This window comes from Impatiens glandulifera, chromosome 7 (genome assembly GCF_907164915.1).
Source record: "Impatiens glandulifera chromosome 7, dImpGla2.1, whole genome shotgun sequence".
NCBI lineage: Eukaryota > Viridiplantae > Streptophyta > Magnoliopsida > Ericales > Balsaminaceae > Impatiens > Impatiens glandulifera.
In genome coordinates this window covers 24,665,747-24,737,835 of record NC_061868.1, presented here as the reverse complement: position 1 = coordinate 24,737,835, position 72,089 = coordinate 24,665,747, and the positions used below count along the sequence as shown (strand labels likewise).

The 72,089-nt window shown below is 33.5% G+C and overlaps 6 protein-coding genes across 6 annotated transcripts; 2 read left to right on the top strand and 4 right to left on the bottom strand.

Annotated features, from left to right (window-relative positions):
• The first annotated feature begins 2,622 nt into the window (after positions 1-2,622).
• On the top strand, positions 2,623-4,707 carry LOC124910478 (E3 ubiquitin protein ligase DRIP2-like). The gene is made up of 3 exons (XM_047451120.1): positions 2,623-3,820; positions 4,020-4,092; positions 4,166-4,707. The coding sequence occupies exons 1-3, from the start codon at positions 3,816-3,818 to the stop codon at positions 4,340-4,342; spliced, it is 255 nt and encodes an 84-aa protein (XP_047307076.1). The 5' UTR covers positions 2,623-3,815; the 3' UTR covers positions 4,343-4,707.
• A 2,549-nt stretch (positions 4,708-7,256) lies between these two features.
• Positions 7,257-12,757, bottom strand: LOC124910477 (protection of telomeres protein 1a-like). Its single transcript, XM_047451119.1, has 10 exons — positions 12,535-12,757; positions 12,303-12,439; positions 11,786-11,975; positions 10,637-10,716; positions 10,386-10,474; positions 8,643-8,918; positions 8,468-8,550; positions 8,268-8,326; positions 7,778-7,930; positions 7,257-7,699 (listed from the first exon to the last, which is right to left on the bottom strand). Exons 1-10 carry the CDS (start codon positions 12,659-12,661, stop codon positions 7,478-7,480), a joined length of 1,416 nt encoding a protein of 471 aa, XP_047307075.1. The 5' UTR covers positions 12,662-12,757; the 3' UTR covers positions 7,257-7,477.
• Positions 12,758-43,972: 31,215 nt separating this feature from the next.
• Positions 43,973-46,724, top strand: LOC124946104 (transcription factor bHLH130-like). Its single transcript, XM_047486670.1, has 8 exons — positions 43,973-44,063; positions 44,179-44,713; positions 45,039-45,319; positions 45,398-45,529; positions 45,597-45,662; positions 45,749-45,814; positions 45,953-46,015; positions 46,423-46,724. The coding sequence occupies exons 2-7, from the start codon at positions 44,257-44,259 to the stop codon at positions 46,001-46,003; spliced, it is 1,053 nt and encodes a 350-aa protein (XP_047342626.1). The 5' UTR covers positions 43,973-44,063; positions 44,179-44,256; the 3' UTR covers positions 46,004-46,015; positions 46,423-46,724.
• Positions 46,725-48,429: 1,705 nt separating this feature from the next.
• LOC124909634 (RING finger protein 44-like) lies at positions 48,430-49,616 on the bottom strand. Its single transcript, XM_047450297.1, has 5 exons — positions 49,370-49,616; positions 49,089-49,243; positions 48,885-48,989; positions 48,651-48,809; positions 48,430-48,573 (listed from the first exon to the last, which is right to left on the bottom strand). Exons 1-5 carry the CDS (start codon positions 49,614-49,616, stop codon positions 48,430-48,432), a joined length of 810 nt encoding a protein of 269 aa, XP_047306253.1.
• Positions 49,617-52,578: 2,962 nt separating this feature from the next.
• Positions 52,579-53,766, bottom strand: LOC124909633 (RING finger protein 44-like). Its single transcript, XM_047450296.1, has 5 exons — positions 53,520-53,766; positions 53,239-53,393; positions 53,035-53,139; positions 52,800-52,958; positions 52,579-52,722 (listed from the first exon to the last, which is right to left on the bottom strand). The coding sequence occupies exons 1-5, from the start codon at positions 53,764-53,766 to the stop codon at positions 52,579-52,581; spliced, it is 810 nt and encodes a 269-aa protein (XP_047306252.1).
• Positions 53,767-56,923: 3,157 nt separating this feature from the next.
• Positions 56,924-58,111, bottom strand: LOC124909632 (RING finger protein 44-like). Its single transcript, XM_047450295.1, has 5 exons — positions 57,865-58,111; positions 57,584-57,738; positions 57,380-57,484; positions 57,145-57,303; positions 56,924-57,067 (listed from the first exon to the last, which is right to left on the bottom strand). Exons 1-5 carry the CDS (start codon positions 58,109-58,111, stop codon positions 56,924-56,926), a joined length of 810 nt encoding a protein of 269 aa, XP_047306251.1.
• Positions 58,112-72,089: the final 13,978 nt, after the last annotated feature.

The following is a 72,089-nucleotide window of genomic DNA, read 5'->3' as shown; positions in this document are numbered from 1 at the left end:
GGAGTGTTGATATGGGTAGACCCAATGAATGTTGTAGTGTCAATTATCGTCGTTGACTGTGATAATTTGGTCGTTCACAAAGAACATGAGCATTTGGTACAATGTAGAGACTAAAGTCTTGTCTTGATGCAGCCATGGTCTTCCTTAGATCAAGTTATAGGAAAGCTCATTTTGATGACACAAAAGTCAAATGGAAATGGTATGCGGGACATTCGGACGGTGCACTTAAGGCAACCCATTATCTCACTGAGAGAGTTGTTGAAGGCTCTCACACAAGTCAGAGGTATGATATTGTCTTAGGATCCTAAGGATTTAATAAAGAAGTGGCTAAAGATGTTCAGACATGGGAAAGGAATGTTGATTTATGGAAACCATTGAACTGCCTGTCTGGTTGAAGTCACAAATAGGACCAAGCCTTCCAAATTGTGTCATCAAGATTTGCCTTTCTCAGGGAAACTTGAGCTTCCTGTCTGTCTAAGACCAGAATAAAGGAACAACCGCAAAAATCTAAATCTCAGCAGGATAACAAGATTAACAACGAATTAAACCCAGTGCACGAAAGACCTGTTAAACGCAAAAGATTGCACGATCAAAATAATGCATCTAGTGGACTACTGAGTTCCTCCTCGGCAAAATCTATGATTAGCATTAAGGGAGCCAGTGGCGGACCTACAAGGGGGCCTTGGGGGGCTCGGGCCTCCCCCAACCAGGGTAAAACTTTTAACATATTTTATATATATTTACCAAATAAGGCTTTGTCCGGATGGTTTTGGAGCGGAAATCTATAATAGAGGTCAGGTGATCGATCAAACCCTGCCTCTCACATTTATTTTATAATAACCTCACACTTCTTTTTATAAAATTTTTATTTTATACCAACACTATTTACTAACACTTTCTTTTATAAAAATTAATAAAAAAAACTAATTCATAATTATATTATTCTAATTTCAAATATAATTTTATTAAAGTAATTATTATTAATATTTTATTTTATACAAAAAAATATTTTCTAAGATACAATATTTATAATAATACATAAATTTTAGTTAATATATAAATAAAATTTATTTATATAAGTTAAAATATAAAGAATTATATATAAAATAATGAAAATCATATAATATTATTATTTATTTTAAAACTACATTTATATTATAATTTATATATATATATATATTATTAATTTTAATAAAATTAATAATACAAATTACTTATAAATATAAGGGTAAAATAACCATTTATATAAATATAAGGATAAAATATTATTTTATATTTCTTAATTTTAAATTAGTTTTAAATTATTTCAACAAATAAATGTATTTGATAGATTTTATTTAGGTGTCTAAGGTTGACACATATTTATTTTTAATTAATTATTTTATATATGATATAGAATAATGGGGATGTTCTATAAACGAATTTGTACTTCTACATCACATGACCAGCATGAGTCTTTTCAATCAATTAATGAGCCTACTAATGAGTCTAATGTTACCGATCAAATATACATAGTTAGAATATAACATATCAAAAGATGCATAATTTTGTTTTGGTGTTATCTTTTCAAGTCTTTAAATATAGAAAACGTAGATGATACATTTATAGGAGATGGGTACAAAAATTGAAAAATGGCATTAAAAAGATTCAATCATCATATGAGAACTTCAAATAGTTGTCATAATGAAACTAGAGTTCAATTTGAATCATTTTAATATCAAAGTCATGACGTGAGAAACGTTTTATGTACACATGGCCGTGATATAGAAATAAATTATCGCACCCGTTTAACGACAATGTTTGATGTAACACGCTTTCTATTGAGGCAAGGATTACCTTTTCGAGAACATACGAGTCAAGTAGTTAATCAAATAAAGTTAATTTTCTTGAATTGATTGATTTGTATAGTCAACGTAATAAAGATATTTTGTCTTCTTTTGTACCGACTCATGGACAAGAATAATTTAGTAATTGTGCTTGTTAGTATTTTTATGTAATTATCGAGTAAAATTTTAATTAAAAATGCATTTATTTGATAGCCAAAAAAATTCTACGTTACTATGTATTTGGCCCCCCCGAGAAAATATTTCTGGGTCCGCCACTGAAGGGAGCTAAAGAAAACATACCAAACTGTCCAATTTGGTTCTCTTTAGTTGCCTCACGGTCTTTTATTTATAAAGATAAAGTTAATCCGAAATTATAGCCTTGTTTGTTTTGGGTAATTTAAAAGTAATCTCAAATAACCCACAATTAGGCCTTGTTTGTTCTGCAATCATTTCCTTTTGAATTCATATTTGATGTAATGTTAATTGTGGAATACAAATAATGCCTTATACCTAAAGTGTCCCTTTGCCTTCCCATGATCCATTATGGTTTGCCTTCTTCTCAATAAAGACATATTAATGTTTATTTAGGAAGTTGTAATGTCATTTATTCTAGTATTTGCCTATATATAAATTACAGCCTTCGTTCTAATAATAGTTTAATCATCCTAAAAAATATCAAATTTTAGCATTCTCTCCAGCATTATGAACCACAACATTCCACAGTATTTTGAAGATGCCTTCGTATACTGGCCAAGAGTTGAACGACTTGTTGTACCCGCTGCAAGAACGGGCAATCATAACCACACATTATCAGGGTCCTGTGTTGGGTAAGCTCCATACAGGGTGCCCGACTATCAATGTACATCATCACATTCAGAAAATGAGCGGCCTGGGCGAACGTGATCTGTCTGGAAAGAGGACCACTGAGTTAAAATGGTTCCAGGATGGGTGCACGCTCTTCTTAGAACCTATAACAAGTAGAGGACAGGAACAAATAGGTTTTCTGAGTAGGTTTGAACTTTTCGTTCTGTCCCAATTTGATCAGATAGAAATGGGGCGGAATACTGGATGGCCTCTCAAGTGGGGAGAACTACACGTTTCTGTTCTTAAAAGGGGTCTTGATACTCCGAACTATAAGTGTGGCGTACTCGGTTGAAGGTGCTAAATTTCTAGGCCCCAAGATCATGCCTGTTTATGTTAAAGGTGACATGAAGGCTAAAGTGAGGCAGTTAGGTAGGGCATAAGCCTTGCTTTATTGACCTTGACTGCTTGAACAATGAATGAAAAGGCCTTAGTGGCCATGCTATGCTCACTGCAGTACCCCCTCTGTTGCTGCCCGACTTGACGATGTTCCATGCGTTTGCAGCAGGGTATCTCTGCCTGAGTGTTATGTTTCATTCATGGGGAGGGATCGCATCTGGTTGATGAAAAAGGTGATTCCATCGCCGGAGAGTTAAGGGTAGGATAGGGCCGATAGGCTCTGAGGTTGGTTTCTTAGGCTGTGAGGAGATCCATGAACTGCTCTGCAGGGTTGTCTCCAAGATGAGGGAGTGTGCTGCAGGTGACTTGGCAGTTCACAAAGAGATGCGAATGCTGAAGAACCCTAGTTTCACAGCTTACTATGGAAGGCTCTGGCGAGAAAACGGGACTTGTATGGTCGGTGAGGAAGGAGTTATCAACCAACACAACTCGACAATGAAGAAAAGTGAAAAGTATATGCTCTCAAGAATTGGCTGGATGTGTATGGCTTGAGTGATGAAGTGATGGTTCTGTGGGTACAATGCAGTCCAGAAGTCTGAGCTTGATAGAACTAGTGTATCACAAACTGAGCTTAGAAAGAGGCGCCAAAGGTGTGTATGTTGAGGTGAGCCGTGAGGCGCATTGGAAGGATGTGTGGAAGACCAGGGAATTGAGGCCCCGAAAAGATATTTTCTGGTGCTTTTGAACAAGAGTTATCTAAGAATGGATGGAGGATAGAGGCAGTTATGAATGATGTAAATTTGTTTCTCCTCTCTAGGGTTAGGTTAGGTTAGGTTGGGCCGATTTTCTTCACTAAATCTAAATATATGGAAAATGTGTGATGTTGAGTTTGTTTTGTTCTTGGTCTAATGTCTTTTTATTTCTTTCATTTGTTTTACTCTCAAGGCATTTTTTTCAATGATATTGACCTTAGTTTTCCTCTCCTGAATATAGGGATGGTAATTTGCCCGTCTCTTTCATTCAGGAGTATCGAATGAAGAAACTTGATCTAACAAGTGAAGCTGAGGCGAGTTCATCCAACTCCAACTTTGTTTTTCACTGAATGTTACAGCTTTTTTCATTATTATTATAATTTGCAGGTAGAGATAACATGCCAAGGCAATCGAGTCCTTCCGACATTACAACTGCAGAATGTGTTGGATCTCTGGCTACAAACACCTCCTGCCACATCGAGAAAGGTTTCAGCTTCTGTGGGCAGCTCGGCTAAGGAATTTGTAATGGTTTTCTCCTACTCCAGGAAGCTCCAGACAACCTAAGGATAGTTTTATTTTTTGTTTCTTTTCTTTAATTTCCAACAATATCACATTCATGTCTTGGTAGGTATCTTTATTGCATTATTTAGATATTGTAAAAAGTTTTATGGATTTTCAATTCCAGTTTAATATCTTATGTAATAACAACAGTCATTCAATTTGCCTTGAAGATAGATAGTTGTAGTGTGGTTGGTTTTCTTCATAGTTTCGATATAAACATTAGGTCGGTTTTTGGTTATTTGAGTGATCAAACCGAGTTTTCAGAAAGCTTCATGTCTATTTTTAAATCAAGTTTGTATAATTCTAAGATAGTTTGTAACAACATAATTAACCTTAAAATTGAAATAGGACTGTCTCTAGCTGACCCAGACATGATTCATACAGAGTTGTCTCATCGGAACAAGATTTACAGCAACAAAAATGGAAGCATATGAAGATTTGCAACAAAAAACATTGTCAAAACTTGTTGGCAAATAACATTGGACTCCGACCTAGAATGTTCTGCAAATATCATCATGTTCTTCAATTTGCAGAAGTTCACCCCCCCATCAACAAAGTTATAGATGCATGCAAGCTGCATTACAGAAAATCAAAGTCAATAACCATTTACAAATTACTAATATATAAATACCATGGAATTTCTGCATTTCAAAACCAAACCACATTTAACCATTCAATTTTTTCTTTTTCCAAATAGTTTTAACATCTGCTATGCAATACTGAGTTGAAAAGTAGCAGTTCAAGCTTATAAATATTTGTTATAATAAAAGAGAAGCTTTAGCTATGCTAGTCATACCTCTAATCATAGTGTTGAAGATCTAAGCTTGAATCGCAAGAACCTTATCTGTTAGTTCACTGGATTCTAACCCAGGAAATTGCCCAATATCTTTCCCTTCAAGAGGCCAAAGTTAACTCTTCTGGGGATGAACCATCACTCCCAAAGTAATCTGCAAGCTGCATTACCCAAAATGTTCAATGCTGTTAAAAAATAATTTTGAAGTACAAAAAATGGAGATAAAGGAGAAAATAGAGGAGGACTATGAAATACTACATGGTTAGCTAAGCCCATGCCACTCAAGGCAGCTGCCTCTAGGCTCGAACCCAATAGCCAATCGCCACATATTCCCGCCCTTCCTTGAGGATCAAAGATACATGGGATACATGAACTATTAGTTGGAAGAGCAGCACCCCTACACAATTTTAAATAGAAACAAAACTACTATAGCAACTTCCAACTTACAAGAACCAAACTGAGCAAATAAAGTAAAAGAAGTGCAATTATGCTCCCATTAGCCTGTCATTTACATTTCCTTGATATATGAAAAGGAAAATATGACTCAAACTTGATAATAGATAACTGTGGTTCTCAGACGATTTACTTAACACTCAAACAGAAGTGAAAATACTTCATACTTTATTAAGCATAACTTGTTAGGCTTTAAATAGCTAATAAATGAAGACTTAGTCTTCTACAACCAACGTGGTAGAACTTACGGAAACATAACAAAATAATAGGACAGTTACTTGACTCCTGATTAGTAGGAGATTATTTCAAACTCATAAACAAATTTTCACGTGTTTATTGTCTGTTGGTTATTATTTTCAATATTTTGTACTGATAACTGAAACTTTATTGCTAATTTAGCTGGAAAAAGTTCAATAAGCTTGCAGACTTGAGGATGATATAACAGTTTGGTAGGTTAGGGTTAGTATCATCATTATCATTCTTGGTACTGAAAATTGTATAGCCTGATTTTAGATCAGACCTCCCTTTCTCTCTTTGTGTCTTTTGTAGATCATATTGATTGATAGTAATATTTTTTTTGCCAAACAATTTTGTTTATGTCTTCTGTCGATGATTTTGGCCTTGTTTTGTTATGTTATTTCAATTGATGTATTCTATTACAATATGATATGGGACTGATTTCAAGATATTAAATCTGGAAGGATCTGACATTATTTTCTTAACTCATACCTTAATTGGGCTTCTCTGTAAAGAAGAATGATGCATTTTCTACACCTGCCTTTTTAGTCAATCCTCTATGATCGGGATCTTTTGACTTTGACAATGTTTGGCACAAACCTTCATTACATGTACCTTGCAGTATGTGAACACTTCTCATTTCTCCTTGTTGATAACTTACATGTTTATTTGATTTTTGAGATCTCTGCATGATTTTGAGTATTTCTTTTTCTCATTTTTGTAAATGTTGCTTGTTCTGCTCATTTATTAAAGAAAGACATTATTATTGTCTTTCCTATAATAAAAACCCGAGTCAATGGGTTGTGCTCGGGTCAATATGAAGTGACAAGTTAGCATCCGATTTGGAGATACAGATCATGTGTTGACTTTAGTGAGTTGGTTTACAAAAAAAGGTATGATATTCTGCAATGCATGTATTAGTATTGAATCTCATGTTGAATTGGTGTCAACTTTTGCAGTTTGTTCTAGAAAATCTAGAAGATCATTGTCTCTCTTTGTTTGTACAAATTATATATATATTTTTAGTATGTTTCTCGATTTTGTTGAAAGAGTGAGTTTAAATTAACTTACATTTCACCAGGAGAGTCAGATATTAAATTCTTAGATATTATATTTTGTGTAAATTGAAATTCAAATGATCAAGGAGCTATAAGCCTTAAAAGTTGTAACACTCATCAAGATTAAAGGTCCAAGTTTTACTAAATTAATTTGAAAATTGAAGTATAATAAATTATATAAATTGTATATTTTTATAATTTTAAATTTGTCATGTGAAATAAAAAATATTGTATAATGAAAGAATGACTTTATCCTTCTAACTAATTTTGAAAACATATAATTTTATTTTTTATTATATATTGTAAATTTTATTTATTATTATATAATAGTAAAGGTAAGAATAATGATGAGAAAAAATGGAAATTTGAAGTAAAATCAGAGAAGCAAAAAAGATTTGGTATTGTTAACTTCAAACATCCAACTCCCATTGTAGCAAAAAAACCAAAAATAATGTTTTACAACATTTTTGAGGTAAGATTAGATGATAAAAAGGTCAGCCCACAACCTTAGTTGCAAAAAGGTCTGCAATTAACTGCAAAACACCAAATCCTACCGTAGCAAAACAAAACATTTACATGATTAAAAGGTCAGTCGACTCAGTCCACAACCTTAGTTGCAAAGATCCTATACTTCCTGGTTCCCCACTTGTCATTTTTATCGGTATAATACGATTTTAAACAAAGCTGCACCCATGGTGGATTCCTTTGGGCGCATTGCTGTTCTTCATTGCTCCTCCCACTTGGAATCATCACTCCAAGCAAAGCATTCCTAGTTCTTTTCAATGTCCTGTCAGAAGGATATCCATCGAAAAAATACTCCTATCACAACAATATATTAGTTAGGAATTCAATTCAATCTCAAAAGAAAAAAGAAAAAAAGGATGGTTGATCTGTTACCGAATCTTCTGCAAATAAAAATGCATGGATTCTGGCAGTTGCATCCTCTAGGGTCAATGTTATCCTGTATATTCCTTGTGGAGAGCAGAAATCTTCCGACTGAAATGGACGTATTGCAATAACCCTAACCGCACACTTAAACTTACCAGTTACCTGCAAATAAGGCTCCAGCATTAAGAGGGCTACATCTTTTCAATAATAAGCCTTTTTATCGATTTTCCTTTCTATTAGTTTGTGCTTAGAGGTTACAGGCTTGTTTGGTTAATAAAAAATGTATCAACTTTTTGTTTATGCACAGAATTCAGTTTCCAAATGGAATCACATCCTAATCCAGATCCATATGAGAAATCGACAAAAAAAAGTTTCATTTAATAAAGTGAGTGACAAATAGACTAAACAACTGCACCCTAAAACCTTACTAATAAAAGAAAAATGGCATCTTCAAAAAAATTATTTGACTACTTCTAATGGCAAGGGAATATTACAATACCTTTGGATGGGTGATAACATCCATTAAAGTGACGAAAGGCATCTCTGTGTAAGATGTCTCTGTAAAGAAAATTACAAATCATTAGTCCAAAGGGTTCTAAAACATCTACATTAGCAAAGAAATCAAAGAATGAAATATTAAGAATAAAAACTCAAGATTATGTAACAGCAGTATATTATAGGACAAAAAACAAAGACAACCTGTCATCATTGAAGAGGGAGGAGGCAAGTGGACAGAAAATGGCTCTCGACGCCGTTTTAAGGTTAACCGCTTTTCATAGTTCCTATGTATTCATTGCCAAGTAAAAATCTAAATCCAGATATTCTTAGGAAACAACAAAATGAAAAAATAGAAAAATAAAGCAAAAATCAACACCTTTGTGATTCCGATATGAGTTTTTCGGTGTCTGACAGATACTGAAGTTTGCTAGAAGGCATTAACATACACCGCCAGAGTCCAGCATACTTTTCACATTTAACATTTACCAATTTCACCCATCTGTCACAATTTAGTAATTGAAGACCTTGATTATCGTCTTCCATCACCACCCTCAAAATGGTACCAATGGTTGGGAATTTAAGCAAAACGTCTCTTGGCAAGGGAGTTGGTTCCAATTGTAAAGGTGGCAGGTTTTCAATTTCATTTTCTTTCCTGTTTTTACAAATAAAGCACTTATGAAATCATAGATTTTCATTACTATTTGGTAAGAAAATAGACTATTACATCAAGAGACTGAAACTATATCTGAATTCTAATAGTCATTAGGAAACCTTTATCTTTTCCTTTTCAAGGAGAAAATAAAAAATTACAAACCTCTTTAACTTTAACATACGCAAATTATGTCTTTCAAAAAAAGAAATATGTCCTCCATATGTTGACACATGAGAACCCAAAAATGCTAGATAATAAAACATTCTCAACAAACACAAATTTCCCCTAATGATAGTATTTCGACAAATTGCAGAAATCTGACTGTCACCATCGTCCGAATCACTGAAAAGGATGGCCGAATCACTGAAAAGGATGGCATGCTCTAAAGGAAAAAACTCCTCAAAAAAATTGAGGCATCTGGTTTATATTTAATCTCCCATTCATTCTGCCTCTCTTTGTTGTCGTACATTATGTTACAGTGGAAAAGAGTTATCCAAGTGTTACATCTCTTGGAGGAGAATAGTACAACATCCAACCGCAACCCCCACTTCAATCAAGGTGCTTCCAGTGGGAATCGAACTGGAGACCCCAGCCTCTTATGTTCAATATTATTATCAAAATGCAAAGGAATACAAGATTTGGCAAAGTTATCGTGGATGTAGGATAAGTTCTTGATAGTTTTATCATTAGACTAGATATAGAGATGGATTTGATTGTAAATTAGAGATTTTTGTAGTGGGCATTCCATAACTTTGTGGTAAATGAAAGAGAAACGGTGGTGACGTAACTTGGAGGCAAAGACAAAGGCAACTAAATCAAAGAGCACCCACATTTTACAGTTCATACCTAACAAACTTAATCACACAACAAAACTATCCCAACTTCCTAACTTATAGCAACAACGAAAGAGGTATCTCATGATTTATCCTTTCAAAATAGTATACATTAAAGTAGATAAGACCTTTTCAAAGAAGAGGATGATGAATTCAGAAGGAAGATAGAAGAAGAAAGGATTACATGTAATTATTTATTTTTGTTTAAACAACTAACACATGAGACAACTTCTAATGAGTAAGATATTAACTTGATTTGAACATTTTTCAACACTTTATGTCTCACTATGGGATGCAAATAAGCTCAATTAGGTATTATGGCCTTGAATTTAGGATGCTATTATCTAATGGTATCCATAGATGATCTCTATTATGTAAATGAAACATATTTCTAACAATACAATTTTGTATTGATTTTCTATAATTTCAAATAGATACTCGAAAGATTTTTGTAAATCTAGACAAAGGAAACATTTAAGAAAATATATGGTATTTAGTTTCCAAAAAGGAAACAACCTAAACCCCAACAGTGATATCTGATGAACTAGATGATTGATGGTATTTTAACTGATCATATAAGACAAAAGAACACAATGTTGCCCTTCCTATGATAAACACAAATAATAAGCCTTACTTTGCTCGCATATTAGCTCGTGGAGCATCAGTGCCATCCCAAACAAAGGCCATCCATTTGTTTTCTTGAACCTTACATATGTGAAGCACCTGGTTATGAAAAAGAGTTCAATATAAAGCATAACAAGACCATAAGAAATCATAGCAAAAGTTGCCAGAAAATTCATATTGAAAGAAATGGACAAATTCTTGGATATGAACATTTTACACACTGCATAATCACTGAATATGGTAAGCAAACTGTTGCATTACCTTGCATATCAAAGTAAGGTGTTCTCCAACTCTGATATCTTCCAAGGGTAAATACTCATTCAACCCGAACAACGAAATGCCTTGGAATAAAAAAAAAAAAGTGTTACAAGATTTTTATCCAGATGTTACATAGTGTGGCATTGTGCTAGAAATTAGCAACATATTTTGCGATAATTTTGACAAAATATAAACAAATATAATGAATATGTAAAACCTCATGCTCAAGGATATAACTCTGTGCTATATATTCATGGCCCAGGTCTGAACTAAGATGCATAATCCTAATAATTTTATCTTTTGATTAAGGTGTCGAATAAAGCTCTAACATGTTTAAAAATAAGTCACCTATATGAAATCAAGTGCTACTAAATGCATTGCCGAGGATGACAAAATAATCCTATATTAGTAAAAAAAAAATAAGATAATATAGTTTGTGTTTAGCTTGCCAGCCAAAGAGAACTGGCAGGAAGTTGTTATGATCAATTTTATACAAGCACACTTTCATTAGTTCAAGGAGCAATTTTATCTCCCACTAGAAGTTTGAGGAATTATTGGATCTAATTTGCCAAAAGTTCAAATAGTCACTGAAGATGCACGAAAGACCCAAATAGCCCACTAAACTTTTTGTTCACTCAAATAACCTATTGAAGTGTATAAAAAATATCCAACTAGAATAAATGTAACTTTGCCTAAAATGTAACGTAGTCACTTATTTCATCAAGAAGTGCTCAATATAATCATGATCAAATACAGTCACTTCTCCAGGAGCTCTTTGTTCTTATTTTTTAAGTTGATGCTTGTATTAAATGAATGATAGAGAAATGCATTCCATTGATAATCAACATTAATTTTATTTGTTTGTGGCCTATACATTCCTTCCTTTCACATCATCCTAAGGATATTACCAATAGGCATCTGGCCATATGTTACAATTACCACTCTGGCAAAGGGTTGCCATGCCATATAATGTTTGCCTCTAAAAACAGTGAATCCTTTGTATACATAAAGTAAGTAACTTCACAGCTATGTAAAAGCAATGAAAGATAAGTTAACAGAGATAAATTAACTGTTTCTTTCCTTTCTATAAGCTCTTTCACTGCAAAACATGTACTAGTATTTTAGGCTAGCAGTAAAACCAGGATTACTTACTTTCGTCCGGGTTACGATTAAGCAGCCACTTCCTTAGGCAGTCCAAAAACTTATTATCCTCGTCTCTTGGATGAAAGTTTGCTGATGCCTGATAGGGTAGAAACTGAGTGCCATGTTTTCCCTCAAATATGGCAAATGAGGAGATCTTTTTGTTGAAAACAGCATTAACGTCTCCACAGTGAGATTTTATCTGCAAAGGTTAAGCCATATTACTGGATATCCTTCTGGATAACACACACAGCTGAACAAAAATGTTAAAACAGTACACATTGGTGACTCCAAACCCAAGAATAACAGAGTTCACCACTGTCTAGAGGCAAGAGCACTCGCTACAATAATATAACTGACTTACGAAAAAGAAGGCAAAGTGGAAAAACAACATTAAAGGACAATAATAATAGGAAATCAAGACTCTATATAAGAACAAACTTCAGCAATTTACATAAAGTATACTTCCTAATCCTTGCATCGATCAAATAAGATGATTACTTGAAGAAAGCAGATAAGAATAAAATACCATAACACGAGAGAAGAGTATTATGTCTCCAGCTGAGTGCACAGAGGGGAGCTTTTCCATATTTTCTCCAAAGCAGTTGACAAGTAGCCCAGGAGAAGAATACGATTCGTCTATTATCTTGACAGTGCAAAAACAATCTGCACAAGTACAAGAGAGTTGAATTTTAAGGATGATCCATTTCATACCATAAAAATGGAAACTTAAATCAAAGAAGGAAATAGCAATATGTTACCGGTGCCCTTAAACTGACGAGGAATACTTGTTTCTAAAACGACACCAACAAGGTTAACATTTTGATTGATGGCGGAAATGGCGTCAACTATCGGAAGAAATCTATAATCGTCGTCCCTACAAGCCATTGTTCTCGTTATCTGAGTTCAAACCCCTTCAAGGCAGCTTCAACCCTAAATCCTCGTTGAGTTGAGTGACACCGTGACTACAAACCCTAGCAACGTAAACCCTTTTATATTTACTACAAACCCTAGCAACGTAAACCCTTTTATATTTATTATTATTAAATTTAGGGAGTGGTACACATATTTTAATTTTTTTTCTATAACTATTAAAAATTTTGGTATAAAAAAATTTATACTTTTATCTTAACTTAATTTTGATATACTTTAATTAATTTGGTATCGGTACTATATATTTAATACTTAAAAAATATTTTAACCTAAATAAAAAAATTAATTTAATATGATTATTACACAAATATTATAAAAAAAATAAAAATATTCATTATAAAATAAAATATATATATATATATATTTTAAATTTAACATTCTTAGAAACAAGTCAATATTAATAAATAAATTTAATTAAAAAATTAAAATTAACAAAATATAATTAAGTATTATTTTGTTAGACTAAAGTGAAGGAAATAAAATATTTTCTATTTAAGATAAATTTGATAATATTATACTTTATTAAATTTATTTATTTTTTAAATAAATCAAATACATTATAGTGAAAATTTTATATATTTAATTAAATAATATTACAATATAATTATATTTTATTTTGACTTTAAATAATAATATTTTCATAATTAAATTAATTTTAAATTTATTTATTTTTTTATAAATATTATATATATAATTTATAAATATTATTTTAGTATTTCGGTATATGTATTCGTATTCAGTGACACGGATCCAGAAATTTGCATTAAGGTGGGCTTAAATTTTGTGTAATAAATTATATATAAAAAAAAGTTATATTATAATAATTAAATAAGTTAAATTCTACTGAATTTTAAAACATAAAATTCATATATAATAAAATATATATTTACCTTCTTAGATAAATCTAATTCAATATAGGGTGTCAAATGAGTCGGTAAAAAAACATACTATTTTATTAAAATACGAGATTACTTCTTCACTTTTTTATTGTTAAAAATGTTTTGTTCGTAGTAATAAAAATTGTAACGTTAAAATTAAATAAATATTTTATTAAACGGTTATAATATAAATTATAAAAAAATAAAAAAATAAATAAATAATGTTAACTTGTAATATTAATTCAAGAATCAATTACAAATATAATAAAGTTAACCATAACCAATACATAAATTAAGAGAGTAGATATTAGAGAAAATAATTAGAAAAAATAATAATGATATTTTACTTTTTTTCTAAATTAGAAAAATAAATATAAAATTTTTATATAAAAATAATTAAATAATAAAGAATTAATAGTATATTAAATTAGTGAAATAAAATTATGTCTAAACAAATCCTAAATAGAATGAAAAGATAATTAATAATATAAAATTTAATTTATTATTATTATTATATATATATATATATATATATTGTAATGTATATATGGTATACCGTATCTATAATTTTTGATATACCATAAAAATTAATATTTTATATATATCTATAATATTTTGGTAAATCACATTTAAATGTATCTATAATATTTTGGTAAATCACATTTAAATGTAAGGATAAAACAGTTTAATATTAATATTAACTTGTATTATTATTTGAAACCTTTTTTTCTTACTAAATGAAGAATAAAATATCACAAATTGATCCATTTTTATTTTTAATATGGAATATTGAATAAATTTTTAGATAACTATATATATATCCAATCATTTATATTAGATAGACTTATATACACTAATTTTAATTAATTTTATTATTAATAAAATAAAATACCACCAATATAATATTAATTTTAAACAAACTTTTTACTATTTTATATATATATATATAAAAGAGCCAGCCCCGAGGTTTGGGCTGCCTAGCCTCGATAGAAAAAGTTCGATATACTTTTTATTACTCTAAGTCTAGTTTTAAAAATTGATAAAAAAAAATCGTTTTTAGTGAAATTTGAACCCATAACTACATTAAAACTTTAAATGCATATATTGAACCACCACATTACACCATTTATGTTTAAAATTATAATAAACATAACTAAATATTTTGATATTTTTAATAAATGGGCTGTCCTGGGAGTGGGCTGCCCTAGCCCGAGGGCTTGCCGGGCTTACCCTATGGCTGGCCCTGATATATATATTAAATTGATATATCTCTAATCTAAACATTCAAATATAAAATATGATTTTATTAAGATTATTTTGTTTATAGGTATTAAACATAACTGGATAAACAAATAAATATATAAAAAAGAATAATTATTTAGGCAATTTTAGAAAAATAAAACATATGAGCTGATTAGGTTTGTAGTTATTAAAATAAATCACTTGCAGCCCAAAATTAAAGAAAGTGATTTTTATTATTTGTATTTTTTTTTAAAGTAAAATAACTTAGAGTTTGTTCTTTGTTAAATAAACTTTAATGATTTTTATTATTTGTAATTTTTTTAAAGTAAAATAACTTAGAGTTTGTTCTTAGTTAAATAAACTTTTGCTTATTTAAATAATATTATTTTAATAATGATTTTGAGAAGAAAAATATTTTTGGACAAAAAAGTTTAATTAATATTAATATATAATTATAAAATAAATTATATTATTTAAATATAGTGTATTTGAATTAATGAATTGCGGTAATTAAAGACTTTATGATGTAATATTTAATTATAATTGAATCCGTTTAAAATCAAAAAAATAAGTTTTGAAAGAGTATTAACATTTATTTTAAAGAATTGACTTAATAATAAAAAAAAATTAAAAGTATTTTAACATTTTAATTAAAGAATTAATAAGAAATTAGATGAAATATTGTTAATTATAATTTGAATTTTTTAAAACAGTGAATTATGTAAGATTGAAATCACCATCTAACCATTGCTATCAAAATAACTATAATATTGGTTTATTAATCGGTTACATCCATCTTGTGGATTGACTATATATATATATATATATTTGGGCTAGGCTTCGGATCTGCTGTCCCAAAATATGTTCCACTTGCTGTGTCATAGGAGAGAGAAGAGTGTGGAAAGAGGAAAAAGAAAATTAAATATTAAAATAAAATGTCATATGTATATAATTTTTTAGGGTTTTGAATTTAGGATTTAAGATTTAGGGTTTAAGGTTTAGAATTTAGGGTTTAGAGTTTAGAATTTAGGTTTTATTTCATATATATAATTTTTTATTTGTCTAATTTATCAAAATTATGTTGTTTAGATGAATGATACAGCAAGTGGAACATATTTTGGGACAGCAGATCCTTACCCATATATTTGTGGTGATGATTAAAAAAGAAATTAATGTTCAATTTTATTTAACTCTAAATTATTAATGTAAATATCATAACTAACTTCTAAAAGTCAATATATATACTTTATTTTTGTATGCATCTTAAAAAAATAGTTAACAAAATGTATTTATTTGAAAAAAATGAATGTTTATTAAAATAAGTAATTTGATATTTGTTTTAATTTAATAAAGAGAAGTGATAGAGGGAGGGAATTTGGGAAAATTTGACGAAATAACCCTCATAAAAAGGTTATTTCCAAATTTAGCATAGGCTAAATAAAATTTTCAAATATAACTGTTAGGATCTAGGTCGCGGCTGGAGAACCGGGGTTAGCTGGTTAGCGCGTCTTACTCAAAGGGTAGTGATTAATCCGGTTAGAGATTAACACCGGGGTTTCAATACTACACAAACTGTCACAAACCCTTGAACCAGGTTCAAGCGCGGAAGTGGTTTGTTTCAGGTTGAAGCGGCACACTCACAAGATAGGCAGAACCGGTTTTGAATAAGAAATGTTTGGAAGTTGCTGGGTCGGTTTTGTAACTCAGTAAGTCAGTTTCAATGTTGTTGAATCGGTTATAGTGGTATAAGTAAGTTAATGTAGATCGGTTAGAAAGTAGAACTGGCAGAAAGTAAATGACACGACAAGGTTTTATGGATGTTCGGAGATAAAGCTCCTACGTCACCTCTTCCTCTCGAAACCGCGAGAAGGATATTCACTAAGGAATACAAACACAATCCGATCGAGACTTATTTCCTGCTCGATAACACCCGTACAATTTTAACCGAAATTGTAGAATTACACACTTAAACTTAGCACTTAAGCTTTCTAGAGATAGAACACACTCTTTTCACTTGTAGATTAATTGTTCACTGTGTCCCGCGTTTACTCCTCTTCAGCTGCTCTTTTTATAGGTGAAATATGCCAACGATCATATTTCATTTCCTTGAATTTGATTGGTTGAGCAGAGGTTCAGTGATTCAGACCTGACAGTCAACCTTTCAGACCTGGCGGTCTAATCTTTCAGTATGTAGGACAAACCGGCTAGGTTTGTCTTTTACTCAATATGGTGACTGTCGGTTAGACAGTTGTCTGTACTTGGAAGATTGTTTTTCTGATTTATCCTGAAGTGGAAAGATCTTGTAGGACGGTCTTCTACAGCCTGCAGACTGTCCTCAGACTTGTATGAATATGGCAATGTTCAGTCTGTTCCTTTAGTATCATTCTCAACAGATACCCGAAGTATCTTCTTATGCTGGTCGGTTATGTGTGTTAACCGGATGGCTTCCGGTTATTCCTTGGCTTCTAAATGACCGAATGTCTAGTGTTTCCGGCCTTCTTGTTTTGACCGATCTTGCCTTCTTGTTCGGTCAGGTTTTTGGTTGGTTTATGTGTTTGACCGGTTGAGTTTCTTAACCGGCTCAGTGATCTGACCGGTCCGGTTCTTTGTCTGTTCCTGCATAGGGAGTTTATTTGTGTTAAGTTCTATTAATCGGTCTAATTTTATCTAACAATTTCTCCCTTTTTGATTATTTTATTTAAAATTATCAAAATCATGTAAGATTGCAAACGTAGGCCGGTTCTGTTTTTAAGAGTTTGTTTTGGCCGTTTTTTTTAACTTTGACCGGATAGTTCAACGAATACAGATTTGTTTATCGATTTTAACCGGTTAGTTAGATGAATGATCTGAGTTTTTGCAATTTTGACCCGGTTATGAAACTGAAATGGATTTTCATTGAAGATAAAGTACAAGATAGAAACCGAAACATGGATCGGTTTGGACATAGAGATACATAAGAAATAAAGATATAACTTATGTAATAACTACCCTAGAAAGCTTGTCTTCCACCCGTCCATGTCAAGAATGTTCGAAGGAGATGCCGGTGTGCCCGGTCCAAATTCTGGACGGTACTTAAGGATTAACCGACTGATGTGAGGAGCATAACCGAGACATTTCTTGGTTAGAACCATAGTTATCAGATTCTGGAAAATGACCGATGACCAATTGATAGGCGTGTTGCTAACAATATAGGTCATCATGTCAAATATTCTTTTTGAGTAACGTTGATTCGGAGATTGACAAATGATAGAACGATTAACAATCTCATATAGGAGTTGGATGTGGTGTGCAAGGCGGGTTTTTAACCCGTAGTTTTCCATCGGTACATCGGTTCCGGAGAAGAGTTTTGAGTATTCGGTCGCTGCACTTCCCACCCTTGTTGGGAAATCGGAAAACCCTTCCGTGGGCAGGCTGAACATTTGAGCAAATTCGGCTTCATCCAGCCAGAAGGTGTGATCTCTCACTGTGGAGACAATGTAGTTTCCTCTTATGCAAGCACTTCTAAAGAAGGTCTTGACATCCTCAAGGAGTATGGGACCAGATTCTTCGAGAAAAGTGCGAAGGCCGGTGTCAATGAGAGATTCAAACATGAGCTCCTTGCTTTCTAGATCCTCATGTTCCATGCAAGAATCGAAATCAATGCTCAAGAAGTTTCCTAGAGTTCGGCTCGGCATGATTCAAACTTTGCTAAGAGAGAGATGGAGTTCAAGAGATTTTTGTTTTGAGATGTGTTAAGTTGATTAGGGGATGGCTCCTTATATAGATCTGATTTTGGAGGGAAAGTGTCAACATTGAAGATCAGTTTTGTCTTATTAGATAAGAGAATATTTATGTTTCCAAAGTGTATTGGGAAGAGGTTACTTTTGACCGATTGCGGAGCTCGAGGTAGGGATTTAGTTTAAAGGTAACCAAGTTAGTTGGGTAGTAATTACTCATGTAGTTGGGAGTTGCTTCATTAATTAAATGTTACTTTTCATTAATGATGGATGCAACAACAAACTGAAAAGTAACCGATTGAAACCGAAAATAACATAAACTAGGCCGAAGTGATCATAATGGAGTTGAACAAAGATACAACCGGTGCGTGCAGCAAAATGACCGGTTGTAGGAAGGAGTGACTTAATATCCGCTGGAGGTGACGGCACCGTTGGGGTTGTGGCGACGGTTCCTCCTCTTTCAAGCCTTTTCAAACCGCTCATAAAATGAGTCGGTGACTTCCTTGATGAGCACCTGGGCTTGGTTCAAACCCTCGCCTGGACAGGTTGGAACTCCAAGCTCTAGAAGCATACATCTGAGTTGGGGAACGAGGCCGACTGTTCGAACGCCAATCATCCAGATTAGGACGTCGAACAGTACCCTTGACCAATTGACCGGTGTGCCAGTGGTTATGGCGGCCATCATATTGAAGGTTGCAGTACAGTAGGTGTTCGTTACATCCCTCCCTAGGATGCTTCGACCGATCACGTCGTTGAGAAGCTGATATTCAGCTCTCAACAGTGACTTCGTACCGTGGTCATCGACGGGTTGACTTGACCGGGCAAAGGTTAGGGAGATCTCGGCATTTAGGTCAGCCGGCACATTGATATCGGTCAGCCCTTGTTTTGGTAGGCCGAAACATCTCGCAAAGTCATTTTCGGTGAAGTCAAATACTATGCCTCCCACTTTTGATTGGATATGTGTATCAAAATGAGGAGTTCCTCTGAAAACCCTTGCGTTGTAAAGGAATTCCAGGACAGATTTAGGGTAGATGACGTGCTTGTCATCTAAGAAGTACTGAAGACCGGTGTCTTCAAGTGATTTGATCATCTTGAATACATCATAGTGTTCAGTACTCAGGGCAGATTTGAAGTCCACTTGAAGGATGTTTGGGAATTGAGACATTTTTGTCTTAGTGAGAGAGGGAGTTATAACTTGTGATTGTTTTGTTTAAGGTTTGCTCAACTTATATATTAGTGGAGGGATGATCTTATTATCCAGTGTGTCATAGGTAATGATGTCTATTAACCATAGGATGAAAGATTTTGCATGAAATAAACATGTCTACAGCCTAGGTTGTTGGTCATAGGCCTGGACTATGAAAGATATCATATCTTCACGTCTTTTTAGGTGTGAGCATTTTACTTTGAAAAGGTAATGTTTCAGAACAGATAAGTTTAAGCACAGATAATTATTCCACTTTTGTTTGGAAGCCAAATAATTCGAAGTAGGCTATTTCCGAACCGGTCAGTTATCAGTTGTTCGTCCCGATGCAGTTATTTGGTGCATGCACTAAGTAACCGGTCGGTTTACTCTGACTGATAAACCAGGCGGTTCTTCCATAGAAACCTTGGTATATTTAGAGTCCGACAATTTAGGAGGAATTATTGGCTTTGTCTGTCTGAACCGATTTCCCTTTTAAGCATCCTTATGGATGATCTGACTAATATCGGTTAAACCGAGTGTGAGTCTGAATTGAGAGAACTTAGCTTCCTGCAGAGGCTTTGTGAAGATATCGGCTACTTGTTGATTTGTCGGTACGTATTCCAGCCGGATATGCTTTAGAATGACATGTTCCCGAATGAAGTGGTGCCTTATGTCAATGTGCTTGGTTCTAGAGTGTAGAACCGGATTGTAGGTGATTGCTATGGCACTTGTGTTATCACAGAAGATTGGAGATTCTTCGGCCGTGATACCGAAATCCTTCAGTTGTTGTTGGATCCAAAGAAGCTGTGAACAGCAGCTTCCGGCTGCCAGGTATTCAGCTTCTGCGGTTGATGTGGCCACTGATGTTTGTTTCTTGCTATGCCATGAAACAAGCCGATCACCTAGGAATTGGCATGTTCCGCTTGTGCTTTTTCTATTAACCTTGCAACCTGCATAGTCTGCATCTGAATAACTTGTTAGGTTAAATGATGAATCCTTTGGATACCATAGACCGACGTCAGGAGTTCCCTTAAGATATTTCAAGATTCTCTTTGCGGCTGTATAGTGAGATTGTTTTGGATTAGCCTGGAATCTTCCACACACGCCGACCGCAAATAGGATATCCGGTCTACTTGCTGTCGGGTATAGAAGAGAACCGATGATGCCTTGGTAAACGGTCAGGTCTACCGCTTGACCCTCATCATCTTTGTCCAATTTGACCGATGAACTCATTGGAGTAGCCGCTGAGGAGCATGTGTCCATCCCAAATTTCTGTAGAAGTTCCTTAGTATACTTGGGTTGGCTTATGAAGGTTCCTTCTTCGAGTTGCTTAACCTGAAGACCTAGGAAGAAGCTTAATTCCCCCATCATACTCATTTCAAATTTGTTAGTCATCAGGGTTGAGAATTTATCACATAACTTAGGATCGGTTGATCTGAAGATGATGTCATCTACATAAATTTGAACAAGTAAGATATGTTCCTTTTTCTCAAACTTAAAGAGTGTTTTGTCCACCAAACCGATGGTGAAGTCATGTTTTAACAGGAATGCGGTTAGTGTGTCATACCAGGCTCTAGGAGCTTGTTTTAGACCGTATAAAGCTTTGTTTAACCGGTATACATGGTTTGGAAATTCAGCATTTTTGAAACCGGGTGGTTGCTCAACGTATACCTCTTTACGTAGGTCACCATTCAAGAATGCACTTTTAACATCCGTTTGAAAAACTTTAAAGTTTTTGAAAGCAGCAAAAGCTAGAAAAATCCTAATAGCTTCAATCCTAGCTACAAGGGCAAATGATTCTTCAAAATAAATGCCTTCTTCCTGTTTGTATCCTTGGGCCACTAATCTGGCTTTGTTCCTCGTGACCAAACCGTCTTCATTGAGTTTATTTCTAAATACCCATCTTGTTCCTATGACCGGTTGATCTTTCGGTCTAGGACTAGGTACCAGACTTTATTACTCTCAAACTGGTTTAATTCTTCTTGCATTCCTAAAATCCAGTCCGGATCTGACAATGCTTCATCCACTTTTTTCGGCTCAATCTGGGATATAAAAGCGGAATTGAAGTATTCCTCCAGAATTTGATGCCTAGTTCGAACAGGTTCTGAAGGGTCACCTATAATTAGCTCAGGAGGATGTTTGGTGTTCCTTTTGAAATTCGGTTCAGGAGTGTCTACCAAATTACCGTTTACTTGATCAAGACTAGACATATCGGTAGGCTGAACAGGAATTTCAGACCGACCGATTTCCTCTGTTTGGACCGAAGTGTCAGCTTCCTGTCGTGGGACAGCTTGATCCGGCTGGGTTTCATCATTACCCATTTGGTCATGGACAAACCTCCTGAAAACCGGAATTTCATCTTCACTATCAGAATTGATATTGTTATTTTCCAATCTGTTGTGTATATCAAAGCATGATGCAGTGTTGCTTTCAACCGATTCATCAAAAACAACATGAAGTGATTCCTCCACGGTTAAAGTTCTGTTGTTATATACTATATATGCTTTACTCACTGCTGAGTAACCTAACATGATTCCAGTATCGGTTTTTGCATCAAAAGCAGATAAATAGGTTTTGCCATTTATATGAATGTAGCATTTACAACCGAAAATCTTAAGGTACTTAAGGTTAGGAACCCTATCAAAGTATACCTCATAAGGTATTTTGTTATGAAACTTGTTGATCAAAGACCGGTTTTGTGTGTAACATGCAGTATTGATAGCCTCAGCCCAGAATTTTTGAGCAATACCCGAATCGGCTATCATGGACCGTGCGGCTTCCTTGAGAGTTCGATTTCTTCTCTCGGCTAGGCCGTTTTGTTGAGGAGTTCTAGCACTAGACAACTCGTGTCTAATACCGGATTCATCAAGAAATGCATTTAAAGTACTATTTGTAAATTCGGTTCCTCTATTACTCCTAATACTGTTAATGCGTGTTGATTTTTCATTTTGCAAACGTTTAAGCAGTATAATCAAATTTGATGCGGTTTCACGTTTAGATGGTAAGAATATTACCCATGTATACCTAGAGTAATCATCAACAACTACCATAGTGTAAAGCATGCCTCATAGACTTATGACCTGAATCGGTCCAAATAAATCCATGTGAAGAAGATCTAAGCATCGGTTAGATTGAATGTGTCCTTTACTCTTAAAGGTTGACCTAGTTTGTTTACCCATTTGACATGCTGAACAAACCTTATCCTTATTAAACACTATGTCGGGAACTCCTTCAACCAACTTTTTACCGCGAATATAGTTTAAGGTTTTCATGTTTAAGTGATTTAGTCTTTTATGCCATAGCCAGGTTTGATCGGTCTTAGCTATCATGCATACATGATATTCTACTTTAGTTGTCCAGTCTACCTTGTAAATATTTCCTAGCCTATTTCTGGTTAGAAGTATGATACCTTGAGAGTTCTTAACTAAGCATGCATGTTTGAGAAATTCTACAGTGTATCCAGCATCACACATCTGACTGATACTTAGCAAATTAAAACGTAGGTTTTCAACTAAGAGTACATTATCAATTGTTAAGTTACTATGGACAATCTTACCCTTGCCCACAGTTCTACCTTTTGAATTGTCACCGAAGGTGATTAATGCACCGGTTTCTATTCTGATGTCGGTTAGAAGATTGTTGTTCCCGGTCATATGCCTGGAGCAACCACTATCCAAGTACCATTCAGAGTTTCCTAGCAGTTTCTTTATATCCTGCAAAATGTACTTATTTACAACTATTTGGTACTCACATTTACTTGGGTCCACAGGCGATTAGTCCCTTGGGTATCAAGACCTTGACAAACCAGACAACTTTCCTTGTTAAGGTTTTAACTGTCTTTTTGGCACTCGGTTTTGAGTCTTTCGGCTTTCCTAAGAAAGCCTTGTGTGAGGATGATCTTTGGTTTGTCCTATGCGGTTGTGGATTTGCTCTCCTATTTTTGAACAGGTTGGCTTTCCTTTTCTCAGGGTGAAGCCATTTTTCAGAGTCAGTTGGACCTACATAGGTTAGTTTTTCTTCCGTATAATAGGCTGTTAATTCCTCTTCAGCGGTTAAGGAACTTCTGACAAAACTTACAAAAGGAATGTCATCCTTTGAGAGCCTTACTTTGTCTACGGGTTTTTGATTTTTGGATCTATCGTTTTTGTATCTTAGGCCAAACATGCAAAAAGAGTGCCTCTTATAACTACACATCTTTCTTACCATGTCACTAGATCTTTTATATGCGGCCATTTTATACTGGAGTCAGGCGTTTTCCTCCTCGGTCAATTCTCGAACTGGCTCATTAGACTATTCGGTCTTAAGTGATGGTTCAGGTGCTAACTCGATTTCTAAGGTAGGGGTTTCATCAGGTTCTATGATCTCTAGTTCGGTCAAGATCGGTACTATGAGGTCGGCTCTAAAGTTGGGTTGCTTAGGTAATAAAGTTAACAGGTTCTTATATTCCGCTACCATATTATTCAATGCATTATATAACTCATCTTTAGTAAATTCTTCACAAGGAGAGTCAAATACTTGTTCCTCATTTGCCATGAGGCATGTGAGTTCATCATCACTATCACTGTGAGCCCATAAGCTTCCTCCATCATCGGCTATCAGTGCTTTCTGAACCTCACTTCCTTCACCGGTTTGTTGATAGTTATTTCGGTTATTTTGATTGTCCGATTTCCGGTCATCCCTTCTCGGTTTTCTGCATTCCCACTTGAAGTGTCCCAGACAGTTGCAGTTATAACACCTTACGTTTGATTTATCACCATAGTTGTAGTTGTTTGTCGGTTGACTTCTTTTCATGAATCTCCCAAATTTCTGTGCAAGCATTGCCATGGCATCCTCGGTGAACTGTTCAACGGTTCTGATCGGTGCAGGTACAACCGGTTCTGTGGATGTGATCAATGCTCTGATTGAGGTTGAGGCTGAGACTTCTTCTTCAGTCCTAGATCTCATTTCAAACTCATATGCCTTAAGGTCTTCGAATACATCATGTAGTTTCATCTTGCTTAAGCAGTTTGATTCCCTCATCACCATTGTCTTTATATCCCACACACTTGGAAGAGATCTTAATGCTTTCATAATGACTTCCTTGTTATCATACCTCTTGCCAAGAGTTGCTAACTCGTCTAACACACCTGTGAACCGGTCACTGTATTCTCTTATTGTTTCTCCCGGTTTCATCTTGATGCTTTCAAACTTTTGAGTAGCTACCATTACCTTGTTTTCCTTGGTTCTTTCATTTCCCTCATGAATCTGTATAACCGTTTCCCATGTTTCCTTTGCGGTTTTGCAGTCCCTGATCTTGCAATACGTATTTCTATCCACACCGTTGGAGATCCGGTTTCTGACATGGTTATCCAGATTGTTTCTTCTCCTATCTTCAGCTGTCCAATCCTTCCTATCCTTGTCAATGATTATCGGTCCTTCGGCTATGATGAACTGCATCTCATCATCCATGGTGATTAAGTGTAGGTGCATGCGTGCCTTCCAGTTGGCAAAGTCATCACCTTCTAGCATAGGGGGCCTATCGAACGACATGCTTGCTTGAGTATTGAAACTAACTACTTTGATATCAATTGTTAGGATCTAGGTCGCGGCTGGAGGACCGGGGTTAGCCGGTTAGCGCGTCTTACTCAAAGGGTGGTGATTAATCCGGTTAGAGATTAACACCGGGTTTCAATACTACACAAATTGTCACAAACCCTTGAACCAGGTTCAAGCGCGGAAGTGGTTTGTTTCAGGTTGAAGCGGCACACTCACAAGATAGGTAGAACCGGTTTTGAATAAGAAAGGTTTGGAAGTTGCTAGGTCGGTTTTGTAACTCAGTAAGTCGGTTTCAATGCTGTTGAATCGGTTATAACGGTATAAGTAAGTTAGTGCAGATCGGTTAGAAAGTAGAACTGGCAGAAAGTAAATGACACGATAGGTTTTTATGGATGTTCGGAGATAAAGCTCCTACGTCACCCCTTCCTCTCGAAACCGCGAGAAGGATATTCACTAAGGAATACAAACACAATCCGATCGAGACTTATTTCCTGCTCGATAACACCCGTACAATTTTAACCGAAATTGTAGAATTACACACTTCAACTTAGCACTTAAGCTTTCTAGAGATAGAACACACTCTTTTCACTTGTAGATTAATTGTTCACTGTGTCCCGCATTTACTCCTCTTCAGCTGCTCCTTTTATAGGTGAAATATGCCAACGGTCATATTTCATTTCCTTGAATTTGATTGGTTGAGCAGAGGTTCAGTGATTCAGACCTGGCGGTCAACCTTTCAGACCTGGCGGTGTAATCTTTCAGTATGTAGGACAAACCGGCTAGGTTTGTCTTTTACTCAATATGGTGACTGTCGGTTAGACAGTTGTCTGTACTTGGAAGATTGTTTTTCTGATTTATCCTGAAGTGGAAAGATCTTGTAGAACGGTCTTCTGCAGCCTGCAGACTGTCCTCAGACTTGTATGAATATGGCAATGTTCAGTCTGTTCCTTTGGTATCATTCTCAACAGATACCCGAAGTATCTTCTTATGCTGGTCGGTTATGTGTGTTAACCGGATGGCTTCCGGTTATTCCTTGGCTTCTAAATGATCGAATGTCTAGTGTTTCCGGCCTTCTTGTTTTGACCGATCTTGCCTTCTTGTTCGGTCAGGTTTTTGGTTGGTTTATGTGTTTGACCGGTTGAGTTTCTTAACCGGCTCAGTGATCTGACCGGTCCGGTTCTTTGTCTGTTCCTGCATAGGGAGTTTATTTGTGTTAAGTTCTATTAACCGGTCTAATTTTATCTAACAATAACCTTTTCTCTATGCAAAAAGACATTATTGCCCTTAAATAATAATAAAAAAACAGTCTCTTTCCTCTCTCCTTCCCTTCTCCCCTTTAGTTTTCACTCTCTCTCCTCTTTTGATATTTCTAAACCGCCTCATCTCCGACGACGACCGATCCAAGCCCACGACCCACCTCTCCCCGACGACGATCCAAGCCACGAAACCCCACCGCTCCCCCGACCTCCGGCGACTGTCCAAGCCCCCGACGACGATCCAAGCAGAACAAAGAACGATCATCGCTGCGAAGATCGATCCAACAAAACCAGGCTTCAAATGCATCGTCGAAGGTTGACTGAATCGTTTTGAGTTTAAAATACATCTGTCGAAGGCTGTTGCAGACGACAGTGCATCTGTCGCAGGCGACTGCGCATCTGTCGTAGACGAATGCGCATCTGTCGTAGACGACAGATGCGCAGTCGCCTGCGACAAATATATATTCTACCATAAAACCAATCAACTAAGCTCTAAAACCATTCATCCACGACCTAACCTACACCCTAGACTCTAAACGACGAAACCTTAAACATTATTCCATTTCAGCGGTGAAACGACGAAGGCGACGAAGGCAACAGAAACACAGAAAACTAACATGAATGTTGGAGACGTTCCGGTTTCCTTGGTTTTGTTGGATCGTTCTTCGCAGCGATGATCGTTCTTCGTTCTACTTGGATCGTCGTTGGGGAGAGGTGGAGTTTCGAGGGCTTGGTTCGTCGTCGGGGAGAGGGGGCTTGGATCGGTCGTCTTTGGGGAGTGTTTGGGAATATGAAAAGTAGAGAGGGAGGGAAAACGGCTGAAGGGGAGAAGGGAAGGAGAAAAGAAACTTTTTTTTTTAATTTAAGGGCAATAAGGTCTTTTTGCATAGGGAAAAAGTTATATTTGAAAAAATTATTTATCCTATGCTAAGTTTGAAAATTTTCTTATGAGGGTTATTTCGTCAAATTTTCTTATGAGGGTTATTTATCTTATGAGGGTTATTTCGTCAAATTTTCCGGGAATTTGAGGGAGGGAATAAAGGAGAGAATGATGTTACTGGTTGGAAAAAGGATAAAAGGTGAGTAGAGAAAAGATAGAAAAATTTTGTTATTTTTTTGCTAATCAAATTGCGCCACATCATTCCCTCCCTCAAATTTCCTCTCCCAATTATTTTTCTTTCGTAAATTACTTACATCTTCAAAAAATAATGTTATCAAGTCTTTAGTAAAATTCAAAACTGAGATATTTGTTCATTTAAACAAAACAACCTTTATTTGAATTATCATAATAATCAATTTAAATGAATTAAAATATTATTTTTTATATAAATTAATGTCTAAAAATATCAATTTCGCAATTAGATAAACTTTTTTTATTCGTGTAGAATCAGACTACAATCTAATCGATTTATTTTTATTTTACATCATTATCAACAAGAACATTCAATTTGAGTTCATGTCCTAAACTAAGAAAATAAAAATTTATATATATATATTGAAATAGTTTAAGGGTATATTTATATTTTCCCCAAATAAATACAGACTAAGGTGGCAATAGCAAAACCATGACTGTAAATAAATAAAGAATATTTAGAGAGAAAAAAGAGAAGGCCGACCCATCAGTTATCTTATCTATTTATGGGTTTCTTTCTTCCCCTCCTCCAATATCTCATCCTATTCTAGTTAAGTATGAAAATTTAAAAATATCTCACAAAACCGAACCAAATTATTTCTTTTGAGGGATGGAGTGAGGATGATATTTTATCTCGTCTTGTCTTAATTCTGTCACAACATTATAAATATAATTAAATATATTAAATCATCAATATATTTATTTATTCATTATAATTGATAAGAGTAATAAGTTTATTTTTTTATAATAATATAAAATTTTAATATATTAAAAAAAATATATTATATTAAAAATTTGTTTATATAATTATATTATTTAAAAAAAAAAATTATTAACCGTGTCCCACATAATTGTTCGAAATCGAAAAAAAACTGGAAATAGTATTAAAAAAATCCCCAAAATAAAAACGGAATTAGAATGGTAAATGCATTCTTACTGAAGAATATGCTTAATTAGTGAGTATACGAGGATATGTAGATCCTGGAGAGGGAGGATTCAATACGCCGCCGTTCATGGTTAATTAAACCCTAGTTTTAGACATTTAGTATATATATATATATATATATGATAGTGATCATGTACCACAAGCAGTTGAAACTGCCAGCATGATCTGGACTCTCCTCTATCAAATAAATGGGAGAGAGATTAGATCACGTGGAAGCTTCACCTACTAATGAAATATGAAAGATTCGAACCCTAACCCTAATCCACTTAGGTATAGATGGTTATTTAAATATCTGGAGAAAAAATTAAAATGTTTTTTTTTGGTAAAAAAATTGATAAGGTATTGATATATATAAATAAAATAAAAAATAATAATTTAATATAATGATTATTTTATTATTTTGATTAATGAATTAATTGATTGGATGAATAAAGTTAAATGATGTTTGATTTTTTTGGTTATTTAATAACTCAAAATTACGCTAAAAACATTTAAAAAAATCAAAGCTAAAGCAATTTGGGCAGACATCTTAATCAAATTTGTTAGGTTGCAAGTTCGAAATCTAAAAAAAATATTTTTAAATTTATTTTTAACAGTTTTAAGTTTATGGGCGGGTCAACCCACAATTCGACCAAAGTATCCATTTACTCTCACATAAATATTCAAATTAACCACACATTTGGACCCAGCAATCCGAAAATTTTAAAAATTAAGCATTATTATATATATATATATAGATGAGTTAATTAAAAATTTGAACTTTTATTGTTAAAATGTCTCTCGTTCATCAAATTTGGTGTTGAATATTAATTATAAAGTGTTGTTAGCCTAGTTGGTTAAAGGGTTGTACTTATTTTGTTAGGTTACAAGTTCAAAACCTACAAATAACATTTTTAAATTTATTTTTAACAGTTTTAAGTTTATGGACGGGTCAACCCACAATTCGACCCAAGTATCCATTTACTCTCACATAAATATCCAAATTAACCATAGCTCTCGACCCGGCAATCTGGACACTTCAAAAATTAAGCATCATTATATATATATATATTTGGACAGACCTAATCTCTAGAGAAAACTCTTTAAAATGAATTATATTTGTGATTTTATAGAGTAATTGTGTCTTCACCACATTTAATATAGTCATATATGTTAATTGATGCTTCTTTTGGATGCCTCTAGTTATGTATTAATTGTAATTTTTGTAATCCCTTATTTTTATAAGTTGAACCTTCTTTGTAATATCTTTTCAACAATGGTTTTGTAGTTCATATATAATTTTTTTTATCAAAGAAAAGAAATGCATCTCAATGGATATATAATGAAATGATTGATTTCTTTTATTGAAAAAAAATCTTTAAGAAAACCAAACAATTACATAAATAGAAAGGAAAAAAAAATTACTTAAAAAAAAATCAAAGATAAAACAATTTAAGATATATATTTAGGAGGCAACCAAGGGTAAGACCTATAACTTGTTTATTTTTGAGTTTTATCTGGGTTTTGAACAAAATAATTTGTTGATTTAATTTAACTCATCAGCATAGAGAACAATATTGTTCGTTATCAGTAGTCTACGTTTAACTTCCAAGTACTCAATCCTTTAGTCCGCATTGTACCTTCTAGTACACCACGTTCTACCGAATATTCTGTAGTACAATCCGGTACACCACGATTCAACGAATATATTTTTGTGTACGGTCCCATACACCTGACGTACATCCATCAGAAAGTTGACACGTATCCAAGAGACGAATTCGACCTTTGCTACACTTTAGATATAAAAGGTGATCAAAGTACAACGATAAACTCTCTCTTCGATACTCTTTCATGTTACGAATTCTGAATTGCTAAGTGCTTTGATTTACTCTCTAAGATTACTTTGCAATTCACTAAACTAAACTAAGTTATTGTTACTGTACTACCTGAGTGTATTTTCAGTATTGTAAGTTGATCAGAACGTTGTCTGTTCAACAGAGTGATAGCTAGGAGTTTAGAAATAGGCAGTTGTTAAGTCATGTGTTCTGACTAGGGTTGTGTAGTTGATATACGAATCAAAATCTTCCAGTAAAAAACCTTCTGGAAACAGAAGAAGGGGTGACGCATGAGTTTTATCTCTGAATATCCATAAAACTCATTGTGTTATTTCATTTCTACATCTTACAATCGTTTATCTTCTTATGTTTTATAACGCTGTAGCTTCCGACCAAAATTCTTTTGGCATCTTCTTATGTTTCATAATGCTCCGAGCCATATTAAGGATAGATCGGTACTTCCTTTCAGCCATTCCATTTTATTGTGGGGATCTTGGAGTTGTGAGAAAACACCTAATGCCATTTTCTTCATAGAAACTGTTAAAGGCATCAGAAGTAAATTCTCCACCTCTATTGGTTCTCAACTCTCGAATCATATAGCCGGACTCTTTATCCACCAAAGTTTGAAGTTCTTAAAAATATCAAAACTCTTAGATTTTCTTTCAAGAAATAAACTCAAGTCTTCCGGCTAAAATCATCGATGAAAAGTAAGAAATAATTATTTTTACCATAAGACGATGGTTTGATCGCCACACATATCGACATGAATTAATTTGAGCGGCTTCGTAGCTTTTGACGTTGCTTCCTTCGGAAAGCTTTCTCTTGCATGTTTCCTAGAAGACACGCTTCACAAAGTTGATCTGGATGATTGATCAAAGGCATCCCCTTCACCATTTTCTTTTTGGACATCTTTTTTAGGCCACCAAAATTTAGATATCACATCCTCATGTGCCAACACCACGCTAGATCCGTCACTGATACTTGCAAGTAGTTTGGCCCTTCGGTTTGAATAGGGAACGAAAACATCTTATTCTTCGACATTGTCACCTTCGCAATTAGGTTAGCGCTTCCATCTCGTAGCCAAAGAATACGATCCTTCATTAAAATTTGGTAGCCTCTTTCCATGAGTTGTCCCAAACTCAAAATATTGCTTTTTAATTTGGGGACATAATACACATCGAAAATAAAATTGTGTGTACCATCCTTCAACCGAATCAAAATGGTACCTTTGCCTTCAATCTAAACTTTCGAATCATCTCCGAATGTAATATTTCTGGTTTTCTTTTTCTAAATCTCAACGAATTTTGACTTGTCGCTACACATGTGGTTACTCGCACCGTTGTCAAGATACCATTGACTTTCTCCTCCAATAACTTCTTGATTTAGCGCCAACAACAACGTTGACTCCTCTATTTCTTTTTTTTTCTGTGAGATTGACTTCTACTTTCGCATCCTTAACATACCAATAGTCACGAGCATAATGACCCAATTTGTGACAATTATAGCACTCAACGCGTGCCTTTTCGTATCTGTCACTTCCTTGTCCTTGTTTGTGTCGTCTTTCTCTTCCTCTACCTCTTGGGTTTCCTCAAGGTTTTTCACCATTTTCTCTCTCGATGTCTGAATTTATGTCACGTCCTCGACCGCCACCACGAGAATAACCTCGACCTCGATGAACTACGCTTCCCTTTTCTCCAAACGAATGATTGACTAGAAGGGCTTTCTCCAAAGGCTCCTTCTTGTATTTGTTCTCCATTCCTCGTGCACCCGTAATGATCCATTTAATTCGTCGATTGAGAGTTTTTCAAAATCTTTGTTCTCTTCGATTACAACCACTACATGATCAAATCTTTGATGTAGAGAACGTAAAATTTTCTCGATTACTCAAACGTCTTCTGTGCTTTTGCTATTTCGCTTCATCTAGTTGACGATAAATAAGATATGCGTGAAATAGTCTGAAATAGACTCCGATGCTTCTTGATGAAGAACTTCAAACTCTCCACGTAAAATCTAAAGCCGCACCTTTTTTACCTTGACAACTCCTTTGTGGTAATTTTCTAGAATTTCCCATGCCTCCTTCGAGGTCGATGCATTTTCTACTTTCTCAAAAGCAACATCATCCAGACAGTGGTGGATTATAGAAAGGGCGTGCTGATCCTTCTTTTTATTCTTTTCGAACGCTTGAATCTGGGTCAACGTCGCATCCTCATCAGTTTTGATAATCCCACTATATACGATTTCCCACGCACATTGGGAACCGAGTAATGTCTTTACTCGGATAGACCAACTACCATAGTTGTCTTTTATAAGACGCGAATACTAGAAACCACTTTGTTGGAAACGTTAGTGGACAATCGACTTATTCTCTCACAAACTCAAGATAAGAATATAAAAAAGGGGAAGATATTTTTATTTAGTTCATCTTCTTTCTGCAAATACAACTACTCTATTTATATTAGAAAAAAATTCTTAAACGATCAGAATTAATTCTAATTAAGACCCATATTAAACAAAAGATAATAATGTCTAATATTAACTAGACATTTTATTCTAATTAAGATACCTATTAAACAAAAGATAATAACGTCTAATTTTCAATTAATTAATTTTATTTTCAACAATTATGCGTAATATGTAATAAATGTATGACATATTACGTGTATTATGTATTACGCGTAAACTCTAATATATACATATTTTTTTACCCCACGACTTTCTCTCCTAAACTCTCCCATTCTCCCTCCCGCTCCCTTTTCCCTAAATTCTCCAATACTGCCGCCACGACTCTCTATTCGTTCAAGATCAGCAACCAACAGCCGCCACAACTCTCTGTTCGTTCGATCTCAAATGGGTATGTTCATTTTATGTTATAACTATTAGATTTGATGATTTCTTAGTTAGTGACCCATGTTATTAACACTAAGTTATATACTATAGTTGATAACTCCTGAATATGAATATGTGAATACTTTGTTATGAACAAAGACAGATTTTACTGCAACATAATGAAAGGAAAGGGAAATTTGACGAAATGTCATCAAGTGTATTGTAATAACTTCACGTTTATTGTTCACACGCATTGTAATGTTCTGCGTATTACAATGTGATCTTATAATTTGGTCTTAAGTTGCTTGGAGTTTTCGGGAATGATATGGTGCAGTCATTCATTGATGCAAGAACTTTTAACTCCTTTGAGTTAGTCTCTAATTCTTCTTCTTCTTGTTGTTTTCTATAAAGTGAATCTCATTGTTCACATTCTCTTTACTAAAGTCAAAAGATATGTGATATCTTATAAAGGGAAAGGGAAGGATTATATGCAACATGAAAAGGAAGAAAAGCATCATCATTTACTAAAGTCAACAGATATGTGATCTTATAAAGCTTTCAATTCAGATTTGTTCTTAATTCCGAATATGTTGTCTTTGCAGGAAGGTTGTTTGAATATAGATAGACCAATTATTCCTTTTTCTTTAAGTTAAATTGGGTTGTGAATCAAATGTCAAGACTCGACAGATCGATTCAGCCTCCTTTGGCAAGTTCTCTCGTTTATACAAAACCTTTTAATAGAGAGTTTTTTCATATATAAATGAAGAGTGATTATGTTGATTTTGCATTGCAGGTTGACACGACATGTTTCTGTAGAGTAGATGGAGGATTAAAAACAGTTAGTGGTATAAAGAAATATGTTCCTGGAACAAACCTCTGTCTTCAACCCAACGTTAAGCCATCAATTCTTTAGTTGTACGAAATAATTTGAGTATTTCTTTAGTTGATGTTTCGAAATGTGAGGATACGGAGGGAATCATGGTGACTGAACATTTATAGGAAACTATAGCGGGGAAGGGACGGTTTAAAACATTGATGACGAATATCTTGTCGAGCTTGGCTGGTCGAAACCGAGTAAAAATCACATTCTTCACTGTCAAGTTCTTCAAGCTTGAGGACTCTTGAGTTTTTTTCTTTCTTTCTTTTCTTCACTTTTTGTGCCATTTTGAAGCTTAAGAACAACCTATTTTAGTTAACTCTTCATAGATCATGTTTGATGTATGTAAAATAGGGAAATTAAGCAGCATTGTGAGTCTTGAATTTTCTTATGTAGAGTGTTGTTATATATATATGATACAGTTTACTTTCAGTTTCAAGATTGGGAAAATTCCAGGTGATAGTTGATCAATAAAATGGACATATGGGAAGTTAAAGAGAAGGAATTGGAAGCAAAACTTGTGGAAAATGTTGTTAGCATTTGTTAGGAAAACGAGGAGTTGAGAAAGAAGATTGAAATTCAGGGTATTACTGTCAGGGATGCAGAAAGGATGGAGAAGGAATTGCAGGAAGAGGACGAGGCTGCTAGGAATTCTTGGGAGGACGAGGCTGCTAGGAATTCTTGGGAGGAGAAGGCTTGGAATCTCGATTCTACTATTAGCCAAGAATTAAAAGAACTTGAGGCACTTTCAATAGACAACAATCAAGCTCTGAAAAGGTTTTCTTTTCATGTGCACAATTACATGGTTTATGTTTGTCTACCTGATATAATCATATAATTACAACCCTGATTTTTGTCTGATCGTCGTTTCTGGGTTAAAGCTTGGGAATACATTCCAGTTTGAGTTAAATGCTAAAGGGTTCAACACCTGCTGAAGTGTTTGAGTTTATAGTGTATATCTCGTCTGCAACAATCAATTGAAATTGCTGCAAAGATAGGTGCAAAAAGAATCTGCCTTACATCTCATCAATCTTTCTTAGATGAAGTAAGTGCAACGTCAATGGTTATTGACATCTCTTATCTGCATTATATTCTTTCACAATTATCTGTTTTGCCACAAAAGTTTTATGTTTTTGTCAGTTGCTGAAATTTTTCATGAACCAATTTACCCTGATGGAAGATCAGATGAATTGGTTGAAGGACACTCAAGATTATATTTCAAGATGTGTTGCTAAAGCACAAAAGATGGTAGAGAATGTTGAAACAGATGCTCATTAATTGGAAGCTGTCGAAAAAGAGGCAGAAACTTTTATTAACGTAAGCAGTTGTATTTCGACGCTAATATTTTTTCTTTTGTTTTTGTGTGAAGAATTTAAAACTAGAGTTCCAAGAAACAATATTACAAGATGAGGAAGAGATTCAGATGTGTGCACATGAACCTTTTGCATTAGTGGATTCAGTTTGCAATTATAAGCTAATCGTCTCATCAAAATTCAATGAGACGAATGCAAAGCTGTCAATGACCGTTCTGGCTATCTCAGACATGCACATTAGTTAATAGAACACAATTTGGTAACATCTAGCGAAATAAATGTAAAAATGAATCGACATATTCTTCTATTACCCCTAGAAGGAAGTGTGATCTCTTTCTTTGCCTGAGAAGCTATTTATTGAAAGCGGAGTTCTGATAACTATTAAAATGAAAAGAATGAGGATACATCTGGCTAGTAGATTGTCTTTGCATGAAGAGTGAGGAAGTATGGACTGCATCCTCCTCCACTGCGACCTTGCTAGAGGTATATGTTCTCTTACCAAGAACCTTCTAAATTTTCAATGGAAATGCCACTTAAAGTGACGGACTTCTTAGACAAATGGATCAGTAAGTTTAAGTTGTAATACCAGGGGCGGAGCCAGGATGAAAAATTATCTGGATCATGGGTCTGACTCATTTGTCCGATTTATTCACTTAATTTGCTCTGTTTTTTTTCAAATTTGGGTGAGGCTGGAGCAAGTGTGGCTCCGCCCCTGTGCAATACTATAGGGATTATTGGAAACGTCGACGATTTGGCATTCTCTTCCCGCTTTTATTTATTTATCATTCTTCTACACCCCTTTTGATGTATGTTCAAAACGCTTTTCAATAAAAGTTACATTTTCTAAAAAGAAAGTTAATTTTCAATAAAAACAAGTATTGCATATTTATATCAATTTGTTTGTTTGCCTCATTAAAGTTTTCATGGGTTAAGTAAGTCTTTAAGCAAAATGGATGTGGTATATTTTAATTTTCAGAAATACAGGTCTTTTGAATGAATAAAGTGATCCCCTTCATCTTCTCTTGGGAGTTCTGATCGGGGTTTATTTTTGGGATTTTTTTATTGAAAACTCAACTATAATATATTCAATTTATAATTAAAATATTTTTATTTTAATTTTATAAAGATTAATGATAGGATGCAGAAAAAATATTGACAATAAATTATAAAAAATAATGTGTCAAATGAATTGAATTAGTAGGATTGAAAATTTTTAATCAATTTAAAAGGTAACACATCATCCATATAATTCTTGTCAATAATTTTCTTGGTCTCTATCATTTTCCTTTTATAAAATTAAAATTTAAAAACATATTATAATAATTTAATCAATTAAAAAAAACTTATATTTTTATTAATCAACTTTTTGATAAAAACAATACCTTAATAAAACTTATTTAGGAGTAGGGATTATAATAATTTATTATTATTTTGTTTAGCTCATAGTTTTTTTAATACTTTTTTGTATGCTAATTTTTGTTTATGTTTTGTTTGGTTTTCTTAAACGAATTTTATTTTTTTAATATTTAATAGATTAAAAAAAATAAAGGATTGTAATAATTTGTATTATGTTTAATTTATTGTCCTGAGGCAACCAACTAACTACTTGACTTTTATAAGCAATAAATAGAAGTTTTGTCCTTGAGTGTTGTGCCATGGAGTTCACGGGAGTTGAACTACTTGCTACTAAGAAAAGTCATTTTTATAATGGACTTTTCTTTTTAAGTTTACTTTTTATTTTGTTACATTTTCCTTTTTATTGATTAAAGAAAATAAAAACTCGAAACATAGCTGTCTGCCTCTTCATTTTGGTTGACAGGTAGAACTAATCTCAAACTGGCATGACTATTTTTATTTTCTATCAAAAATCAATAAGAAACCGATTAAAAAAAAAAAAAAAAAAAGAGAGTCAGATACAAGAATTTAAGTTTGGGTAGGTTTCAAAAACATTTTGAGGGTGGGCTTGAATATTTTTGGGTAAGTTTTTATATATTTTTAAGAATTAAACAAATAAAAATTAAATTAAATAAAAAATAAATTATAGGAATTATATCATATTTTTAATATAAAATTAAATATTTGGGATGGGTTTAGCCCACCTCATCCGTGACACAAAAAAAAAAAAAAAAAAATATCAATCAAGATTATGATGTCACGGGTCAATAAACAAGGGGATGTACTCAAAAACAAGTTAGTCAAGTAAGATATCTTATTAGTTGAAATTAAAATGTAAAATTGGTTGACTATATATTAAATTAATCTGACATGAGTTATTTATTATTCATTAACCATATCTACTAAATTATCCAAACTTAACCCTAATCATAGAAAACATTGTTCATCATATTCACGAATACTTCTCATGTATGTTGATACATGTATCTATATATAGGTACCTAGTATTATTATATATACATAAAAGAGACCAAAGTGGTTTTTTTGATTCCATGTCTACCCAAGTTTTAAACAATTTTTTTTCCATTATACTAACATTTATTTCAAAAAAAACCTACTTCCCTAGACTAAACCATTAATTAACCCCTTTTTTCTCAGCCCATTAATTATTTATTTTATAAATATATATAATTAAAATTAATAATACTTAATAAAATAATTTAAATATTATATATTAAAATAAAACATATTAACCTTGTTTGATAGAGATTATTAATTTAAATAAATATAGAGATTTTTTGAACTTGGATAGACATGAAATTTTTGCCCCAGTTTTTGTTGTGTCCAGCCAGAGACTCAAGGGTCAAATCCACATTACACGTGATACATTCAACTAATTATTAATTATTAATTATTAATTATTAATTATTAATTATTAATTATTAATTATTAAAGGATGAAAAAAGCATTGTTTTGTCGTTTCTTGTGATTTTGACTCTTCAAAACTCCCCCAAGTACACTGAACCTGCCGCAATAATATCATCATCCTTAACCTTTACCTAACCCACACGGAACAACTGCTTATAATTTTTAATTTCATTATAGCCGTGTTTAGATTGGGTGTTTTAAAAAAATTTAAAAAGAGAAAAAAAAAGTAATTATTAGTAATGATTTTGAGAAAGTAATAATTATCTTTGGTTAAAAGATTTAAAAGGTATTAATATATAAAATAAAATAAATAACAATAATTTAAAATATAGGATATTTTAGTATTTTTGTTAATGAAACAGTTGAGAAGTGATTTATTGAAAAATTGATTTTGAATGAGTTTTTTTAAAATACAAAATAAGGCCTATGCTATTCTTATCGTGAATTTTCTCGTCACAATTTCACAATTATATTTTCTAAATGATTTTATATATATTCAATTTTCATAAAAAGTTAAATGGGAGTAATGACCAACCATTTTCATTCTCACCTAAAACTTGATAATTTATTAATGTAAATCCATTCTTAGTGACAGTAATAATTCTTAATAAATTAAAAGTTATGAGTTTGATTTTTAATTAGAATACTTTAAGTTTACGAAATCTTTGTACGGTAGTTTTTTTGTTTAAATTTCAACAAACTCATTATCTTTTCATCCATTATATAATCAATTATATTATTTAATTTATTAATCCAAATATTATATATTTATTTTATTTAAAAGATATATATTATATATTAATGTATTTTAAGATTTTTGGAAAAACTAACTTTTAAAAAGAAAATTATACTTAAATATTAACTTCTTTTTCATATTAGATCAAATTGTTGTTTGAAAAAATGTATGATCTATTTTGCTATTTGATTAGGTTTAGAAATAATATTTGTTTGATTATTAATTATCAGCTTTAATTGATAAAAGTCTTATTTAAAAAAATAAATATCTTGAATTTAATTCTCATTAAAAATATTTTAAATTTAAGTGAAAGTTGTCACAAATTAAGTTTAAATTAATCCCTTAAATTCAATAAAAACAAAATTTGAACTTAATTTTTTTTTATTAGGAACATGTAGTATATAATATATTTTTTTACAGGTTTTGTAAAATTAATAATGTAATGGTTTGAATCGATAAGACGTCTCAAAACCGCATAGATAGAAGACTTTGCTTAAATAAAAGACAAATAACGCCTTTTTGACCTTAATAAAGAGTTCAACAAGAAATTATTGACTGCCCATATTATAAAACTTAATTTTTATAAATCAGATGAGTTGTAACCATTGACTTTTAATTATGTGGATGAGCAAAGTTTGATTTTTAATCTTCTAAGGCCTTGTTCTTCAAAGATTTTTTATTTAATCTATACCAAATCAGTTTTCCAATCAATCATTTCTCACCAATCACATCATTCATTTCATTAACCAAAATACTAAAATACCCTCTATTTTAATTATTATTTTTTATTTTATTTATATATACCAATACCCTTTAAGTCATTTTACCAAATATAATCATCACCTTCTCAAAATCATCATCCAATCATTACTTTTTTCTCTCTAGGTTATTCAAATAACCCCAATCCGAACAAGCCCTAAGTCCAACATATTTTTCTTAGGCCGTGTTTGTATTGGGATTTTTGAAAAAATTTAGAGAGGATATATATATATATATATATATATATATATATGAATAAAATAAAAAATAATAATTTAAAATAGAAGATATTTTAGTATTTTGATTAATGAAACGAGTAATATAATTGTTGAGAGGTGATTGATTGAAAATTTAATTTTAAATAAGTTTCATAAAAAAAAAAAAACTCAAAAAAAAAAAAAGGCCTTAATCATGTCTTCAACTCAAATGTGTACTGTAATGGAAATAATTAACAATTTTTTTCATTATTTTTAATTAATGAATACGTATTATTATCTAGTTATCTTATTTTTGTTTTATACATGGATGGATTGAACAATAAATAATAATAGTTTTGAAATAGCTTTAATCTCTCAATTTACTAAATAGTTCAAGTTCCAAAATTTTAGAAGTTCATCAGAACTAAAAACAAATATGAAAAAAATAAAAATAAACATGATCACTTAACAAAAATAAAATAAAATATAAAAATATGTCTAATCTAAAAACATCCAAGACTATTTAATTAATTATGGGCGAAATAATAATTATAATTGACTATTCAAAGTTAGTCTATTAGAAAGAGGCATACTGATTTGAAAACAATTAGGAGATAGAGTCAAAAATTAATTAAGTTTTCACACCATTTTTTTTAAGTGGTTTGGAATGCTAAATTTATTTATCAACTCAAATACTTGGCAATCAATTTTATATATTTACTAATTTGTTAAAAAATATTAAAAAATAATATAAATAACAATCCTTATATATTCTAAATTGAACGGCATCACTTTAACTCCATTAATTTGGTAAAAAAGAGAATTTGGAGGCTCGATTTACGGAGGAGGAAGTCGAGGAGGCTATTAAGGGGTGTAGTAGCGATAAGGCTTCGGGGTCCGATGGTTTATTTTGGCGTTTTTTAAGAAGACGTGACATTTTTTTAAGAAGGATATTATGGAAGCTATCGACCAATTTTATCGTTTCTCATCATTTGATAAACGTTGGAATTTTACGTTGATTTGTCTTATTAGCAAGGCTCCAAAAACTATTGATGTGAAGAATTTCAGGTCTATCAGTTTAATTTTTTTTTAATAAGATCGTGTCGAAATGTTTGGCTAATAGACTATGTGGGGTGCTAGGAACGATCATCTCCGGGAATTAGATGACGTTCATTACGGAACGTTAAATCTTTCATGCGGTATTAATTGTCAATGAATGTATTGACTCAGCTAATTTTGGAAGAAATAAATGTACTTTAGTTAAGCTAGACATTGAAAAGGCTTATGATCAGGTTAATTGAGAATTTTTATTTAACGTCAAAGACATAATGAGAATGAGTGAAAAATGGATTAGTTAGATAAAATTTTGTATCTCGACGACCAAGTTCTCAGTTATTGTGAATGTGAGTTCTCGAGGAATTAGACAAGGTGATATGTTGTTTATTTTTTTGTTCGTTATTGTCATGGAAGCTTTATAAAAAAATGATGGTTTTTGTAGAAAATGTGGGACTTATCCGCAGAATGGATTGTGGGGGCAAGGAGGACTTTGTTCTCCATATCTCATCTACTTTTTTCCGATGATTCACTCTACATGATTCAAGCCACGCACAAGAATTTCAAGCACTTTCGTGATATCCTTTGATTATTCGGAACTTGTTCTGGCCTAATCTTGGTAAATTTGTTATTTTTTTGGACTTTATTTAATTGAGGACAAAACAAGGCTAGCCAATGTTCTGAGTTTCAGTATTTGTATCATCTCGTCGTTATATCTAGGTATGTCATTGGGGTGCTAAAGCTCGTTCTAAGAGCTCTTAAGACTTGATTGTCACTAAGATGGAAGATAAATTATCAATTTAGAAAATTAAATTGATCTCGAAAGGGGGTTGTTTAGTTCTCATTAAGAGTGCTTTGACATTTATGCCCACCTATATGATGTCCTTATTCGTTTTGCCTAAGAGTGTGACGGTAAAATTCAAGAAAATTATGTGTACATTTCTTTGGGATTGTCTAATTCCTCATTTAGTCATTTGGTTAGTTGGGATAATATCGAGCGATACAAGAATCAGGGAAGATTGGGTATCCGTGATTTAGTTTCTTTTAACAAATCAATGCTCTCAAAATGGTGTAGTAGATTAACATATGAGTCGGATAGTCTTTGGGCATCACTAATCAAATATAAATATATGGTCAGGATTCGTCTAGATTGTTCACCAAAAAGTCTAATCGCCCTACGGGCGATAGCATTTAGAGTGAAATATATTCTTTATGTAAGAGTTATTGCGAGGAAACTCGATTCACGTGGGGGACAATGCCTCGATTAACTTTTGTGATGATGCCTGGTGTGGGGTTTAAAGTTTTGCTTTGGTGTTTTCTGAGCTCGCCTCCATTGCCATTTGTAGGAATGCTTTGAGAGACTTACAGTTTTGCTAGTCGCATCAGATATAGAAAGAGGTTGAACACCTTTAAGAGCTATTCTACTTATATATAAATAAATAATAATATTATAAATAAGGTGTAATAGTACCATTCATATTTTTTTAAATAAAGTTATATTTGCATTTATAAAAACATTATCATAAATTAATTTATTATGAATAGTTTAAGTGACAATCAATGTATAAAATATTTAGATAAAAAATGCATTTAAACATGAATGTTATAAAATATAATTTATTATTATTTTGATAATGGTTAAACTAGTCTGTTAAAAAAAATAATTTCAATAAATTCAAATACGAGTTACATATGAGAAATTGATTAATAAATAATATAATATAACATCTAAAAATTAAAATAAACAATTATTGATGATCTAGATATCAAATTGTAATTTACAAAAATAAAACTCCAAATAGAAAAATTCCAACGATCATGCAATTTGTTGATGATTCCTCTAAATACGAACTCATTTGAATTTCTACACGTTGAGTATTGAAGTAAAACAAACCGAACGAACCAATGAAACAGTGTAAGAAGAATCTTTACAAAATATTATGAGCGACAATTAAAATTATCTTTAGTTAATGGTTGGTAAGCAACGCAAAAAAATGTCATGTCAAGTAAAAATATATCATCTACATATATGACCAAAGTAGTGAAAATTCATACAAACAATGAAAAGGTACATGTAAGATGTCATTCATATAAAAGATCAAATCTAATAACTTTTTATTAAAAAAATGAAAAATAACACCAGATTCGATTATTTAATTTCCTTTTCCGCTAAGAAGGAACAAACACATACTCCAAAAATAATCACCAACATAATCAGAAGGTATGAGAAGCAAACGACCCATCAACAATTGAAAATATTATTAGTACTATAAAAATTCAAGGCGAAAAAACCGATCCAACTAAACAGAATATTAAACTGAATAAAACCAATTTCAACTTAAATACTAGTAATGTAAATATCTAATGCTAGAAAAGTAATGAGAGGAACTAAAACAAATTAACTTTCAATTTTTTTTAGAGTTTAATTTTGTAAATAGAGAAACTAAAAATAAATAGTTTTATTTGAAAACTCTATTCATTAATACAATTATATAAATTTAATTTGCAAATAGGGTCCATATATATATATATATATAAATATAAAAATAAAAATAAAAATAATATATAGAACATGCTTAAGCAATTATTCTAATGACAGATCAAACAAATATAAATAAAAAATAAAAATAAACGTGAGGAGATTATCTTTGACAGCCTGTATCTATCTATAATAAGCTCTTTAACCACAAGAAGAGGCATTTGAACAATAAGCCAAGCTGATTATATATAATTAAGTGATTCTTTTAATCTTAATTTAGAGGCCGCCCGCCTTTACTAATAATACCGCCCGCTTGCTTATCTTTCTCATCCAATCCGGTTTCATTATTAAGTCTAAGCGGTATTTTGACTTATAAAATGGCATGACCCCGTCATTTTGGAGGCTCATCGAGGGCAATTTAAGAAATTTTCTTCTATAAATTTCTCAAATCCCAAGAACTCGGGAAAACCACCCAATTTTGAAATAGTAACAGAGAAATCGAATCCAACTCACCTTCTTCTTCTTCTTCTGTTTATTAAGTTCATGTGATGATGGCAGCGGAAGGATTCTGTTGGTGATCAGGATTCAGGTTACTGTTTATAGTAGAAACTTTCTAGTGAATTTCTGTTGTTTAGCTTCAACAAAGCAATATTGTTCTAATTTTAGTGTGAATTCAAGAGATGTATACTGTTACTGGTTCTCAGACGACGAAGACGGCGAAAGATTCAGGTCTCTTGCATACGCATACGCAATCTTACGAGTATTCACACGGAGTAGAATTCATGAAGAAAGAAATAGCAGTGAATGCCGATCATTATCGTCATCAAACTACCGGTCTAGTGAGTTACCGATCTGCGCCGAGCTCGTTCTTCGCGGATCTCATGGATGAAGGCAACGGATGTGAAGATTTATTTAGTGCCGATGAAACTGCATCGATGATCGCCAGTTTCATGGAGTCGACCGGTTCTCTCAGCGAGTCAGGTTCTGGTGATTTTCTGTTTGAGGCGAAGGTGAAGCCGGAAGAGGCGGATGAGTGTCCATTGGTGGTGGAAAACGGGCATTTAACGTTGGCGTCACGGACGGTTTGCGAACAGAATCAGACGGCTCGTGAGTTAGAGAGATCAATTGGTGCTGGCGGATTCCACAGGGTTAAATCGTCGGACGGAGGAAACTACTCGAATTTGATGCGGCAGAACAGCTCTCCAGCTGGATTCTTTTCATGTCTCAACGATGGAAACGGTAATCTAGCTAACCATATATTATTCTTCAAATTAGCATATTAACAATTTTATAATTCATAGGTTGAAATTGTAATGTTTAGTCTGGATTGAACTGGAATTGATTATAAAAAGAGATGAAGATGCTGTTAACCTAATTCATCTCCGTTCAGATCCAGGAAATGGGGAAACAGAATGAAGTCGAATCTCCTGGAATTAATACTATAGTATTCGTAGAAACAAAACCATGAAATACTATTATCCATGAAAGAGGATAGAAGCAGTTTGTTTTCATTTTTAGCAAATGAACATAATATGATAGTGATTGATCAAATTTAAATTTACAGGGAAAGCAGATGAGAACTTTAATGGTAATATTAGGGAAGAGAATCAACCAATTGCCAGGATAAGAGAAGTAAATTTCTCATCAGCCCAATGTTTTTCATCAAGGTTTATTCCTCAAAATGAAGAGGAGGGTGTTATGGATAGTAATCTAGAAAGACACTATCTAGAAGAAAGTAGAAACATCAATGGATATCATGTTCCAGAAGTATTCCAGAGTGATTCTTGGATCAATCCTTCCTCTACTGGAAAGAAAAGAAGAAGAGAAGGAAATGATATGAACGAGGTAAGCATGTTAAGGATAGATCATTTGTGTTTTCGGTGTCTTATGATCCAACATTATTAATGCGAGTTTTATTTCCAGAATGGAATATTTAACCATTCAAGCCATCAAGAGACTTCATCAGAGTGGTTGCAGTTTCAGCAAGATTCTGTCCCCTGTAAGCTTCGTGCGAGAAGGGGTTTTGCAACACATCCTCGTAGCATAGCAGAAAGGGTAAGAGCTCAGATTTTACATAACAGTTGGGGTTTTCTGTTTGATTTAACATGTTTTTTTTCCTCAGACGAGGAGAACACGAATTAGTGACAGAATGAAGAAGCTGCAAGATCTATTTCCAAATATGGAAAAGGTAACACTTAATGTCCATTCCATTTTATAACGCTGTACAGGAGCATTTTCTAGATATTTAAACCTCTTTCTTCTACTGATATACAGACAAGCATATCGGATATGTTAGATTTGGCAGTTGAACACATTAAGAATCTTCAAAAGCATGTTGATGTAAGCTTCAGCATCACTATTTTCCCCTTTAATAGTAATCACATGGTTCATGTCTTGTGATCATAACATTTCTAACCAAATTTTCACCTTCTTTTTTGTCTTTTCACATTAAAAGTGTTTTCGTTTCTCATGTTTCAGATGCTAACAGACAACCAATCAAGGTGCACATGTTCGACTAGGCAGGCTTGACTTTGTGTATAGGTAACAAATTTTAAATGATTTTAGTTTATGTTATTTGATCATCACTCCTCTTCTGTTAATTTGATGAACACTAAACGAGCAGAAAAAACAACAATAGCAGTCAATATCACAAGGATGCTATATTTTTGTTCAAATTACAAGCTGGAAATATAGTAAAGAGATTTATGACTAAAAATCTGCACATACGACAGACTCTTTTATTCATAAGTCACAAGTCATAACTCATATATTCTTTTCACCTCTTATTTCCCAATATTACCTGCAAAAAGAAACAATTTATTAAATGTGATTTCTACAAGATCCACATCTAGTTTAGAAAATATGTCACAAAAATATGTTTTGAAATGTATAATAAAGAGAGTTTATATATACATTACATGGTTCAAAGTTAACGATACACTTTTCAGGTAGCTGTAAGACCATGCTGCGATCAAAACCATAAATGGGAGGACCATTTACTAGGAAACATAAACAAGGCTGACCAAGAGTTCTAACAGCTTGACAACATGCCTGGCTCGGGCCAATGGGACTAAATGAGACTACTGCCGGTCTGCAAGGGATCAGTTGAATCATGGTCGAGAAGAATGATCTGGAGCAGGTTTGGCTTTCGCCTTGATCTGCTAGACAAACCATTACCAACAGCAGTACTAATGAAAATGTGTTTGTATCCTTAAGGAACTTCTTCATTTCTCCTTCTCCTCTTCTAACACTAAGAAATCTGGTAAATTGGTAATGGGTTTTACATAAGGCTATCATGGAGTTAATAAAAAGGTCATCTTTTTGTGGAACCAAAAAAAAAGAAAAGGCATCATGACTTATTGTGCTTCTCTCCTAACCCCACCTTTTTCTCCTCACACACTAAATCTGCTGAGAGCATATTTATCATGTAATTTCAGGGATTAGCTTACCTTTTGATTCAAATATGTAAGTTTTGATCACTTCTATATAAATATATCTGGCTAAATTGAGAGACTTTGATCATTCTGCTTGCAAGATGGTGAATTGAATTTATTTATTTAGATATAGAAATCATTTTATTAAAAAATTCAATCGAAGCTTAACATTAAGAATTTTAATTATAACTATTCAATTACCTAATTTTCATAAAACGTTCTAATGGCTTCATGACCATTCAAAGCGTTTTCATTGAGAATCGAATCCGTGATATTTTGATTTCTTAAGTCGACTCTATCATTGGGCCAAAACCATTCTTATTCATTCTCATCCGAACAATTTCTTCAAGAACCAACAATATCATTTTCCTCTATATCGAACTTGTCAAATCTAATCTGCTCGAAACTTGCAAATCTCAAAATCATTTTCCTTACTCACAAATTTGTCAAATACATCATATAGATATTAGTAGAGTATTTACTTATAAGATTTATTTATATTTAGGGTTTCATTAATTTTCATAATAAAATATAAAAAAGTTGAAAAAGTCAATATTAATATAAAGCTTGTATGGGCAAGAAAAGTAAGTGATCAAATGATATTTTGTGCTGTATCTCATTCTTTACATATATATACAGTTTTAAATTCAAAGGATGCCCTCATTCTTCACTTTTCTATCTTTATTTAGTAAAATCTGTTTTTCCAAAATTTATGTTTCACATTGTATCACCTCACAAAATAGGTGAAATTTCTTTCTCTCTTCATTATATTTGACTAAATAATTAATTTTTTGTAAGGGTGGTAGGCGGTGGAACATAACATTTGAAACAACAGATTTGAATCCGTCAAAAACTCGTTTTATAATTTGGAACTGTTTGGTTCAGGAATCTAGCCCCGGAATATTCAGACAATAAAAAGAAGAAAATATTGAGATTTCATCTCCGTCTTACTATTTATACTTCATTTCTCCTTCACTACCGTCCACTGCCTTTTAATTTCAACATGATTTCGTCATAAATTTTCAGAACCTTTTCTACTCGCCAAGACTTCGTCGTCTCTTAGTTATCCGAATCCCAATTGCTAGATGTGTGTGGCTTCGAGGTTCGAGCATTGCCTGGTCGATATGAAGCTAGAAAGAGTTCTCAAAGATCATTCATAGCTACATCAAAACCTTGACCATGGTTGTTGGCAAGTTTGATCTTGTTATTTTCTATTTCCTTTGTTCTATGCATTTGCAAGTTCTTGGCAAACATTCTGTTTCTCATTTTAAATATTCATATTCTTCAAAAGAATGGTCTGTAATTTATATAACATCTGTTGGCTCAATATTTGTTATTTTCTTGGTTATTTATCATCATTCAATTACAGCGAGATGAAACTATGTTGAAATCGTACTTTCTCTCAACAAAACATTATTTTGCATTAGAAACTCTTGTATCTGAAGAACTATCTTACAAAATAAAAAGTTTGATTCATAAACAATATTTCTTATAAACTGATTACAAAACTTAAAAAGAATATTATCTTTCTTCAGCTATAGGAATTCCAGGAGATTTGCAGATGGGACAAATGTTGTTTATAAGTATCCATCTCTTTATGCAATCAACATAGAATTCATGCCCACAATCAAGACCTCCAATCTTCTCTTTCATCATATATTCCTCCTATAAATTCAAAAAAAGAAAGACAATTAATTGTTATCATAATAAAAGAAGATAGTTATTGTATTAATATGATTTACCTGACATATAACACAAAAATCATTAGTTCCTCCTTGATTTGAAGAAAAAAATGCTTGAGTCTCGGGAATTAAATGGTCCCGTGTTCTAAGATTGACGCTCTCTTCTGATATGCCTGTTTCAACATGTCTACCAATTTGTTCACCCAATAAAAGAAGCTCCTGAAATTAAACATTTTGAATCATAAGACACAAAATTACGACATAAATATAAACAACAATTAATTGTTGAATTACCTCATAAGAAATGTTGTCTATATCCAAATAAATATCAATATCACTTTGACGATCAACAACAAAATGATTGTTAATCATTTCAGAAATGTCGAGCACCACAACTTCCTATTTTATTCAAAAAATAATATTTTTAATTAATTAACTACTACTAAATAAACAATCAACCAAGCTAATCTAGTCTAAAGACAAAGGTAAAAATAATACATCTGCTATGTGATATGGTAAGTAGTTGTTTGGTGTTGGTGGCGTGTGGTCTGTCAACTCCAAACCAGTTTGGTATGCGACTGAAGATGCGTGCCTCATTGGATGATGATTATGAACATTAGGGTAATATCCGTAAGATGAGTGTTCTTGATATCCTGTAACATGAGAAAATGATTAGAATTCTTGATATTCGTTTCTTGATATTCATAATATCCACATTTTATGCTCACATTAAGAGAAAAATTAAAACTCATGGTGAGTGGATATTTTGTAAGATTTACCTGGCATTAGTTGATGAAGTCTGAAATAATTGTAATAATCCAAGAAATCAAGTTGTTCATGATAAGGCCACATTGCACTTGAAGAATCGATTGCAGAATATTGAAGATGAAGATCATGATTCATATTGAATGAATACTGAAAATCGTATCCATATTCATAATGATTAGTGGATTGTATACTCATATCATCTATAATAGAAACATTATCCACCAATCGAGTCATGAAAAAATCAATCCATTGATCCATGACGAAGATGATGATAATGTTGGTTTCCCGTCCAACGATGGATTATAATCGAATGAGAAAAAGAGAGAAACTTGAACTTCAAGTATGCAATGGATGTCTTATGTTCGTATGTAAAAAAGAGAGAAACTTGAACTTCAAGTGTAAGCAATTGGTGTCTTATAATTAGAAAAACTTGAGCTTCAAGTATGCAATTATGTCTTATATATAAACCCTTTTTCCCGCTTATAATTTAAACGCCATATTTTTCAAATCAAATAAATTCAAATTTTGAATAGCTTTATTTTAAATCTCTACGAACGACACAAACGGCACGAACGGCACAAACGGCACAAACGACACAAACGGCACGATCGAGACAAACGACAATTTGTAACACATTTATTACGTTTTTTACTCGTTTAATATTTAAAACATTTTTGTCCCGGTTAACACATTTTGATCCGTTTAATAATTATTTAATTCATTTTACATAATTTAATACGTTTTTAACTTATTCACCACGTTTTTAACTCGTTTATCTAGTATTTGATTCGTTTATTCTGTTTTGACTCACTTAATACGTTTTTAGTTTTAATTAGTATGTAACTCGTTTTAATCAATTTTACATATTTTTTGAACGTTAAACACGTTTTTGCACGCCTAACATTTTTATGCATGCTTAACAAGTTTTTGCACGCTTAACACGTTTTGAAATTTTTAACACATTTTGGACATGTTTAACATGTTTTTGACACGTTTAAAATTTATCTCGTTTTTGCCACGTTTAACGCATTGTTGACATATTCAACATGTTTTAACACGTTTTTGACATGTTTAACACATTTTGGGCATGTTTAACACATTTCTTTTTACACATTTAACATATTTATGACACGTTTAACACATTTTTGGCATGTTTAAAACATTTTAAACATTTTTGGCAATTCTAACACGTTTTTGACATTATAACATGTTTAACACGTTTAACACATTCTTGAAAATTTTGGCATGTTTAACACGTTTTTGACATATTACACACGTTTAATATATTTTTGACATAATTAACACGTTATTGACATGTTTAACAAATTTTGGCATTTTTAACACGTTTTGGCACGTTTAACATATTTTTGACATGTTTAACACATTTTGGCACGCTAAATACCCTTTTGACACGTTTTACACGTTTGACACGTTTGACACGTTTAATACGTTTTTGACACTTTTAACACATTTTAGGCACGTTTAATACATTTTTGACATGTTTAACACATTTTTGGCATTTTAACACGTTTTAAATATATTTAACATGTTTCGACCTGTTTTACACATTTTTGGTATACATAACACATTTAAAACGTTTTTGACAAGTTTAACACGTTTTTGACATTTTCTAGCATGTTTAACACGTTTTCACAAGTTTAACATGTTTTTCACGTTTTGGCACGTTTAACACGTTTTTAACATATCAAACACATTTAAAACGTTTTTGATATATTTATCATATTTTGGCACATTTAACACGTTTTTGACACGTTACGGTTTTGGTACGTTAAACACATTTTTGACACGTTTAACACATTATTGACACGTTTAACACGTTTGTGCACGTTTAACATGTTCTTGGTACACTTAATATGTTTTTTATATGTTGAATATGTTTTTGTATGTTTAACACGTTTTTGGCATGTTTAACAAGTTTTGGCACGTTTAACACGTTTTTGGCACATTTAATACGTGTTCGACACGTTTTAAACATTTTGTTACGTTTAACACATTATTGACACGTTTAACACGGTTTGGCATATTTAACATGTTTAACAGATTTTGGCCCGTTTAACACACTTATGACACATTAAACAATTTCGGTCCGTTTAATTTGTTTTTTGCTCCGTCTAATATATCTTTGACATTATTATACGTATTTTGATCCGTTTAACATAATTTTGATTTTTTTATAATTATTTTGATATTTTAATTACTAAATTTTCTATTTGACTGTAATGGAGATCAACATAGTAAAAGTTAAAAGAATATATTGGAGTTTAAAAATGGTTAGTTTATATTGGATTGATATGAGAGAATTAAATTAAATATATTAAATTTGGATAATTTAGTTAATCCTTAACCAACCCAAATTAAACCAATCCAACCCAAATAACTGACCCAAATTAATATTTTAGTTAGGGTTTGTGTCAACCCAAGATATGTTCACCCATAAATTCTAGGATAAAAAGTAGCGGTTGAAAAGTAAAGTAGTATAATATGGTGACTCGAAAATAAAATAGTTTCTTCAAAAAACGATTTATTTAAGAGATAACAAAAACCTTTCTTCTAATGCTGTGAAACATTCTTCTATGTAATGGTGCCTACCTAATTTACTAGTTTTTTTTGTGTGTTAAAAAACCTAATATTGTAGTTGCTTAGTTGTTCTTTTTGTTCAGAGTGGTATGCAAGTCTCATGATTTGTGAGCAATTTCTTTTTAAAAGAATCTTTACCCAAATATTGTTCCCGAAAGAGATGGGTCACTAACAAATTATAATTAAAAATACTCTTCTTATTTGTTTGCTACGAATTTTTAATATATTTTCTACATTTCTTCGCTTTTCCTATGTATTCATGTTTTATGTTTTTATAGTACATGTTGAATCTTGAATCTAATATCATGTTTCAGTTGTGAGATTTTTAAGTTTGCATCAAATCAATGCACCATCTTGGGAGATTGTTTGTTGGTATGATGGATAAAGACCATTATTATACAACTTATTTTTTATTATTTTGATTATTATTATTATTAATGTTGTAGAATGAATCTTGCTAACCATCCATGATAATTTCAAAATATTGAGAAAATAAATTATAAAATTTAAAACCAAAATCTATCTAACTTGAATTATTAACAATTAATATTCTGAAGATTTATGTTCTTAAATTAAACTAAAGATATTTCTTATAAACTGATTACAAAACTTAAAAAGAATGTTATCTTTCTTCAGCTATAGGAATTCCAGGAGATTTGCAGATGGGACAAATGTTGTTTATAAGTATCCATCTCTTTATGCAATCAACATGGAATTCATGCCCACAATCAAGACCTCCAATCTTCTCTTTCATCATATATTCCTCCTATAAATTCAAAAAAAGAAAGACAATTAGTTGTTATCATAATAAAAGAAGATAGTTATTGTATTAATATGATTTACCTGACATATAACACAAAAATCATTAGTTCCTCCTTGATTTGAAGAAAAAGATGCTTGAGTCTCGGGAATTAAATGGTCCCGTGTTCTAAGATTGATGCTCTCTTCTGATATGCCTGTTTCAACATGTCTACCAATTTGTTCACCCAATAAAAGAAGCTCCTGAAATTAAACATTTTGAATCATAAGACACAAAAATTACGACATAAATGTAAACACCAATTAATTGTTTAATTACCTCATAAGAAATGTTGTCTATATCCAAATACATATCAATATCACTTTGACGATCAACAACAAAATGATTGTTAATCATTTCAGAAATGTCGAGCACCACAACTTCCTATTTTATTCAAAAAACAATATTTTTAATTAATTAACTACTACTAAATAAACAATCAACCAAGCTAATCTAGTCTAAAGACAAAGGTAAAAATAGTACATCTGTTATGTGATATGGTAAGTAGTTGTTTTGTGTTGGTGGCGTGTTGTCCGTCAATTCCAAACCAGTTTGGTATGCGACTGAAGATGTGTGTCTCATTGGATGATGATTATGAACATTAGGGTAATATCCGTAAGATGAGTGTTCTTGATATCCTGTAACATGAGAAAATGATTAGAATTCTTGATATTCGTTTCTTGATATTCATAATATCCACATTTTATGCTCACATTAAGAGAAAAATTAAAACTCATGGTGAATGGATATTTTGTAAGTTTTACCTGGCATTAGTTTCTGATGTCTGAAATAATTGTAATAATCGAAGAAATCAAGTTGTTCATGATAATGCCACATTGCACTTGAAGAATCGATTGCAGAATATTGAAGATGAAGATCATGATTCATATTGAATGAATACTGAAAATCGTATCCATATTCATAATGATTAGTGGATTGTATAGTCGTATCATCTATAATAGAAACATTATCCACCAATCGAGTCATGAAAAAATCAATCCATTGATCCATGACGAAGATGGTGATAATGTTGGTTTCCTGTCCAACGATGGATTATAATCGAAAGCGAAATAGAGAGTAACTTGAACTTCAAGTATGTAATGGATGTCTTATGTTTGTATGTAAAAAAGAGAGAAACTTGAACTTAAGTGTAAGCAATTGGTGTCTTATATTTAGAAAAACTTGAACTTCAAGTATGCAATTATGTCTTATATATAAACCATTTTTCCCGCTTATAATTTAACGGCCATATTTTTCAAATCAAATAAATTCAAATTTTGAATAGCTTTATTTTAAATTGCTACGAACAGCACAAACGGCACGAACGACACGAACGGCACAAACGGCACGATCGAGACAAACGACAATTTGTAACACATTTATTACGTTTTTTACTCGTTTAATATTTAAAACATTTTTGTCCCGGTTAACACATTTTGATCCGTTTAATAATTATTTAATTCATTTTACATAATTTAATACGTTTTTAACTTATTCACCACGTTTTTAACTCGTTTATCTAGTATTTGATTCGTTTATTCTGTTTTGACTCACTTAATACGTTTTTAGTTTTAATTAGTATGTAACTCGTTTTAATCAATTTTACATATTTTTTGAACGTTAAACACGTTTTTGCACGCCTAACATTTTTATGCATGATTAACAAGTTTTTGCACGCTTAACACGTTTTGAAATTTTTAACACATTTTGGACATGTTTAACATGTTTTTGACACGTTTAAAATTTATCTCGTTTTTGCCACGTTTAACGCATTGTTGACATATTCAACATGTTTTAACACGTTTTTGACATGTTTAACACATTTTGGGCATGTTTAACACATTTCTTTTTACACATTTAACATATTTATGACACGTTTAACACATTTTTGGCATGTTTAAAACATTTTAAACATTTTTGGCAATTCTAACACGTTTTGACATTATAACATGTTTAACACGTTTAACACATTCTTGAAAATTTTGGCATGTTTAACACGTTTTTGACATATTACACACGTTTAATATATTTTTGACATAATTAACACGTTATTGACATGTTTAACAAATTTTGGCATTTTTAACACGTTTTGGCACGTTTAACATATTTTTGACATGTTTAACACATTTTGGCACGCTAAATACCCTTTTGACACGTTTTACACGTTTGACACGTTTGACACATTTAATACGTTTTTGACACTTTTAACACATTTTAGGCACGTTTAATACATTTTTGACATGTTTAACACATTTTGGCATTTTAACACGTTTTAAATATATTTAACATGTTTCGACCTGTTTTACACATTTTTGGTATACATAACACATTTAAAACGTTTTTGACAAGTTTAACATGTTTTTGACATTTTCTAGCATGTTTAACACGTTTTCACAAGTTTAACATGTTTTTCACGTTTTGGCACGTTTAACACGTTTTTAACATATCAAACACATTTAAAATGTTTTTGATATATTTATCATATTTTGGCACATTTAACACGTTTTTGACACGTTACGGTTTTGGTACGTTAAACACATTTTTGACACGTTTAACACATTATTGACACGTTTGTGCACGTTTAACATGTTCTTGGTACACTTAATATGTTTTTTATATGTTGAATATGTTTTTGTATGTTTAACACGTTTTTGGCATGTTTAACAAGTTTTGGCACGTTTAACACGTTTTTGGCACATTTAATACGTGTTCGACACGTTTTAAACATTTTGTTACGTTTAACACATTATTGACACGTTTAACACATTATTGACACGTTTAACACGTTTGTGCACGTTTAACATGTTCTTGGTACACTTAATATGTTTTTTATATGTTGAATATGTTTTTGTATGTTTAACACGTTTTTGGCATGTTTAACAAGTTTTGGCACGTTTAACACGTTTTTGGCACATTTAATACGTGTTCGACACGTTTTAAACATTTTGTTACGTTTAACACATTATTGACACGTTTAACACGGTTTGGCATATTTAACATGTTTAACAGATTTTGGCCCGTTTAACACACTTATGACACATTAAACAATTTCGGTCCGTTTAATTTGTTTTTTGCTCCGTCTAATATATCTTTGACATTATTATACGTATTTTGATCCGTTTAACATAATTTTGATTTTTTTATAATTATTTTGATATTTTAATTACTAAATTTTCTATTTGACTGTAATGGAGATCAACATAGTAAAAGTTAAAAGAATATATTGGAGTTTAAAAATGGTTAGTTTATATTGGATTGATATGAGAGAATTAAATTAAATATATTAAATTTGGATAATTTAGTTAACCCTTACCCAACCCAAATTAAACCAATCCAACCCAAATAACTGACCCAAATTAATATTTTAGTTAGGGTTTGTGTCAACCCAAGATATGTTCACCCATAAATTCTAGGATAAAAAGTAGCGGTTGAAAAGTAAAGTAGTATAATATGGTGACTCGAAAATAAAATAGTTTCTTCAAAAAACGATTTATTTAAGAGATAACAAAAACCTTTCTTCTAATGCTGTGAAACATTCTTCTATGTAATGGTGCCTACCTAATTTACTAGTTTTTTTTGTGTGTTAAAAAACCTAATATTGTAGTTGCTTAGTTGTTCTTTTTGTTCAGAGTGGTATGCAAGTCTCATGATTTGTGAGCAATTTCTTTTTAAAAGAATCTTTACCCAAATATTGTTCCCGAAAGAGATGGGTCACTAACAAATTATAATTAAAAATACTCTTCTTATTTGTTTGCTACGAATTTTTAATATATTTTCTACATTTCTTCGCTTTTCCTATGTATTCATGTTTTATGTTTTTATAGTACATGTTGAATCTTGAATCTAATATCATGTTTCAGTTGTGAGATTTTTAAGTTTGCATCAAATCAATGCACCATCTTGGGAGATTGTTTGTTGGTATGATGGATAAAGACCATTATTATACAACTTATTTTTTATTATTTTGATTATTATTATTATTAATGTTGTAGAATGAATCTTGCTAACCATCCATGATAATTTCAAAATATTGAGAAAATAAATTATAAAATTTAAAACCAAAATCTATCTAACTTGAATTATTAACAATTAATATTCTGAAGATTTATGTTCTTAAATTAAACTAAAGATATTTCTTATAAACTGATTACAAAACTTAAAAAGAATGTTATCTTTCTTCAGCTATAGGAATTCCAGGAGATTTGCAGATGGGACAAATGTTGTTTATAAGTATCCATCTCTTTATGCAATCAACATGGAATTCATGCCCACAATCAAGACCTCCAATCTTCTCTTTCATCATATATTCCTCCTATAAATTCAAAAAAAGAAAGACAATTAGTTGTTATCATAATAAAAGAAGATAGTTATTGTATTAATATGATTTACCTGACATATAACACAAAAATCATTAGTTCCTCCTTGATTTGAAGAAAAAGATGCTTGAGTCTCGGGAATTAAATGGTCCCGTGTTCTAAGATTGATGCTCTCTTCTGATATGCCTGTTTCAACATGTCTACCAATTTGTTCACCCAATAAAAGAAGCTCCTGAAATTAAACATTTTGAATCATAAGACACAAAAATTACGACATAAATGTAAACACCAATTAATTGTTTAATTACCTCATAAGAAATGTTGTCTATATCCAAATACATATCAATATCACTTTGACGATCAACAACAAAATGATTGTTAATCATTTCAGAAATGTCGAGCACCACAACTTCCTATTTTATTCAAAAAACAATATTTTTAATTAATTAACTACTACTAAATAAACAATCAACCAAGCTAATCTAGTCTAAAGACAAAGGTAAAAATAGTACATCTGTTATGTGATATGGTAAGTAGTTGTTTTGTGTTGGTGGCGTGTTGTCCGTCAATTCCAAACCAGTTTGGTATGCGACTGAAGATGTGTGTCTCATTGGATGATGATTATGAACATTAGGGTAATATCCGTAAGATGAGTGTTCTTGATATCCTGTAACATGAGAAAATGATTAGAATTCTTGATATTCGTTTCTTGATATTCATAATATCCACATTTTATGCTCACATTAAGAGAAAAATTAAAACTCATGGTGAATGGATATTTTGTAAGTTTTACCTGGCATTAGTTTCTGATGTCTGAAATAATTGTAATAATCGAAGAAATCAAGTTGTTCATGATAATGCCACATTGCACTTGAAGAATCGATTGCAGAATATTGAAGATGAAGATCATGATTCATATTGAATGAATACTGAAAATCGTATCCATATTCATAATGATTAGTGGATTGTATAGTCGTATCATCTATAATAGAAACATTATCCACCAATCGAGTCATGAAAAAATCAATCCATTGATCCATGACGAAGATGGTGATAATGTTGGTTTCCTGTCCAACGATGGATTATAATCGAAAGCGAAATAGAGAGTAACTTGAACTTCAAGTATGTAATGGATGTCTTATGTTTGTATGTAAAAAAGAGAGAAACTTGAACTTAAGTGTAAGCAATTGGTGTCTTATATTAAGAAAAACTTGAACTTCAAGTATGCAATTATGTCTTATATATAAACCATTTTTCCCGCTTATAATTTAACGGCCATATTTTTCAAATCAAATAAATTCAAATTTTGAATAGCTTTATTTTAAATTGCTACGAACAGCACAAACGGCACGAACGGCACGAACGACACGAACGGCACAAACGGCACGATCGAGACAAACGACAATTTGTAACACATTTATTACGTTTTTTACTCGTTTAATATTTAAAACATTTTTGTCCCGGTTAACACATTTTGATCCGTTTAATAATTATTTAATTCATTTTACATAATTTAATACGTTTTTAACTTATTCACCACGTTTTTAACTCGTTTATCTAGTATTTGATTCGTTTATTCTGTTTTGACTCACTTAATACGTTTTTAGTTTTAATTAGTATGTAACTCGTTTTAATCAATTTTACATATTTTTTGAACGTTAAACACGTTTTTGCACGCCTAACATTTTTATGCATGCTTAACAAGTTTTTGCACGCTTAACACGTTTTGAAATTTTTAACACATTTTGGACATGTTTAACATGTTTTTGACACGTTTAAAATTTATCTCATTTTTGCCACGTTTAACGCATTGTTGACATATTCAACATGTTTTAACACGTTTTTGACATGTTTAACACATTTTGGGCATGTTTAACACATTTCTTTTTACACATTTAACATATTTATGACACGTTTAACACATTTTTGGCATGTTTAAAACATTTTAAACATTTTTGGCAATTCTAACACGTTTTGACATTATAACATGTTTAACACGTTTAACACATTCTTGAAAATTTTGGCATGTTTAACACGTTTTTGACATATTACACACGTTTAATATATTTTTGACATAATTAACACGTTATTGACATGTTTAACAAATTTTGGCATTTTTAACACGTTTTGGCACGTTTAACATATTTTTGACATGTTTAACACATTTTGGCACGCTAAATACCCTTTTGACACGTTTTACACGTTTGACACGTTTGACACGTTTAATACGTTTTTGACACTTTTAACACATTTTAGGCACGTTTAATACATTTTTGACATGTTTAACACATTTTTGGCATTTTAACACGTTTTAAATATATTTAACATGTTTCGACCTGTTTTACACATTTTTGGTATACATAACACATTTAAAACGTTTTTGACAAGTTTAACACGTTTTTGACATTTTCTAGCATGTTTAACACATTTTCACAAGTTTAACATGTTTTTCACGTTTTGGCACGTTTAACACGTTTTTAACATATCAAACACATTTAAAACGTTTTTGATATATTTATCATATTTTGGCACATTTAACACGTTTTTGACACGTTACGGTTTTGGTACGTTAAACACATTTTTGACACGTTTAACACATTATTGACACGTTTAACACGTTTGTGCACGTTTAACATGTTCTTGGTACACTTAATATGTTTTTTATATGTTGAATATGTTTTTGTATGTTTAACACGTTTTTGGCATGTTTAACAAGTTTTGGCACGTTTAACACGTTTTTGGCACATTTAATACGTGTTCGACACGTTTTAAACATTTTGTTACGTTTAACACATTATTGACACGTTTAACACGGTTTGGCATATTTAACATGTTTAACAGATTTTGGCCCGTTTAACACACTAATGACACATTAAACAATTTCGGTCCGTTTAATTTGTTTTTTTGCTCCGTCTAATATATCTTTGACATTATTATACGTATTTTGATCCGTTTAACATAATTTTGATTTTTTTTATAATTATTTTGATATTTTAATTACTAAATTTTCTATTTGACTGTAATGGAGATCAACATAGTAAAAGTTAAAAGAATATATTGGAGTTTAAAAATGGTTAGTTTATATTGGATTGATATGAGAGAATTAAATTAAATATATTAAATTTGGATAATTTAGTTAACCCTTACCCAACCCAAATTAAACCAATCCAACCCAAATAACTGACCCAAATTAATATTTTAGTTAGGGTTTGTGTCAACCCAAGATATGTTCACCCATAAATTCTAGGATAAAAAGTAGCGGTTGAAAAGTAAAGTAGTATAATATGGTGACTCGAAAATAAAATAGTTTCTTCAAAAAACGATTTATTTAAGAGATAACAAAAACCTTTCTTCTAATGCTGTGAAACATTCTTCTATGTAATGGTGCCTACCTAATTTACTAGTTTTTTTTTGTGTTAAAAAACCTAATATTGTAGTTGCTTAGTTGTTCTTTTTGTTCAGAGTGGTATGCAAGTCTCATGATTTGTGAGCATATATAACATATCTATATATATAATGATGCTTAATTTTTAAAGTGTCCGGATTGCCGGGTCGAGAGCCGTGGTTAATTTGGATATATGTGAGAGTAAATGGATACTTGAGTCGGATTGTGGGTTGCCCCGCCCATAAACTTAAAACGGTTAAACATAAAATTAAAAATACTATAAGCCATTTCATCCATCAGTTGACGTCTTGTCCTTCGAGGAGAAAAAGGATTTCCGATTATCAGTTATGGTGGATGATTTTTGTTCCATTTAAAGTTGGATCCAAGGGGATTGGTCATCTGAACTGGTGACACCGCGACGTCTGAACTCTCAACTTCTTGTTGAACAGGAGTTTGTACGTCTTGTTGAACTTCAACCGGATCAGCCACTGGATCAGACAGAGCCATCCGTTTATCCAAAGTTTCTTCTTCTTCACTTACAGACTCAAGACTTGTCGCTTTTAGTCTGTCAGGAAGATCAATGGGTTCATTAGATTTGCTCTCAACAGGCTCATCAAACACTACATGGAGGGATTCTTCAACAGTCTGTGTTCTTTTGTTGTATACTCTGTAACCTTTGCTTACTGATGAGTATCCCAACATGAATCCCTCATATTCTTTAGCATCAAAAGCGGTCAAATAAACCTTTCCATTGTTATGGATAAAACATTTACACCCAAATATCTTGAAATAAGAAACTGTGGGAATTCTCCCATAATAGAGTTCATAGGGGATTTTATCAAAACGTTTGTTAATTATTGACCGGTTTTGTGTATAGCAAGCAGTACTAATGGCTTCCGCCAAGAATCTCTAAGGTACATCTAATTCAGCAAGCATAGATCTCGATGCTTCCTTCAGAGTTCTCACTCTTCTCTCAGCAATGCCGTTTTGTTGTGGAGTTTTGGACTAGACAAATTGTGCCTAATTCCAGTTTACTCGAGATAAGATGATAGATATCTGTTAGTGAACTCAGTTCCCTGATCGCTTCTAATGCACGTAATATTTAAAGATTTCTGATTCTGAATTCCTTTAAATATTCTAATCAAGTTTTCAGCAGTTTTATCTTTTGATGGTAAAAAATGCAACCCATGTAAATCGAGAAAAATCATTAATAACAATTATAGCAAATCTCATTCCTCCTATACTCTTTACAGGAATTGGACCAAACAGATCCATATGTAAAAGTTCTAGGATACGGCTGGATTGTGATTTCCCTTTACTTTTGAACGATGATCTGCCCTGTTTGCCTAATTGGTAAGCAGTGCATATCTTGTCCTTTGAAAACTGAAGTTTGGGAAAGCCAATAACTAACGGTGTTTTTGATTATAGCTCTCTCTTGATTCACACATAGTATAATCAGAAAGTAGTTTCACAATATCAATATTCAAAGGCTTGATTTCTCTCTCTTGAAAATATCAGCAAGCAAGATTGTAAAAATTGGTAGTTCGTGAGATTTTTGTCTGTTGTCCTTGAGATTTGTTAAATACTGAGCAGGAGCTAACGGTCGAATATTTTAGAATGATACGTGGCACTCTTCCATTAGAAAGCCTCCATTGTACACAACAGGTTCTGAGCACAAGGATCGTGGCCATACAGCAACTGGTAGTGCGCCGAATATTCCATCAGGGATGTACCTGCAAAACAAGTAATATGAGGAAAATTCTCTTACGTGGCATTCGTTAGTTGGTTGCATATAGCTGTTGTACTGATCTTCACTAGAAAGTGGAGCAGGAGTAGGGTACAACTATAGCACGTGGGTAGACGGATGCTAGCTTCAAGCACACACTACTTAAGCTGAGCATTAGACGTATTTCAGTTAGATGGATTGTGAAAATCAGTCTAATGAAATTATAATATCCCCGTCTAATAACAGAGTCTATTAGACCGCCTAGTCTAATAGAATTAGACTTTTGTCTAATTATCCAATAAACATTAGACTACACATCTCACTCTAATGAGTTAAACTGCACGTCTAATTCCAGTTCTACCTCAGACTTGTCTGAAGGAGTTAGACTCACGTCTAACTTTCACTTAATTAGACTACACGTCTAATTATTCAATAACCATTAGACTACACATCTAACTCCACTGAGTTAGACTGCACGTCTAATTCCGGTTCTACTTCAGACTTGTCTGAAGGAGTTAGACTTACGTCTAACTTTCACTTAATTAGACTACACGTCTAATCATTCAATAATCATTAGACTGTACGTCTAACTCCACTGAGTTAGATTGCATGTCTAATTCCGGTTCTACCTCAGACTTGTCTGAAGGAGTTAGACTTACGTCTAACTTTCACTTAATTAACCTACACGTCTAATTATTCAATAACCATTAGACTGCACGTCTAACTCTACTGAGTTAGACTGCACGTTTAATTCCAATTCTACCTCAGATTTGTCTGAAGGAGTTTGACTTACGTCTAACTTTTACTAAATTAGACTACACATCTAATTATTCAATAACCATTAAACTGCACGTCTAATTCCGGTTCTACCTCAGACTTGTCTGAAGGAGTTAGACTCACGTCTAACTTTCACTTAATTAGACTACACGTCTAATTATTCAATAACCATTAGACTGCACGTCTAACTCCACTGAGTTAGACTGCACGTCTAATTCCGGTTCTACCTCAGACTTATCTGAAGGAGTTAGACTCACGTCTAACTTTCACAATCTATTAGACTACACATCTAACTCCACTGAGTTAGACTACACGTCTAATTCCGCACATATTAGACTGTCCGTCTAATTCCATATACATTAGACTATTCGTCTAATTGCAAATATATTAAACTGCACGTCTAACTTCACTGAGTTAGACTGCACGTCTAATTCCGTAATTTATTAGACTATACGTCTAATTCGAGAATTCATTAGACTGCACGTCTAACTCCGTTGAGTTAGACTGCACATCTAATTCTCTGCATTCATTAGATTACACGTCTAACTCCGTTGAGTTAGACTGCACGTCTAATTCTATGCATCTAATGTCAAAATCGTTCTAATGAGCCTCATTAGAACCAAGTCTTATGAAATATGATTTCAATACATCTGCATCAAAACTCATAAGTTATTTCATTATCAAAATCTCAGTGGTTAAATTATTTCAACACTTAGTAAAAATAATTTGACCCAACATAAGATATTTTTCATCATTGCTATCTTAGTAATAATTAGATTTACCTTGGAAATAACCATTAGTTACTTCAACAAGTTAAGTCTATTTAATAGCTGATGACATCATCAGGCATGCTTAACCTCATTAAAGATCAAGCCGAATCCCCGGGCTATATAAATCATCCTTAATCTTTTTCAAAACATCACAAGTTCACTATTCACAAGTATCACTCTTGAGATAAAACCCTCTCTCTCTCAAAAACATGAATACCAACTCCCTAGCCAAGAAAATCCTATTGGCAGATTTTGGATCAATCTACCAATATGAGGATCATGAAGTAAAGGAAATGTTCTTAGCCATAGAAAGGAGTGGGCTAAGAAGTTTTCTTGAGAACAGGTTCATCATCGACTACCTTGTAGTCGAAGAACTGTTTGAGACCGCGAAAGAGGTGCATCGAGATATAATCGTTGCACAGGTCTACGGTCAGAAATTCCTATTCAACGAGACGGATTTCGCTGTATAATGCGGCTTACCCAATGAAGGGGTAACCGACCTAACCTATTCTCCGGTGACAATGGAAGAAATGTGTCGCCGGTTCTCTGGATCTGACATCCCGGTTAAACCCTGGGGTGCTAAGAGTCAACTCTCTCACAAGTACCAGATTCTCTGCGAGATTCTGGGAAAATCTGTCTTGTGCAGAGAGAAAAGTTACTATTACACCCAAAGGGTCTTCGAGATAATGATCGCCGTAACGGTTGGGACACCGGTTAACTGGTCCTGGATCATCTTCAGTAACCTGAAGAAGATGCTTCTCTCCAACAAAACCGGCTACGCTCCTCAGCTGAGCGGTTTCTGTGCAAGTCTGGACATCCACTCCGGAGCCTTCGTCACTCTTCACCCAAGGCACGTGCTCACCAAAGAAAGAGTACAAGAGATGATCGACCGGTGGGAAGCGGTTAAAGCCAGAAGAATTCAAGCGGCTGAGGCTTCAAACGCTCAAGCGGCTGAGTCATCAAATGTCTAAACCTGTCCTTCCTCTTTTCTTTTATCTTTTCTTTACAAAACCGGTACTTTTGCTGTACTACCGGTTTCGTACTCCAATTAATGAATCAGATTTCTTTCCTTTCAAAGTCAAAATCTAAAATATTCAATGCGTCGTATCAAAATAAATCATATCACTCTTGGAAACATAAATTCTCATTATCAAAAAGCATGCCTGACTTGATTTGACAAGACTTGCCTTTATTCTCTTGGAAAATCACAAAAACATTAATGACTAAGGCATAAACGGCTAGATTTTTAAATCTTCTCATTAAATGCTCTCATTCATTCCAGGCTATAAAAGGGGACTCAATCCCCATTTTCAAAACACGCCTTCAAGCATTCCTCTCTCTAAAACTCGAAATCTCAAGAACTCTCTCAAACTTTTCTTCACTACTCATCGCCATGTCTGCTGAGATAAGAAACACCCTGATCATTGATTTTGAAAACATCAAACACAGTTCCTACTATGACTGCATTTTTCAGCATGTCATAGAGTCTGGCCTGCAAAGCTTTCTCAAGGGTTCGGACCTCATCCTCGTGGAGGAGGTGTGTGAATTCTACAATGGTCACGTTTTGGATGATGGCAGCATTCGCACCATCATCGACGGTCAGTTCCTCCAGTTTTCTGAGGAGGAATTTGCCACCTTCTTTCACCTTCCAACGGAAGGTATCTCTGATTTTCCGACGCCGTATTTACCGGCTAAGGAAACCTTTTTCAAGATCTTCTCTTCTTCATACACTCCTGTTAAGGACTTTGGGAAGAAAGAAGATCTCGCCCCTCACTACCAAGTCTTTCACGATTTGGTCCAAAGGTCTATCATAGGCCGAATGCCCAATCAGAACTACAGCCGGGAGGCATTCGATATTATGATAGCCATCATCCGCGAAACCGCCATCAACTGGGCATCCTATCTTTTCAATAAGCTGAAGCAGCTTATGACCGGTAAAAGAGGAAGGATCAGCTACGCTCATCAGATCACCCGGTTTCTCATGTCCAAGCGTTGCAACCTTGGAAAAGGTGTTCCGGTTGGATCTTTCAACACCATCACTATAGACATGATCTATAAATGTGTGTTAAGAATTCAGGAACGGTCTCCTCAAAACACCATGGAGAAGTGGTATGAAAGGAGGTTGGAAGGAGGATGGTTTAATGAATAATTCTCTCTCTTTTTTTTTCTTTTCATTTTCTTTCCGGTTTCTGGTCATTTTGTTGAACGACCAGAACCGCTCCTATGTTAATCATTTCCTTTTCCGTATTAATGAAATATTTCAATTCTTAAAAGGTCTCCGGTTTTTTCATTCACAGTATTCCTTCCGGTTTTTCAAACTTACACAAAATGTTAAAGTTAATCTAAATCTCCGGTTAACAAGATGTCAAGTGAAACCGGTCTTTCGAGCAAAAATGCAAATTTGAAAAATCTTAACCGCCCACAGTTTTACCTCTCAAAATTTACCGCCCATCGAATTTCCGCTTTTACCGCCGAAAGTTACGGCAGTAACTTTTGGAGGGAAAGTTGGCGCCAAAAACATCAAATTGACGGTTCATCTTCAAAACCGTTTGGAACCGCCATCTATATAAGTTCAAATCAACCCATTCGACACACGTGCTTTCTCTCTCTAAGATTTCCAGAACTTCAAAAGCATTCATCCCTCCGATCATCATCGTTCTTCATCTTCTTTCATCAAAAATATCATGGATCTAGGTAAAGCTCCATTTCAATGGATGTTGCGGGTAGATTTCGTAGATATTGACGAGCATGCTGACGATAAGAACAAGGCTGTTCTTCAACTTCTACGGGAATCTGGGTTGGAGAAGTTCCTTTCTGGTCCGTTCACCATTCATCCGGCGGCGGTGACGGAGTTCTTGGCGACGGCGACGCTGTCGAAGAGGAAGATCTCGGCGACTGTCAACGGGAAGGCTGTTCTCATCACCGAAGAGATTTTTGCGGAAGCACTTGGTCTTCCCAACACAGGTTCGGACCTAAAGATCGACTTAACCGAAGCAGAATCAAATGCTGCCCGGTTGGTTGTATCTTTCTCAGGTCAGGATCTGGTGATCCACTCCAGCCGGAAGATCAAGCTCAAACCGGAATACAGATGGTTAGTGACCGTCATCGCCAAATCACTCCAAGGAAGAGGAGGTAATTTCGACAACCTCACAAAACTTAAACTTCGAATGTTGCTGGCCATTGTCCGCGGTGACAAGGTGGACTGGGGGTACGTCATATACGAAGAGTTCTGTCAAATGGTGATAAAGAAAGATGGCCGGGTGCAGGCCTATGCTATGCAAATCGTCAAAATCCTTGAGTTCCTTGATGTGGAACTAGGTGAAGGCATACCGCTTCCGATCTCCAACATCCTTGACTCAGAGTCAATGACCGAAAAACCGGAGAAGACGATCAAGCCTAAATCCTCAAAGACTAAATCATCTAAGGGAGCCAGTTCATCGGTTCTAGTTGAAGAAGAAACCAGACAGAAGAAACCGTCAAGAAAAGCGGTTGAAGCAGAAGTTCCACCAGAACCGAAGAGGAGGAAGAAAGTATCTGCAAAGAAAAGCTCAAAGAAACCGGCGGACTCCGAGAAAACGCTTTCCTCGGACAATCCACCGGAAAGAACCGCATATGTCTTTCAGCCCATCCCCATCAACACCGTTATTCCAGTTCCCATCCCATCCAATTCTCCAAGGCAAACCGAATCTTCGGGGAGCAAGGAGAACAAGTCAAACTCCAAGGAGGAGGCAAAGGCAAATGTTCACTCTGCAACCTCCAAGTCACCCAGTAAGCAGGTTGAAGAGGTATTGGCCGATGTGGGCTTGAATACCTCAGAAGCAATTCAGAATGTGGTCCAAGAGATCACAAGAGAAACCGAAGAGGACGATGTTTCAAGTCGTCGGAAGCCAGACAATTAGATTGAAATACCTGATCAGACATAAGTTCAACCGGTCGATGAGACGACCAAATCAACAGAAATTGCACCTCCGGCTCAGGAGGGAAATATCGAAGACCAGGAACCTTCCGGTTCCGCACGAGGCAAGACAGCTCCAGAAGGACCCACTCCGATAAACAAAGGCAAAGGCATTCTCATCGAAGAAACAACGGAAACCGGAACGGGCACGCTGCAAATCGACCCTCAACTAACCGGAGACGAGTTTCCATACACCATAGAGCAAGAAAATGAGCTCTTTGAGGAATTCATTCAAGACATGAACAAAGGTGCAAGTGATGCGCTAGCTCCATACATCCTGTGGGTGAAGCTCAGATGCGAAACCAAGTTATCAGACATGGTTCCAGGCTTAAGCGGTAACAGACAGTGGGACGGGCTCGTCAAGCTGGAAGAAAGGGCACTCGAGCTAGCTAACACCAACCTCATCCAACCAGCGTTTAGCAAAGCTCCGGTGATCCTTGAAAATGCTAGGTTGCAGGCAGTTGAGAATGCGTTTCAAGAAATCCAAGGAAAGACGCTAAACCCGATTGAAATGAAGATGGCTGAACGGTTTCTTGCGGTGCGAGAACAGCTTGTACGAAATCTTGATCGTCTTGACATGCAATGGAGGAAAGGTTGTCATCGTCAACTAAACAATGCCGAGTTATATCAAAGTAAGCCATTCCTTGTAAGTGGTGAGACATCCGGAACCTATGAGAACCTGGAACAAGAAGCCTCTCAACCGGTCAAAGCTCTGGAAATAGATCAAATCAAGCAAGCGATGGTGGAAACAGTCGATTCATGCCTTGGGAACTTTAAAGCAGTAACCGACGAAAGAATTTCAGTGGCTGAAGATAAACTGTCAAACACTCTACAAACCATGATGGACACGACCATGCAGACAACAGTAAAAGCCATGATTGCCGAGTCCGTCAAAGCCGCAACCGCTCCACTTTTGGACATGCTGCAAGCAATGGCCATTCAAATCGGGGAAATGTCCAAAGTTCAAGTCAGTTCAACCCAAACGCAAATCGAAAAAGATGCTGAAACCGCTAAGAAATTGCAAGAAGAAGAGATTGAAAGAGAACGGCTACAGAAGGAGCTTGAAGATAAAGACTATGAGCTTGCCCAACAATGCAATGAAGAGGAGCAGGCCAATGTCCAGGAACCTCCACTGGCTCAACCGTCCCACTCCATGAGTACAAGGAATAAGAACAAGAAGAAACGAAGTGCTGTTAAAAACGTGATGAAGCGGGCAGAACAGAAAACAGCCTTACCGGTCGTAGTAAATGCTCAACCGCTTGATGAGGAAGAAGAAGAAGATCCGGAGGAACTCAATCAACGGAAGAGAAGGACAACCGGAGAATCCATCGCAACTCCAAGTTTCAGACCTTCGATTGCTCCACCACCTCCACCACCAAAGCCAGTTTGCGCCAACTTCAACCTTAAGAACAAGGGCACCGGTCACTCAAGTGTATGGGCCGGTGTGCTGATCGATGCCGAAAGACGAGATAAAGAATTCAAGGCAAGGCAAGAAGAAGAAAGAAGACGGTTGGAGAAGGAGCTGGAAAAGGAGCAACACAAGGGGGGATCATCCAAGCCCTAAACCTCTTTCTTTGTTTACTTTGAACAATTATGTTTTATTATGTTTCAGAACTTGGTTATCCTGTTCTTTCTAATAGGTTCATACATATTTTTCTCAAAAAACTTACTCATGTTTTTCAAACATACTTTTCTCAAAACAATCAAACTCATGTTTTTGAAACCGGCCATACATTACATGTTTTGAATATTTATTCTAAATAATCAAAAAGGGATAAATTGATAGAAAAATTAAGTAAGTTAATTTTCTCAAAACCGGCCATACATTACAATTTTTGAATATTTATTCTAAATAATCAAAAAGGGAGAAATTGCTAGAAAAAATTAAGTAGATTAATTTTGGAACCGGCCAGATAAACTAAACAGAAGTTAAACTTCATGTGCAGGTACTTCTAAAAACGTATGAACCGGTTGGGGCATCAGAAACCGGTTGCTGATATACTTCAAAGAAACCAGCTTCAAGTGATCAAGCTAAAGATCAGAGGAGCCGGTTTTACTTTCTCAAAGCGACCGGATTAACGAAGAACAAAAGATTACATTCCAACCGGATCATAATGCACAAGACACAGAAACCGGATGGTACAGATCAAAAGTCAGAAAATTCAAAATTCAAGAGTGACGTACCATGACGGAAGAAACGTGTCTTGAAAGAATAAAAAAAGATCAGATCCGATCAGAAGCATGCGAGGAAAGCAATGATGCCTTATTGATCCGATGCTGACAACCGGTAGTGGATGCTCAACACGTGTCTCAATCTGAAAACCGGCTATGTCATCCTATGCTCAGAGTCACCTGCATGAATGCCAGGTATTGAGGAAGTTGAAGCGTGCAAGCAACCTTTCTGCAAACAAGCGTGCTAATGATCGACCAATCCGCAAGAGAGAGAAGAAAGTAATCGTTGGCTACTTTCAGCTATAAAAGGAAGATCAAACGTCTTCATTTAATGCACAAGTGAAGAAGCAAGTTGACAAGTTGTGCAAGTCAAAGATTACGAAAAGCATTAAATTCTAGAGAGATAAACTGTTTTATTCCAAAACCGGTGTGTCTAAAACCGGAAGTTCTTTGTGTGTTATTGTGTTGAGTTGTTGTATTACATCAAAGTGTGAGTTTGGTGTAACCGGCGAGTAGCGAAGTTGGGCTCGACCAGAAGTGTTGTTGTAACTCTAAAGAGTTAGTGGAGATCCTTCTCATAACCTGAGAAGAAGGGGTGACGTAGGAGGGTTTGCTCCAACATCCATAAACAAATTCGTGTCTCGTGTTCTTTCGTTGCTTTCATTTCCTGTTTGCTTCACCTTAACCTCAAAACCAATCATACTCCTAAAACCGGTCACTCATATTCATAAAACCTACTCCTTCTAAAAACATCATCTAAAAGTCGCATTCGTTGATTCAACCTGAAACAGACATTTCCGCCCTTGAACCCGGTTCAAGAGTCTGTGACAGTTTGTGCAGTGCTGAGAACGGTTTTAGTCTTTAATCGGACTATCACCAAAAGAGTTGTGTGTGTTGTAAGAGGCCACCCTTACTGAAACCGGAAACACCCCGGTCCTCCAAGGGCGTCCCCGATCCTAACAAAATATATCACAATGATTAATGACATGATAAGAAGCACCCGAGTCTACCACCCATTGTGTATATTGAGAAATAAGGTTCACTTCGTTTATATATCTAGATATACATTGGAAGCTTGGAATGTTATTCGCTCCGAAAAATATTATGAACAAACGCAAAATTGGAAATTCCTTCATCGGAATCGAAGTAAGGAGCAAATATGCAATCATTCAGGCACCTCTTCGCAAGAATCTACATGCCCCGATAATGATTCGGGCGCAGGAATTGACTTTGATGCTCATTTTTTATATATTTTTTTCTTGAGAAGAAATTTTTTGTGGTTTAAAATTTAGGATGAAAAGTGATTCAATTTATAGGTTGGTTTTGTAGATTGGTGAGGGTTGGTCGAGTTCCTTTACACTTGTAAAGCGGAGGGATCTAAAAAGAAAAAATGAGATTAATGTTGTAATTAAACATTAATTATTTGTGATATCTTAGGATTTTTACATAAAAAGTATTTATCACATGTCATCTATATTTCAACAACAATAATGATTCACATAGGAAAAAAATTATAGAGATTTTGTATAGATATATTTGGAGCCTTATGTTGAACTTCAAACCACCGTCTAGTCGAGATCGGCGAATTCGTTGTTCCTCCACCTAATGCATGTAGATCCGTAGATTCTTTTTATACAAGAATATTGAGATATTGAAATCCTCTTTTATGAATTGAACAATGATTTCTTGTTTGTGCAATCATGGATGGACGTGACCGAGTATTCCTTTCCCATACTATCATAACCTCTTTCAAATCAACCACCTGTCTTTGCATCTCAATCACAATCACTTTAGGAAATAACGATAACGACCCCACGGTAAAACGTGTTTGCAAATGCGATCATGAATCGTATGGATTGAAACTTCTGCCTTAAAGTAATTGTATAGGTATGTATCGTATTGGTGATGAGAACTACAAATGCGGTTTATAAAAGTGTCTTGAACTAGTGGTTTCAATTATAGATGATTATTAGTCTCTCTTTCTCTCATTTCTTGATTATTCAAGAAACTCATGATGCATTCATGGTTATATATGTTTGTGATCTTCCTTCCGTTTGTCCTATAATATATATGCTCACACAATGTGGCTCATTAAAAATGAAATTATATATAAGGGTTTGCATAAATACTTGAGAAATAAGAAATAATGCTAAAAAATGGTAAGGGTTGACGGAGGAAGTAAGAAAACCGGGTGGCCCATCTGATCTCAATTTCAATGCTTTTTTTAATGAAC

What these genes read in the sequence shown, in the direction of transcription:
- LOC124910478 (XM_047451120.1), top strand. An exon ending in ATCTAACAAGTGAAGCTGAG is followed by an intron (nt 4,093 to 4,165) that starts GCGAGTTCATCC and finishes TATAATTTGCAG; the next exon opens with GTAGAGATAACATGCCAAGG.
- LOC124910477 (XM_047451119.1), bottom strand. Translation starts at nt 12,661, where the DNA reads ATGGCTTGTAGGGACGACGATTATAGATTTCTTCCGATAGTTGACGCC. An exon ending in TCGTCAGTTTAAGGGCACCG is followed by an intron (nt 12,440 to 12,534) that starts GTAACATATTGC and finishes GTACTTGTGCAG; the next exon opens with ATTGTTTTTGCACTGTCAAG. An exon ending in CGAGCTAATATGCGAGCAAA is followed by an intron (nt 8,919 to 10,385) that starts GTAAGGCTTATT and finishes TTGTAAAAACAG; the next exon opens with GAAAGAAAATGAAATTGAAA.
- LOC124946104 (XM_047486670.1), top strand. Translation starts at nt 44,257, where the DNA reads ATGAAGAAAGAAATAGCAGTGAATGCCGATCATTATCGTCATCAAACT. An exon ending in CTCGTAGCATAGCAGAAAGG is followed by an intron (nt 45,530 to 45,596) that starts GTAAGAGCTCAG and finishes TTTTTTCCTCAG; the next exon opens with ACGAGGAGAACACGAATTAG. An exon ending in TATTTCCAAATATGGAAAAG is followed by an intron (nt 45,663 to 45,748) that starts GTAACACTTAAT and finishes ACTGATATACAG; the next exon opens with ACAAGCATATCGGATATGTT.
- LOC124909634 (XM_047450297.1), bottom strand. Translation starts at nt 49,616, where the DNA reads ATGGATCAATGGATTGATTTTTTCATGACTCGATTGGTGGATAATGTT. An exon ending in TACCATATCACATAGCAGAT is followed by an intron (nt 48,990 to 49,088) that starts GTATTATTTTTA and finishes TGAATAAAATAG; the next exon opens with GAAGTTGTGGTGCTCGACAT. An exon ending in TAGACAACATTTCTTATGAG is followed by an intron (nt 48,810 to 48,884) that starts GTAATTCAACAA and finishes GTTTAATTTCAG; the next exon opens with GAGCTTCTTTTATTGGGTGA.
- LOC124909633 (XM_047450296.1), bottom strand. Translation starts at nt 53,766, where the DNA reads ATGGATCAATGGATTGATTTTTTCATGACTCGATTGGTGGATAATGTT. An exon ending in ACATCAGAAACTAATGCCAG is followed by an intron (nt 53,394 to 53,519) that starts GTAAAACTTACA and finishes CTCATGTTACAG; the next exon opens with GATATCAAGAACACTCATCT. An exon ending in TAGACAACATTTCTTATGAG is followed by an intron (nt 52,959 to 53,034) that starts GTAATTAAACAA and finishes GTTTAATTTCAG; the next exon opens with GAGCTTCTTTTATTGGGTGA.
- LOC124909632 (XM_047450295.1), bottom strand. Translation starts at nt 58,111, where the DNA reads ATGGATCAATGGATTGATTTTTTCATGACTCGATTGGTGGATAATGTT. An exon ending in TACCATATCACATAACAGAT is followed by an intron (nt 57,485 to 57,583) that starts GTACTATTTTTA and finishes TGAATAAAATAG; the next exon opens with GAAGTTGTGGTGCTCGACAT. An exon ending in ATTTTTGTGTTATATGTCAG is followed by an intron (nt 57,068 to 57,144) that starts GTAAATCATATT and finishes TTGAATTTATAG; the next exon opens with GAGGAATATATGATGAAAGA.